Source organism: Sarcophilus harrisii, chromosome 3 (genome assembly GCF_902635505.1).
Source record: "Sarcophilus harrisii chromosome 3, mSarHar1.11, whole genome shotgun sequence".
In the NCBI taxonomy this organism is placed as follows: domain Eukaryota; kingdom Metazoa; phylum Chordata; class Mammalia; order Dasyuromorphia; family Dasyuridae; genus Sarcophilus; species Sarcophilus harrisii.
The window spans coordinates 594978780-595049258 of record NC_045428.1 but is presented as its reverse complement, the minus strand read 5'-3'; the positions used below and the strand labels follow the sequence as shown (position 1 = coordinate 595049258).

At 46.8% G+C, this 70479-nt stretch overlaps 2 protein-coding genes across 2 annotated transcripts in view; both read right to left on the bottom strand.

The window, feature by feature from the left end:
* RABAC1 (Rab acceptor 1) overlaps positions 1 to 2276 on the bottom strand; it is a 3497-nt gene extending 1221 nt beyond the window's left edge. The window contains exons 1-4 of the mRNA XM_031963255.1: positions 2189 to 2276; positions 2007 to 2095; positions 501 to 716; positions 85 to 182 (exon numbers count right to left, since the gene is read on the bottom strand). Coding sequence (XP_031819115.1) covers positions 85 to 182; positions 501 to 716; positions 2007 to 2074 — 382 coding nt within the window. The 5' untranslated portion in view covers positions 2075 to 2095; positions 2189 to 2276. The remainder of the gene's footprint in view (positions 1 to 84; positions 183 to 500; positions 717 to 2006; positions 2096 to 2188) is intronic.
* A 39670-nt stretch (positions 2277 to 41946) lies between these two features.
* Positions 41947 to 69596, bottom strand: ATP1A3 (ATPase Na+/K+ transporting subunit alpha 3). The gene is made up of 22 exons (XM_031961678.1): positions 69417 to 69596; positions 63133 to 63222; positions 62594 to 62797; positions 61751 to 62020; positions 61320 to 61454; positions 61005 to 61122; positions 53931 to 54199; positions 53339 to 53537; positions 53122 to 53231; positions 52444 to 52578; positions 51762 to 51954; positions 48567 to 48742; positions 48323 to 48459; positions 47203 to 47353; positions 46698 to 46866; positions 45811 to 45965; positions 45415 to 45538; positions 44689 to 44834; positions 44405 to 44535; positions 43356 to 43457; positions 42663 to 42754; positions 41947 to 42391 (listed from the first exon to the last, which is right to left on the bottom strand). Exons 1-22 carry the CDS (start codon positions 69420 to 69422, stop codon positions 42363 to 42365), a joined length of 3141 nt encoding a protein of 1046 aa, XP_031817538.1. The 5' UTR covers positions 69423 to 69596; the 3' UTR covers positions 41947 to 42362.
* Between the last annotated feature and the right edge of the window lie 883 nt (positions 69597 to 70479).

Sequence of the window (70479 nt, the reverse complement as noted above, 5' to 3'; positions counted from 1 at the left end):
CGGGGGGAGCCCCCTGCTGGTCAGTGGGGGCCCCTGGGAGCAGGGCCAGGCCCCGGGAGGGCCCGGGGGGCGGGGCGGCCTCACCGAAGAGCACCAGCTTGGACTGCAGGGTGCGCAGGTAGAGGATGTAACAGGCTCCGAAGAAAACTGCCAGGGCCACCAGGAGCATGGGGGACGTGATCCTGTGGGGGGGCAGGGGGCACAGGCTCAGGGGCCGCCGGGCTCCGAGGGGGGGCTGGGGTGGGGGGTGGGGCTGAGGGAGCATGTGCCCTGGGGGGGTGGGGCAGTGTTTGTGCCCTGGGGGAGGGGCTCCCAACCAGATCTGCTGCCTGGGGGGGCCAGGGTCTCACCAGTAGTTGCGCCCTTGGGGGCGGGGCCTTCGGCCAAGTTTGCACCCCGGGCCGGGGCTCTTGGCTAAGTCTGCCCCCTGAGGGGGGGTTTGGGGGGGTCCCGCGGATCTCGATCTTGGGGGAGGGGGCCGGGGGAGGGGCGGGGCTCACACGCAGTACAGGATGAGGCCCAGGAAGACAAAGACGTAATTGCTCTGGTAGTGCTCCACGTTGCGCACCAGGCGCTGGCACAGCTCGCCCAGGTTCCGAGGCCGAGAGAAGCGCCGCTGGTCCAGGAAGGAGCCCCAGGGCCGGATGGTGGCCCGGCGCTGCTCCAGCCACTCCCGGCCCGCCGAGCCCGTCGGCAGCAGCTTGGGCAGCAGCGTCCTGGGCACACGAGAGAGGCGGGAGGGAGGGCTGGCTTCCTGCCCGCTGCAGAGGGGGCCGGGGCGCCCGAGGGCACTGAGGGCGAGGGGCCGAGGCACAGGCTTCCCGGGGGGAGGGGCTGGGGTGGCACATCTGAGAAAGGGGCAGCTGGGGGCGCGGGGTCCGGGCGCCCGAGACCAGAGAAGAGTTTGGGAAATCAGGACACTGGCATAGCGAGATGCCTGGGAGGTGATAATGGGGCGCCAGGTTCCTAGGTTGGGGGGGCGCAGGACTCTGGCAGGCTCCCGAGGAAGAACGTGGGCATGGGGGTCCAGGGCTCCTGGTTACAAGGAAGGGGGCGGGGGTCGAATTCTTGCAGGGTGGGGAAGGCAGCGGGAACCTGAAGTCCTGGATCCCGGGGATGGCAGGGGAGAACGGACTCCCGGGTAAAAGGGTCAGGGTGCATGCAAGACTGGGGATGACGGGCTGGACAGGGAATCTGCATTCCTATTTCCCGGGGGATGGGGGTCCGCACTCCTGGGTCCCGGGGGATGGGGTCCCCTCCTGGGTCCCGGGGGATGGGGGTTGGGACTCTTGGATCCAGGAGATGGGGGTCCGGAATCCCGGGTCCCGGGGGATGGGGGTCGGGACTCCTGGGTCCCGGGGAGGGGTCCCCGGTCCGGGGGATGGGGTCAGGGCTCCGGGGTCCCAGGGGGACAGGGGTGGACTCTTGGATCCAGGGATGGGGTCGGACTCCTGGGCCGGGGTGGGGTCCGGACTCCTGGTCTCAGGGGATGGGGTCCCCCCTGGGTCGGGGATGGGGGTCCGGGATTTGGGTCCCGGATGGGGGTCCCCTCCGGTCCCGGGGGGATGGGGGTCGGGACTCCGGGGTCCCAGGGGGACGGGGGTCGGGACTCTTGGATCCAGGATGGGGTCCGGCTCCCTGGGTTGGGGGATGGGGTCCGGACTCCGGTCTCAGGGGGGATGGGGGTCCCCTCCCGGTCCGGGGATGGGGTCCGGAATCATGGGTCCCGGGGGATGGGGGTCCGCACTCCCGGGTCCCGGGGGGATGGGGGTCGGGACTCCCGGGTCCCAGGGGGGATGGGGTCCGGACTCGGATCCAGGATGGGGTCCGGCTCCTGGGTCCAGGGGATGGGGGGACTCCTGGGTCTCAGGGGATGGGGTCCCGGTCCGGGTCCCCGGGGATGGGGTCCCGTCCGGCCCGGGGGGATGGGGTCCGGTCCCGGGGTCCCGGGGATGGGGTCGGGACTCCTGGATCCGGGGGGGTGGGGGTCCTGGATTCCTGCTTGCCTGGCACTGAGCCCTGGTCCCTCCTCCTCCTCCGTCCCGGGATTAAACAAGTCGTTTCCAGTCGCCATAGTGTCCGGCTGTTCCTACGACTATGGAGAGGAGAGAGGTGAGAGCTCAGCCGCCGCCTCCCGGAGGTCACCGGGACCCGTCCCCCTCCCCATCCTCCCAGCTCCCGACCCCACCTTTCTCAGCCTCCGCAGCCGCCGCCTCCGCCTCCGGATCCGATGTGGCTGCCGGACCGTTTGTCTGTGACGAGGAGGTTGCGGGGTCGTGTCCGGGGGGCGGCGGGGCTGTGGTTCCAGGAAGGCGCCGGGCGGGTGCCGATCCGGGGAGGAAAGCGTTGGTTTCTGGGGCGGGGGCATCACGGGGGTGGTCTTGGTGAGACGCTCCTTGTTACTTTTGATCCCTAAACGGGGGTTGGGAGTTCCCCTAAAATCCGGATGTGACGGTAGTCCTAGGGGCGGGGTTAATGGGGTTTGGTCAGGGGAGAAATGGACGCGGTCGGGGTTTTGTTTGGGGCTTGGTCTCCGTGCAGGATCGTCGCGAAATTTTGGCCCCTAAGGTGGAGGTTTTGGGGTTGTGTCCCTCGGGGGTGTTGGCTTGGGTTTGGTGGGGGGGCGGGGGCGCTTGGGGAACGGTTCTGGGGATGTCCCCCTGGCCGGGGGCGGGGGTTTGGGAGCCACCCCGTGGCCTCTGGGGAAAGGGGGGCTGCCCCCCCCCCCTCCCGGGGCTCCCAGTTTTCCTCCCGGGGCATCTCCCCTTCCCCCTCCCTCCCCGGGGGCTAGTTCTTTCCCCAGGGATTTTCCCTTGGGTCCCCAACTTTCCCCTCCTCCCCCTCCAATTTCCCCCCTCCCCTTCCCCCCTCCCCCCCCTCCTTTCCCCAATTTCCCCCCTCCCCCACCCACCCCCCCGGCACCCCACATCCTCCCCCCTTTCCCTCTCCCCTCCCCTCCACATCCCCTTTTTCACCCCCCTTTCTTCCCATCCCCACTTCCCCAAACCCCCCCCCTTCCCCAAACACCCAATTCCCCCCACCCCCCCCCCTTTTCCCTCCCGACTTACTCCCCCCCCCTTTCCCCAACCCCCCCTTTCCCCCTCCCCCCATCCACCCCCCAAAACTTCCCCCCCCCATCCCCCCCTTCCCTCCCCCCCCCTCCCACCCCCCTTCCCCCTCCCCCCTTTCCCCCTTTCCCCAAAACTCCTTTCCCCTCTCCCCCCCTTTCCCCCTCCCCACCCTTTTCCCCTCCCCCCTTTCCCCCCTCCCCTTTCCCCCCCCCCTCCCCCCTTCCCCTTCCCCCCCTCCCCTCCCCCCCGGGGCATCCCCAGCTTCTCCCCTCTCCCCTTACCCCCCAGCTCCCCCTTCCCCCCCAAAACCCCCTTTCCCCCCCTCCCTCTCCCCAACTTCCCCCTCCTCCCGGGCCATCCCCAACTTCCCCCTCCTCCCAGGCATCCTCAACTTCTCCCCTCCCAGGGGCATCCCAACTTTCCCCCCTCCCCGGCTCCCCACTTTCCCCTTCCCCGGCTCCCCCAACCTCCCCCCCTCCCCGCACCCACTTCTCCCCCTCCTCCCGCGGGGCATCCCCCTCTCCCGCAAGCCTTCCTTCCCCCAACAACTCTCCCCCGGAAAACATTCCCCCACCGCTTTCCCCGGGTTTTCCTCCGAAAACAGAACCTCCCACCTCCGGGACCCCCCCACCGCCCCACCGGCCCCGGGGAATTAATAAAACCCCGGGAAAAATTTAAAGAAGCAAAAAAACTCCGCCATGTTTAAAACGCCCAAAAAGGAAAAAAAAGTTAAAAATATTTCTGCAAAATTTAAAATTCGAACCCGTAAAAAAGGGCCCAAAGAAAATTCCCCAAAAACACCCCAAAAAACCCCCCGGGTCCCCTTTCCCTCCCCCAAAATTTAAATAACTTCGAAAACCCTTCTGAACCCTCAAACTAAAGAAAAAAATAAAAATTTTCCCTCTCCCTCCCCTTTCCCCCTTTTTTCTTTTCCCCCTTTCCCTCCCCCCCCCCTCCTTCCCTTCCCCTTTTTTTCCTTCCTTCCCTTCCTTCCTTCCCTCCCCCTTTTCCTCCCTTTCCCCCCCCCCTTCCTTTCCAAATGCAAAAACCAAAAATCACCCCCCCCAAAACAAATAATAACCCCCGCCCTCATACCCTTTTATCCCCCTTTAAATCAAATCCCTTTGGGAAAGGGGCAAATTTCACCTCCTGGGGATAGCAAGGTTTCCCCCTAAATAATAAAGGGTATTGGGAAAGAAGAGTTTGTTTGGACCTTCTATTTGAATTTTTGGGTTCATTGGGGCGTTAAAAGGCGCCAAATTCAAGGGGACGGGGGAGGCTAGGCAGGAAAGGGAAGACAAAGAATATCACAGAGAGGATTAAGTCTTGCAAGGATCACAAGTGGGATGGAAATAATACGCCTGATCCCACATGGAAGTTAAGCGTTTGATTACTGATCCTATGTGGAGGTTGGGTCCTTCTAAAGACAACCTGGCTACTAACCCAAGAAAGGCAGGGGAATGGAAGAGAGGGAGAAGAACCAGTTTCAGAACAGTGTCAGAAAAACAACAACCGGGGACTCTGCTGTGTCACTTGTTGGCAGGCTGATTGGTTGGATTGTTCCCTGTTACCATCTGCTGCTGAGAAAGAGTTCTCTGTTCTCTAGTGTAATTTTCTGTTTAAAAGAATAGAGTAAGACAAAAGAGATTTCTTCACATCATCATCCAGTGCTGCTCAGAGAGGGAGGAATAGAACCCTACAAAAGGCAGGAGGCAGAAGAGAGGCTCTTGCCAACATAGTTATCTTCAAGATTTTTGTATTTACTACAAGGGAAAGGTATCAATTGAGTCTGAACTGGAAAAGTCCAAGGAAAACTCCAGCTGGGCAGAGGAACAGCGGAGAACCAGGGTCGAGTGGGTCTGTGTGAGAGACGTTGTACCCAATGAAGAGTTAGTGGTCCATCTAATCGACTCAGCGAGAACATTTGTTTAATCCAGAGCAGTTTTCTTATCAAAGAACTTTTATAGAAAGTTCTTTTCTTTCCTAAAACCTCTAGGAGTAAGTATTCAGTTTCCCCCCCTCCCCAAACCCATCTGGGACCACAGACTTCTACGTAACAAGAGAACCTAATGAGGACCCAGACCTATGGAACATTCTGTCTCTTCTCCGGGTTTCTCAAGATTTCGACTGAATGTCAAAAGCTATGAAGAGACAATTTTCAGACGATGAAATTAAAACCATTTATGTCATATATAAACGGTATAAGTCACTAGTGATTAGAGAAATGTAAATTAGAACAACTCTGAGGTACCATTTCATACCTATCAGATTGGCTAAGATGACAGGAAAAGAGAACGATAAATGTGAGAGGGATTGGGGGAAAACCGGGACACTAATACATTATTGGTGGAGTTGTGAGATGATCCATCTGGAGAACAATTTGGAACTCTGCCCAAAGGGCTAAAAACCTGTGCACATCCTTTGTACTGTTACTGGTTCTGTACCCCAAGGAATCACAAAGGACGAAAAAGAACTCACATGTGCAAAAATATTTGTAGCAGCCTTTTCATGTTGGCAAAGAATTGTAAAATGAGTAAATGTCCATCAATTGGAAAATGGCTGAATAAATTATGGCATATGAATGTAATGGAATATTATTGTTGTATAAAAAATGATGAACAAATTGATTTTAGAAAGGCCTGGAAAGATTTACCTGAACGGATGCTGAACGAAACGAGCAGAACCAGAAATACAGTATATGCAGGAACAGCAAGACTGTGCGATGATTAACTATGAAAGACTTATTTCTTCTCAGTGCTTTGAAGATCCAAAACATTCTAATGAACTCTGAATAGAAAATGCCATCTACGTCTACAGGAAGAACTATGGAGATTGCATGTAAGTCAATACATACTATGTTCACTCTTTTCCCCCTTTTTTCTTCTGTTTTTTTTTTTTAATTATCTCATGGTTTTTCCTTTTTATTCTGATTTTTCTTTCCCAATATCATTCATAAAGAAATGTACATTTAAAAATTAATGTACATGTATAACCAGAAAAAGAAATCAGAAAAAAAAATAAAAGATTTCTGCTGAATGAAAAGAATATCAATAAAACTCATTTACTGAAGAGAGCTAGAGTGGCACAGGGGATAGAGAGGCTTGTCTGCATTGGTAGAGGGGAAAGGGAGTTTCTTAATTGGGAGTTTCCTATTCAAATTGTCAAAGGAAAAAATTATGTGACATTATTGTTACCATATTATTTTGTTATCAAACAAGACGGATGTGGTGTGATAGCAATTCTTAGTTCAAAATAAACATGTAACAAATTCACAAAGGCCATTCTGTTTGACAAAAGGTAGATTTATTTAGGAAAAGAGGATACAGACACAATGGAGGGATGAAATAGACACTAAGAATGGTAAATATGAAATAGAGTTGGGAGAGCTTATAGACTAAGGAAAAAATAAGTTCCTCAAGGAAACTTAGAATTAACCAGGAAAAAGTAAATACTCCCTGAGGTGGGAGAAAGCTATTGTCTGGCAAGTTAAACTGCCCAGAGTTAGCTAGAGTAAGGAGAATGGTGCCATTAGAAGGAAGGCACTATGAGGGAGAAAAAGAGAATAACTCATAGTGGGATTAGTCCTGAAGAGAACTTAGTAACAATTTTTTTTTTTTTTTTTTTTTGGCTAAGGCAATGGGGGTTAAGTGACTTACCCAGGGTCACACAGCTAGGAAGTATCTGAGGACAGATTTGAACTCAGGTCCTCCTGATTTCAGAGCTTGTGCGATATCCCCTACCCCAACAAGCTGCCCCTCTTAGCAACAATTTTCATCATAAGAAAATCTTTTATAGGGAAAATTTACTCTTAGGGGTTTCTCATGACAACCAGAGAAGTAAAGGCAACTCAGAGGGGGAGGGGTCAGGAGCCAGGTGGAATGTACCTGGCTACAGATATGCTAATCTACATCTCAAAAGATTATTTGAAGATGCCCAGGTTGGGGGATGGACAATGGGGGTCGCTAAAGAGTTCTCTTAGATAGTCTGGGAATTATCTGATAATAGCTTCTTCCTGACTGAGGAAGAGAGTAAGTCACATCAACCTCACAATTGTAAATTGCTTAGCACAGTTTTGGGTACACAGGACATACTCTATAAATGTTAGTTATTATTATTGTTCATCCAAACATTTCTTCCTCAGAGAGAGTAATGTTCAAAATGGTGGGCTCCTCTCATCCATCTCTACCCCTGAATAATTTGCTATAACATTTATAGGAATCTTGAAAAAGGAAAAAGTCACAAAACATAAACATACAGGGGGGTGGGGGTAGGAAAGGAAAGGGTTAATTATTCTAGAATTATAAAATTAAATATTATAATTAAATAACAATTTATTATATTATATACAATATACATTATATATAATCTATAATTAATTATAATTAAATAATAATTAAATAAAGTTAAATATTCTAGAATAATAGTCACTTCATCATTTACTATAAACATCCCTTGCTTGGTGAAGGATGTCTAAACCAACAAGTCTCTTCATGCCTCTTAGACACGTTTCTCTCTAAACAAGAAATGGTTAAATTTAGAAAAATATTAGATTACTAAAAATAAGTCCTTTGGGACCAACAAACATATCCCAAACACAGAGGACGGTAGTTATATTTTTCTTGGACCCGATGATCAGTCCTATGCTCAAAACTTGCCTTATCCTGTGCTTGGCTTATGTCATTTTCCTTCCTGAAGGTGTTACTTAATAAATCACAGAATCCATTCTTTTTAAAAGTAGGAAATAACATGGGTAGGAGAATCTGTTCGATTCCAGAACCAAAAATGGACCCATAATTCATTTGGTAAAAGAAGTAGATTACTAAATGAGGTGGATAACCAAGTTTCTGGGAGTGGGAACCTTGAGTCATGAATCCTTGGGGGTACTGTTTTTACAAGTCTTACTCAGATGACAATGAAGTGGGAGTCACAGAGAATTGTAGGATTTGTAGTTTTGTCTTGTTGGAAATGGCCGTATTGCCAGAGAGCACTGCAGTATGGGAATGAGAGTTCTTTGGGAGGAGGGTATTGCATGAAGCATTGTGGGATCTGTAGTTTCTGAGAGTTATAGTTTCCATGAGTGGAAATAATAATCCTGAGAGAAAGATCAAGGAGGGACTATAACCTCCAGGCAAGTGACAGTGAGAGAATTGGATAAAGAACAGAGAAGGGTGAATTTTGGGAAAGGTTCCTTTATCTGGTTACAGTGCCTTATAACTTTGTTCTTCATCCTCACATAATCCTTAATTTATCCATCAGTTGTTTCCCAGGCCACCATTCCTTCCTTGGCCGGAGCCTCCTTCCTTCCCGATCTCGACCTTTTGGTCAAGGACTCCGTCCTCTACCCTATCTCCCAGCCTCAGATTCCTCACTCTTTGTTCTGTCACCAGACACGCCATACAGCTCCTAATCTTGGACTGCAGCCAGGTGCAGTCTTTGTTCCTGGTCACTTGCTGCTAAATAACGCCGGAGAAAATCACAAAATTGCTGACCGAGCCCCTACAAATTCTTACAACCGTCCCAACTGAGCTTTCGCTGCAACAAGGAAATCCCTGTACGCCTCCCTGATCAATTAACTAACCTACTCATCCCAGAAGCCTCCTATCACACATGCTCCTGGACCCTCTCAGCTGAGGATCTCGACATACTTTTGTCAAAAAAAAAAAAAAAAAAAAAATGAGGCTGTTTACAGTGTTCCCTCTTCTCTCTTCTTCATCTCAGTTGCTAGATGTCTTCCTCCATTCCCGTCTTCCATTAAGAGGTGACCATTCTCCTTATGGAGTTTCCCCTTGATCCCGTTCCATCCTATCTTCTACAGCAGAGTGCTCCTTCTCCCACTCTCACTCTCTCACCAATCTTTATTCTCTCCTTGTCTGCCGGCTGCTTCCCCGTTACCCACAAAAATACCCTTGTCATCCCTATGCTTAAACATCTTCATTTGATCTGTCCATTCCTTATTATCCTCCCATATCTCCCCTCCCTTTCAAGAAGACCGTCTACATTGGATTCCTCCACCTACTTTCTTCTCTTTTTTAACTTAATTCTTCGAAATCTAGCTTCTAGCCTCACCACTAAGCTGAAACTTCTCTCTCCAAAGTTTCCCGTGATCCCCTAATTTTAATGGGCTTTTCTCGGTCTGCATTATTGCTGACTTCTCCTCAGCCTTTGACACTGCCCTTCACTCTTATTCTGAATATTTTCTTCCCGGGGTTTCTGTGACCCTGGTCTCTCCTGGTGGCAAATTCCATAAATCCTGGGGCTTGAAGTCAGAAAAAGCTGAAATCCAGCTGCAGACAGTAACTCAGGACAAGTCAGTTAACCTCTGTCTCTTCCAGTTTCCTCAACTGTAAAATGGGGATAATAGTGCTTATCTTCCATGGTTTTTGTGAGGAACAAATGCAATAATATTGATAAAGTGCTTGGTTATATAGTAGGCACTCCATAAATGCTTCCTTCCTCCCAACCTCACTCCTGTCTCTCTTGCTTTCTTTCTCTCTTCCTCTCTTCTTCCCTTCCTTTTCTTCCTCCCACCTTTTCTTTCTCCTTTCTTTCCTTTCTCCCATCCTCTTTCCATGTCTTCCTCCCTTCCTCCCTCCCTCCCTCTCTCCCTCTGTCCCTTCCTTTCTTCTTTCCTTCCTTCCTCTTTCCCTCCCGTGACCAGAGAGAAGCCTTTATTTATTTATTTATTTTTTAATAGCCTTTTATTTACAGGATTTATACATGGGTAACTTTACAGCATTAACAATTGCCAAACCTCTTGTTCCAATTTTTCACCTCTTACCTCCCCCCACCCCCTCCCCTAGATGGCAGGATGACCAGTAGATGTTAAATATATTAAAATATAACTTAGATACACAATAAGTATACATGACCAAAACGTTATTTTGCTGTACAAAAAGAATCAGACTCTGAATTATTGTACAATTAGCTTGTGAAGGAAATCAAAAATGCAGGTGTGCATAAATAGAGGGATTGGGAATTTAATGTAATAGTTTTTAGTCATCTCCCAGAGTTCTTTTTCTGGGCATAGCTAGCTCAGTTCATTACTGCTCCATTAGAAATGATTTGGTTGATCTCGTTGCTGAGGAGGGCCTGATCCATCAGAACTGGTCATCATATAGTATTGTTGTTGAAGTATATAATGATCTCCTGGTCCTGCTCATTTCACTCAGCATCAGTTCGTGTAAGTCTCTCCAGGCCTTTCTGAAATCATCCTGTTGGTCATTTCTTACAGAACAGTAATATTCCATAATTTTCATATACCACAATTTATTCAGCCATTCTCCAACTGATGGGCATCCATTCAGTTTCCAGTTTCTAGCCACTACAAAAAGGGCTGCCGCAAACATTCGTGCACATACAGGTCCCTTTCCCTTCTTTATAATCTCTTTGGGATATAAGCCCAGTAGTAACACTGCTGGATCAAAGGGTATGCACAGTTTGATAACTTTTTGAGCATAGTTCAAATTGCTCTCCAGAATGGTTCTTTTATCTCTTTTTCATCCCTGTCTCCCTCCCTCCACCCCTTCCTTCCTCCCTCCCTCTCTCCACCCCTTCCTTCCTCCCTCCTTCCCTCCATCTCTTCATTCCTATCTCCCTCCCTCCCTTCCTTCCTGCTTTACTCTCTCCATCCCTTTCTTCCTTCTTTCTCTCCTTCCCGCCCTCCCTCCCTCCTTTTTGACTGCTCCTTTGGTCTCTTTGTTGGCTCTTCCTCCAGTTCATGCCCCCTGGTTGTAAATGTTTCAGCAAACTGTCTTGGACTCTCCTCTTTTCTTGGTCTAGAATAGAATGGAATCTTCCCCTGCAGTGACTGTTGCTGTGACCACCTCAGCTCCCATAGGTTCAATGATCCTCTTTTCCAATGATTCCTGGACCTCATATCTAACCTTATCCTTTCTCCTAGACTCCAGGCTCACATTGCCAGCTGCTGGTTAAACCACCAGCAGCTTAAACTCAACATATAAACGACTTCCCAAAAACGAACTCATGATCTTTCCCTTTAACTGTCCCCTCTTACCAACTTTCCTATCATGGGGGGATGGGCAATACCATCAGCATTGTGACCTATTAAAGTCAGCTTCAGTTGCTCCCTGGCTCACTCAGTCCCTTAGCCCATGTATCTTAATGGTCAAATTCAGTCATTTCTACCTCGACGACACCTCTAGTCCACGGCCTCTTCTCTCCTCTGACTGGCACCATTCTGGTGCAGGTCTCCATCACCTCGCGGATGGACTATAACAACAGTCTTCTAGGACGAAACCAGCATCTCCCGGATATAGCTTCTGTCCTCCATCCATTATACAGGAAGACTTCCTGTTACCTAAAAGAAGAGAAAAGTGTCCTTGGGCCCTGATTCTGGCAGCTTCCTGCTCTTCTAGGAGCCTGAAACAATTCCAGCCATGGGAAGTCTGGAGCTCTCAGACTGGGGGGGTTTCTAATGAGTCACAATATTGTTTTTGTTGTTCCAGTCCTCTCCAAGTCACAGTGACCCTATTTGGGGTTTTCTTGGCAAAGATGCTGGGATGGTTCACCCTTTCCTCCTCCAACCCATTTTACAGATGGGCAACTGAAGCCCATAAGGTTAAGTGACTTGCCCAACATCACACAGCTAGTAAGTGTCAGTGGCCAGATTTGAACTCAGGAAGAGGAGTCTGGCTCAGTGTTCTATTTCCTGCACTATTTAACTGCCTCAAGTCATCATATCTTTATGACTTCTGATGTACCTGCCAAACTCCTTCCAAATAGAAGCAAGGTGGTGTGGGGATGGGGGTAGAAGCACATCTGGAAATAAGACTGCTTCTGTGTCCTTGCTACCTCAGGACATGCATGTTAAATGCTCAATGAGCCTCATTCTGTCTCATCATCATTCTTGACCTGGGACAACGCAAGCATGAGAGTTTCATGTCCCTGCTTGATGGTTTCCCTGCCAGAAGTTCTTTCACCACTCCGGTGCATCCTTCACTCATCTGCCAAAGTAACTTTCCACAAAGCACAGATTTTACTATATCACCCTTTTTTCTTCTTTTTTTATTAAAGCTTTTTATTTTCAAAACATATGCATAAATTAACATTCATCCTTGTGAACCCTTGTATTCCACTTTTTTCCTCCCTCTCTTCCCCCAACTCTCTCCCCTGGTATATCACCCTCTTACTCAAAAATCTCCAATCCTTGTATCACCTACAGCAGTGGTCCTCAAAATGTAGTCCAAAGAATGGTTGGGGTCTCTGAAACCCTTTCCGAGGGTCTACAAATTCAAAATCATTTTTTAATTTCTAATATAGTAAATAGCTATAAATATAACCCATGTGAACAAAATCTCTTTGAACAGATCCTTGATAGTTTTTTTTAACACCATGAAGATACTAAGAACAAAACTTTGAGAACCACTGACCTACAGGATCAAATAACAAATCCTGTGTTTGCCCTCAGCCTCCTTTGCCATCTTCCTTTGCCTTGTGCTCACCTCTGCCCATATCTGGAGATCCAACTACACCAGCTATCTTGCTGTTCCTCACATTCAGCACTTCATTCCCTACTCAGTTCCTTTGCTCTGTCTACACTTGGAATGCTCCCTTTCCTCAGCTCTGCCGCCTGGCTTTCCTGACCTCCTTCAAGATTCAGTTCAAATCCCACCTTCCCTTTGGGATTATCTTCTATTTATATGGAATGTATCTCATATATTTATATGTATACATATATATCATGTATCTAGTATTTTAATGTATTTTCATTTCTCATTAGACTTCACCTTGGAGGTAACTCATAATTCTACCTTTCTTTGTATCCTCACGACTTAACATAGCACACATTAAGGGATTAATAAATGTTGTTGACGTAGAATCTTCCATACAATCATAGACTATCAGATTTGGACAGCTCTGATTTTTAGGATTTTCATCCCTTTCCATTAAGATGAGGGTGTCCTAGGGTAGGAACCACCTATATCAACTATAGATCTGTTACTTAGCAGATAAATCCCAGAGAATTACTTGAGGCAACTTGAGAAATTTGAGTTAAGGTCTTGCCCAGGATCAAAATCTAGTAATCTGACCTTAGGTCTTTCTGACTCAAAGCACCATTTTATTACTAACTAATTAATAAAATAATACTAAATGTAATAATTATTCATAACAACTAGACTTTATGTAGAACTTTTAAGATTTGCAAAGGTTTTTGCAAATATGCTCTCATTTGATCCTCTCCGTCACTCTGAGACTGACCATCTCCATTTTTACAAATGATGAAACTGAGACAAGTAGGTGAAGTGACTTGCCCAGGTTAACACAGCTAGTGCTTGGGATTCTTCCTTATTCATCGTAAATCCACTACTATGTAACTTATAACCATTCCTCCTAGTCCTGCTTTCTAAGGTAAAAAAGAACAAATAAAACCCTTCATATTCTCATGATAGTCCTTCATATCCTTGGAGACATTGGTGAGACGGCACAGTGAATAAAGCTCTCTGTCTGGACTCAGGGGGACTGAGCTCCAATCAAGCCTTGGATACTTCTAGCTATTATTCAAGAGCTAGAATCAGAAAATGTTTACCTTGCTGAGTAGCCAGGAGCAGGATGAAAGTGAGATGATTTCTTCTTCTCCCAGGAAAGTTGGAAAATTGGCTACTGAGAAACGTTTTCCTAAAAAGTCATTTGGGAGCATTGACTTGTGATCCTGGGCATGAAATCTTCTGGGTCTTAGGAGTCCTGTCTTCCTTCAAGTCCCAGCTAAAAGCCTATGTTCTAAAGGGAGCCTCTCCCAATCCCTCTTGATTCTTATGCCCTTCCTCTGTTATTTTTCATTTATCTATCCTGTATATAGCTTGCTTGTACATAGTTATTTGCATATTGTCTTTCCAATTAAGTTGTGGATTCCTTAAGGGCAGGGGCTGTCTTTTAACTTGCTATATTCCCAGTGTAATATTCTGGCACTTTAATAAATATTTACTGATTGACTCATGGAGTTGGACTAGTAACACTACAGGTTCCTTCTAGCTCTGGAACTATCCGTGGTACTTACCTAAAATTGGGTGTGGGAAAACTAAGAACAGAACAACACAGGATGTGTTGAGTTGAAGACAGGAATATGATGCAAATCTTACTTCCTATTTCATGTCTATATTAATAAATGAATTCAATCTGCATGTGAATACATTTTTATGGCATGTGAAATTAGGAAAACTAAAATCTCAGTGGAATAAGGACAAAGTTGACTTTTGAATTAAATAAATGATGAGTTATTGTTAGATAGAATGTCCCAGGACTCCATTAATTTCCTGCCTTAAGCATCAGGCAAGACAAGGGAAGTCATCTGACCTACAGCCTTGTCTTCCTCACTCCAGGTTTTCATTATTCTTTCAGGGATTGAGAATCAAATCACTATTAGCAGTTTTTTTTCTCTGAAGATCACTAGAGACCTATAGGTCTAATCAAAATCCTTATAATTTAATACCCTTTCCTGGTCAACTCTCCTTCCTCCTCCTCCTCCTAATAGCTAGTATTTATATCGTATGTTTTAAGTTTTGCAAAACACATTACAATGATCTCATTTGATCCGCACAACAGCCCTAGAAAAGAGGCCCTACAATTTGCCCCCATTTTACAGATGATAAAGCAGAGGCAGAGAGAGCTTAAGGGACTGACTCAACCAATGTCATATAGCTAGTGAGTATCTGAGGCTAAATCAGAACTTGATCCTTCTTCAGCCTTCTATCCACTCCCTCTTGTGTTCTTATCCCACTCTGCTCTTCTACTGTATCACCAGGAACTCCTGTTCTTTGTGAACTCTTTGTATTGAATGAATGAATTTTTTTTAAAAGCGTTTGTTAGGTTATTACTATACATAACCAGACAATAAACTGGATGCATGGCCAGCCAAAGAGACTAAAGTGGGAGGGACAGGAGGGGCAGAGAGATGGGAAGAGAACCAGAAGAGAAAGAATTGCATTAAACACTGGGGATATAAGTGGAAAATAGGAGACAGTCTGATCTCAAGGAGCTCAGATTCTCAAGGGAGAAAAAACACATAGAGGAAATTTCAATTGCAAGTCAGATAGAAAAGACTAGTAGTCCTTAGGGTGCAGCAGCAAAGCAAATCTAACGAACCCTTTTAATGTCATTTCCAAGGATAAAAAGCTATCTGTTTCTGCTATTGAGTCATTTGTCAGAGCCGAGGTCTTTGGTGGGTGGGAACTTCTTTTTCCTGGTCTAGTAGCTATGGCTATTAAGGAAGTGGGGGCGCAGCATCTGCCCATTGGTGACAGTTGGTCAGTAGCTGGAGCTGATTATTGGTTTTCCTCCTTCTCCTCTGCACTCAAATTATTTTGCATATCTTTTATATTTAATTTTCTATGTGCACATTGTTTCTTCCAAATAAATATAATAAAATATTAAATAATAAAATAATAAAAATAAATTTAAGCTTCTTTGGTGTAAGAAGGATTTCTTTTCTCCCTTTGTATCTCCAACATGTAGAAGGGTAGAAGGCTCATCAGCCATGTCATGCCCACTATCCAGGGCTCTGTCCTGGGTCCTCTTCTCCATTTAGCCTATCTCATTAGGTGATCTCATCAACTTCCATGGGTTCAATGATAATTTCGAGGTAGATGATTCCTAGACTTATCTGTCTCCCTGCCACCAATTGGCTTTTGGACATCTCAAACTAGATGAGTTCTGGGATATCTCCATTTTAACACATCCAAAGTAGAACTTGCATCTCCCTGCCCCCTCCAACTTTCCCTCATTCCTAATTTCCCTGTTATTGTCTGGAGCACCACTTCTCTTTCCCCATTTCCCAGGTTTCTATCCTAGGTATCACTTTTGACTCCTTATTCTCACTCACTCCACTTTTCTAATCTATTGTCAAATCATGTTGTTTCTATCCCTACAAGATCTCTTGGATATACCCCACTCAATTCACACAGTTCCCATTCCATGCTTTCATCACTTCTTGCCTGGATCATCATCATAATCTTCCAATTGCTCTCCCTGCTTCAAGAAATTTCAATGGCTCCCTATATGTCCAAGAACAAAACCAAGTTCCTCTGTTTGAAATTTAAGGCCCTTCAAACTAATAGAATCAAAATGACAATTCTAGATAAATTAACTTACTTATTCAGTGCCATATCAATCAAATTCCCAAGAAATTATTTTACAGATTTAGAAAAAAAAAACCCAGATTTAGAAAAAAATTTTTAAAAATTTATTATTTTTATTTATTATAATAACTTTTTGTTGACAGAGCCCATGCCAGGGTAATTTTTTACATTATCCCTTGCACTCACTTCTGTTCTGATTTTTCCCCTCCCTCCCTCCACCTCCTCCCCTAGATGGCAAGTAGTCCTATATATGTTGAATATGTCACAGTATATCCTAGATACAATATATGTGTGCAGATCCAAACAGTTCTCTTGTTGCACAGGGAAAATTGGATTCAGAAGGTAAAAATAACCCGGGAAGAAAAACAAAAATGCAAACAATTTGCATTCATTTCCCAGTGTTCTTTCTTTGGGTGTGGCTGCTTCTGTCCATCATTGATCAGTTGAAACTGAATTAGGTCTCTTTGTCAAAGAAATCCATTTCCATCAGATTACATCTTCATACAGTATCGTTGTGGACGTATATAATGATCTCCTGGTCCTGCTCATTTCACTTAGCATCAGTTCATGTAATTCTCTCCAAGCCTCTCTGTATTCATCCTGCTGGTCATTTCTTACAGAACAATAATATTCCATAACATTCATGTACCACAATTTACCTAACCATTCTCCAATTGATGGGCATCCATTCATTTTCCAGCTTCTAGCCACTACAAACAGGGCTGCCACAAACATTTTGGCACATACAGGTCCCTTTCCCTTCTTTAAAATTTCTTTAGGCCATAAGCCCAGTAGTAGCACTGCTGGATCAAAGGATATGCACAGTTTGATAGCTTTTTGAGCAAAGTTCCAGATTGCTCTCCAGAATGGTTGGATGTATTCACAACTCCACCAACAATGTATCAGTGTCCCAGTTTTCCCGCATCCCCTCCAACAATCATCATTATTTTTTCCTGTCATCTTAGCCAATCTGACAGGTGTGTAGTGGTATCTCAGAGTTGAAAAGACCAAGAATTTCAAGGGAATTAATGAACAAAATGCAAATGAAGGTGGCCTAGCTGTACCAAACTTAAAATTGTATTACAAAGCAGTGGTCATCAAAACCATTTGGTACTGGCTAAGAAATAGAGTAGTCAATCAATGGAATAGGCTAGTTCACTAGTCGATGACTATAGTAATTTTGTGTTTGATAAACCCAAAGATCCCAGCTTCTGGGATAAGAATTCACTATTTGACAAAAATTGATGGGAAAATTGGAAATTAATATGGCAGAAACTAGGCATTGACTCACACCTAACACCCTGATCAAAGATAAGGTTCAAAATGGGTTAATGTTTAAATATAAAGAGTGATACTGCAAGCAAATTAGAAGAACAAATCAGATCTGTAGAAAAGGAAGGAATATGTAGCCAAAGAAGAACTAGAGTACATTATAGAATGCAAAATGGATAATTTTGAATATATTAAGTTTTTGTACAAACAAAATCAATGCAGACAAGATTGGGGGAAAGATTTTTACATCCAATGGTTCTGAAAAAGGCCACGTCTTTTTTTTTAAATAAAGTTTTTTATTTTCCAAACATATACATGGATAAGTTTTCAGCATTCACCCTTGAAAAACCTTGTGTTCCAATTTTCCCTCCCCTTCTCTCACCCCCTTCTCTACATGGCAAGAAATCCAATATATGTTAAACATGGTAGAAATATATGCTAAATCCATATATGCATACATATTTATACAATTCTCTTGCTGCACAAGAAACACCAGATCAAGCAGGGGAAAAAATGAGAAAGAAAAGAAAATCCAAGCAAACAACAAATAAAAAGAGTGGAAAAACCTATGTTGTGATCCACACTCAGCATGATCCACAGGCCTCTCTCTGGGTGTAGATGGCTCTCTTCATCACAAGATCATTGGAACTGGCCTGAATCATCTTATTGTTGAAGAGAGCTATGTCCATCAGAATTGATCATTATATAATCTTCTTGTTGCCATGTACAATGATCTCCTGGTTCTTCTCATTTCACTTAGCATGAGTTCATGTAAGTCTCTCCAGGATAAAAGCCTCATTTCTAAAATACATAAAGAAGTGACTCAAATTTATAAGAATTCAAGACATTCTCCAATTGATAAATGGTAAAAGATATGAACAGACAATTTTCAGATTAAATTAAAACCATTTCTAGTCATATGAAAAAATGCTCTAAATTACTATTGATCAGAGAAATGCAAATTAAGACAACTCTGAGATATCACTACATACCTCTCAGATTGGCTAAGATGACAGGAGAAGATAAGGATGAATGTTGGAGGGATTTGGGAAAAGTGGGACACTGATACATTGTCGGTGAAACTATGAACAAATCCAACCATTCTGGAGAGCAATTTGGAACTATACCCAAAGGCTATCAAAATGTGCATACCTTTTCATCCAATCATGTCTCTACTGGGCTTATCTCCCAAAGAAATCATAAAAAAAAGAAAAGGATTCACATGTGCAAAAATGTTTGTAGCACCTTTTTTTTGTAGTGTAGACTAGAAACTGAGTTGTTGCCCATCAGTTGGAGAATGGTTGAATAAGTTATGGTATATGAATATTATGGAATATTATTTTTCTATAAGAAACTATCAGCAGGATGATTTCAGAAAGGCCTGGAGAGACTTACATGAATAGTAACTGAAGTGAGTAGAACCAAGAGAACATTGCACGTGACAACAGCAAGATTATACGATGATCTATTCTGATGGATGTGGCTCTTCTTAATAGCAAGATGATTGAGGCCAGTTCCAGTGGATGGAGAGAGCCATCTGCATCCAGGGAGAGGATTGTAGAAACAGAGTGTGGATCACAACATAGTATTTTCACTTTGTTGTTATTTGCTTGCATTTTGTCCTCTATCTCTTTTTTTCCTTTTTGATCTGATTTTTCTTGTGCAGCATGATAATTGTGAAAATATGTATAGAAAAATTACACATGTTTAACATATATTGAATTATTCACTTCGGGAAGGGAGTATGAGGAAGGAAGGGAGAAAAAAAATTGGAGCACAAGATTTTGCAAGAGGGAATGTTGTGCAGGGACACTGATACATTGTTGGTGGAATTGTGAATACATCCAGCCATTCTGGAGAGCAATTTGGAACTATGCTCAAAAAGCTATCGAACTGTGCATACCCTTTGATCCAGCAGTGTTACTATTGGACTTAATCGCAAAGAGATCATAAAGAAGGGAAAGGGACCTGTATGTGCACGAATGTTTGTGGCAGCCCTGTTTGTAGTGGCCAGAAATAAGAAACTGAGTGGATGCCCATCAGATGGAGAATGGCTGAATAAATTGTGGTATATGAATATTATGGAATATTATTGTTCTGTAAGAAATTACCAGCAGAAGGATTTCAGAAAGGCCTGGAGAGACTTACATGAACTGATGCTGAGTGAAATGAGCAGAACCAGAAGATCATATATACTTCAACAATGATACTGTATGATGATCAATTCTGATGGACGTGACCATCTCCAGAATGACATTAACCAAATCGGTTCCAATAGAGCAAGAATGAATAGAACCAGCTACACCCAGCGAAAGAATTCTGGGAGATGACTATGAACCACTACACAGAATTCCCAGTCCCTCTATTTTTGTCCATCTGCATTTTGGATTTCCTTCACAGGTTAATTGTACACGATTTCAAAGTCCGATTCTTTTTGTACAGCAAAATGACTATGTACATGTATGCTTATATTGTATTTAATTTATATTTTAACGTATTTAACATGTTTTGGTTAACCTGCCATCTGGGGGAGAAGATGGAGGGAAGGAAGGGAAAAGTTGGAACAAAAGGTTTTGCAATTGTCAGTGCTGAAAAATTACCCATGCATATGTCTTTGTAAATAAAAAGCTATAATAAAAAAAAAAAAAGAGTAAATGTTGTGGGGCAGCTAGGTGGTAAAGTGGATAGAGCACCAGGCCTGAAGTCATGAGTTCAAATCTGACCTCAGACACATAACACTTCCTGATTGTGTGACCCTGGGCAAGTCACTTAACCCCAGTTGGCTCAGCAAAATAAATAAGAGTGAATGTTGAAAACTATGTATGTATTTTGAAAATAAAACTTTTATATATACATATACAAATATATGTATATATATGGCTCTTCACATCTTCCCACTTTTCCAGTCTTCTTACATATTGCTCCCCCCACATACTTTGTCCTTCCATACTGATATACGGATTTTTCACACATCACTCCACCACTATACCAAAAGAGAAAGCTGTTCTTCCTCTCCTCCCAGGATCCCTGGCTTCCTTCAAGCTTCAGCTTAAACAGTTTCTCCCTTGAGAGGCCCTTTGTCCATGGAAGGTTAACTATATCTCCATGGTTACCCTGAGGCCTTGATTTGTTGTATCTACCTTTGTGCCTAAATGCTGTCCCCCACTGAGTTAGTTCTCTGAGGGTAAGAAGCGTTGCCCTTTAGTCTTTCTGTTTCCAGCGCCCTACAAATGGGGGCACGTGGGAGCTTAACCCAATTCAATTCATGGAGAATTCAGATGTGGGCAGCTGCAGGACCCATGGAACTGTTCTCGCACCTATGATCACAGCCGGGCGGCACGGGGACCATGGACAGCGCCCTGCTCCTGAAGTCCCAAAGACCTGAATTCAAATTCAGACTCACTCATTAGCCGTGAACACTTAACCTCCGTTTGCCTCAGTTTCTTCATCTGTAAAAACCTATTGGTGGTGGTGTATCAAAGGGGATAATAACTGAAATGTTTTTTAAATAGTTTTTAATTTAGAAGTTATATGCATGGGTAATTTTTTAGCATTGACAATTGCCAAACCTTTGGTTCCAATTTTCCCCTCCTTCCCCCCATCTCCTCCCTTAGATGGCAGATGGACCAATACATGGATAAATGAAATGCTTACCCAGCGGTCGGTCCTATGTAAGTCTTGGGTTTTTTTTTATTGTTAGAGAAAAGGGAACTCTCACAGTAAACAGTAGTTGGCTCAGCTCAAGCTTGGAGTGCCATCTGGAGGCGGAAATAGAGATGACATCCCTAGTAACTCCTCCCCTCTCCCCCCTCTCTTTGACCTAAAATATTTAGGTCTCCTGATTACGAGTTCAATAAAATAAGTTGCACTGAGTCTTAAGGAGCTCCAAAGGGAGGAGATTCTATCAATTGCTTTGAAATGATCTAGGTCAGCAGGATCTACCCCTCTGTAGCTAAGCCAGGTCTGCAATCATGGTGGTAGGGAATGAGCATCTTAGAGATCCCTCTAGAAATGTTCAGACGCTTTCTCTACAAGGTACAGTGTCGGGTATCATGAGGGCTTAATCAATCGATGAATGGAGAAGCATTTATTAAGCACTTACTATGTGCCGGGCACTATGCTAATCAATGGGGTTAGGGTGGATCTGGGGGAGGTCTTGAACCCAGATCTTGGTGCTGAGCCCAGCAATCCATCCACTGTATCAGATTGTTCATAAACCAGTTGTTTTTTTTGTTGTTGTTTTTTTCCCCATGGCTGATATACAAAACTGTAGTAACATTGTACACGGAAGTATTGCTTCTCCATCCCAGATGTAAAAGTTCCATGCTACTTTTTGAGGTAATATAAGGAATTTCCCTATGTGCAGAAGGATCCTCTAAATTGGAAGAGGAAGGACGGGGCTTGTTTAGTCTATCAGGGACCCTTTAGGTAGCTCCAGTATCACCTGCTGCTTCTTTGGGTCCTAGGATCCTGGATGCTTTGTGGTTGAGTTTTCCCATGTTAGCGGCTTTGAGGTCTCCTCTTGCTACTGGTCTCAAACTCCAGACATCTAAGAGAACTGGAGTTCACTCACTCCTACAGCACCATCAAGGGAAACATTAAATCTCTATGTGGCCAAAATCTTGGTGTGGCTCGTTTCCATGCTGTCTACACCTACCTCCTTGTCCTTGGGAGTATGTTACTTTAGTATAAGAAGCAAGAGATAAGTATGGCTAGGATAGCTGGAAGGAGAAGTTGCCTGAGTCTGGTGCAGGTGGAAGCCACCATTCCTGAGGGGACACATGCATCGGGAGATTGAAGTCACGGGTGGAAGAGCTTTTCACCTGAAGCTTGAGATCAGGCAGCGGCAGAAGGATATGGAAATCTCCTGTGTACATGATATTTGTAAAGTGCATCGCACTATATTAAAGCCCTCTATAAATGTTAGCTGTTATGTATATGAGACCTTTCTTTCTTACATAATGTTCTTTTTTATATATATTTTCCTGGTTTTACATGTACATTCATTTTTCATACACATTTATTTATGAACCATGTCGGGAGAGAAAAATCGGAACAAAAAGGAAAAACCTGGAGGGAAAAAAATAACAGAAGAAAAAGGAAAAAAGTGAACACAGCATGTGTTGATTTACATTCAGTCTCCAACATCATTTGTTTTTTTATGAAGTCTTTTCTCCCTGCCCACTTTGGAGGTCAGGATAAAATTAAAATGGAAGGTGAGATGGCATTTCAAAGGCCCATCAGGGTGCCTCCAATTGACTAAGAGTTCTGGGAATTAGAAACCTGGGAGCCCTTGAATGCAGGGGTGACGTGGAAAGGGAGAATATGTGGATCTTTGAAGGGGTGGGAGATCCTGGGGAAAATCTAGGCAGTGTGAAAAAAAAAGCATTAAAATCTACCTTAAAAAAAAAACATTTTACATTTGAATTGCCATCTTATTTCTTAGTATATTCCCCATCCCTCCCTCGGAAAACTCTCATGACAAAGAATCAGAGAGGAAAAAAACAGTTCAACAAAACTTACAAAAACATGGACTAAATGTGATACTATATGCAACGGCCCTTATTTCTTAATAGGGTCAGGCAATCTAAAATGAAGGAATTAGTGAAGGATCTCACAATCCTCTTCCATCCCTAAAGCTACAGATGCATCTTCTATTCACAGCGCCCCCTGGTGGAGACAGAGAGAATGTAGTGACCTGTTCACAGCGCTCCCTGGTGAGGACAGAGTAACCTGTTCACGGCTCTCCCTAGTGGGCACAGACAGAATGACTTGTTAACAGCCCTCTCTGGTAGTGATAGAATGACCTGTTAACAACGCTTTCCACTGGGGACACTCAGAGTTCCTGGCTCTTCCTGGTGAGGTCAGACAGAATGACCTGTACACAGCGCTCCCTGGTGGGACAGAGTGTAGTGACCTGTTCATAGCGCTCCCTGGGGGGGACACATAGAGTTACCTGTACACAGCGCCCCCTGGTGGGGACAGAGTACAGTGCCTTGTTCACAGCGCTCCCTACTGGAGACACATAGAATGACCTGTTCACAGCGCTCCCTGGTGGGTACACATCGTGCCCTGTTCACAGCGCTCCCTGGTGGGACAGAGTGTAGTGCCCTGTTCACAGCGCCCCCTGGTGGGGACAGAGTACAGTGACTTGTTCACAGCGCTCCCTGGTGGGTACACATAGTGCCCTGTTCGCAGCGCTCCCTGGTGGGACAGAGTGTAGTGCCCTGTTCACAGCGCCCCCTGGTGGGGACAGAGTACAGTGACTTGTTCACAGCGCTCCCTACTGGAGACACATAGAGTGACCCGTTCACAGCGCTCCCTGGTGGGGATATAGAGTCATCATTCAGGAAAATTTTTCCATGTGGATTTTTATCAATGCAGGAGCAGCCTAGGGATGTCCCTGGAATTTTCCTTTGGAGGGGGGGAGATTGAATAGGGCCTTTTAAATAACTTTTCCTAATCAACTTCAGATAATAATAAATAGTTTGCCTTTATATACCTTTTATCGCAAAGGCGAGGTTTGTAAAGCCCATTGCACAGTGCCCGACACATTATAGTGTTTAATAAGTGCTTGTTCCCTCCCTTTAAAATTTCCAAAAGAGCTTAACAACATTATCTCACGCAATCCTCACAACAAACCTCTGAAACAGGTGCTGTTGTTGTCTCTTATTTTACAGATAAGGAGACTTATAGAGAGCTAAAGCTCATGAGATCAAGAGGTCACAAAGGCAGGAAGGGTCTCAAGCAAGATCCAAACTCAACTCATACTGATTGTACATTTAACCTTCTATCCACTCCACCACAAAGCAGTGTCTGGAAATAGAAGCAGCCAGAGGGGTTCAGTGGAAAGACTAAACCAGGAGTCAGGGAGGCCAAATCTGGCCTCAGACATTTACCAGCTCTGTGACTCTGTCTGCCTCAGTTTCTTCATCTGTGAAAGGGGAATCATGATAGCACCTACTTTGTTTTGAGGCTCAAATGAGACAAAGTTCTTGGCACCATGTCTGGCACATAGTAAATACTATTTAAATGTCAGTTATCATTATTATTACTGTCCTTCTGCCTCTGTGCTAGACCTACACGGTCTTCCTACAAGGTTTTATACTTGGGTATTGCTGTCTGACGTATTAAAAAAAAAAAGAATGGATGTTAAATCCCTGGAACAGTGGCAGCAGGTTTTAGAATTGTATTCCCATGAGAAATGCATGACATTAGGAGTATCTCCTGGCACTGAGGTCAAAGATACTGAGGAAGGAGGGAAGGAATATGCATTTATTAAGTACCTACTGTGTGCCAAGCACTCTATAAATATCTCATTTAGTCCTTACAATAGTTCTATTATTATCCTTATTTTTACAATTGAGAAAACTGAGGAATACATTGAGTGACTTACACTCAATGGAGCCTCTGAGATTCAATAAAGTATGGATCCGTTTTTCTGCTGCTGGTGCTAATTTTGATCTAACAATTACCACCAAGAAAACACAGGTGTTCCATCACTCAGCACCACACCATCCATATGTGGAACAGCAAATAGACATTGTGAATGCTGTGGAGAAGTTCACTTACCTTGGCAGTATCCTTTGGAAGGGTACACATTGATAACGAGGTTGACACACACATTGCCAGAACTAGCTCAGTGTTTGGGAGGCTCTGAAGGAAAATGCGGGAGAGAAACTATCAAGCTCAGGCCTACAGAGCCATTGTGTTGAGTCGTATACCTGGGAACCCTGGCCGACTGTCCAAGCCAGAAAAACCAATCACTTCCATTTGAATTGTCTCAGGAAGATTCTGATGATCACCTGGAAGGAGAAGGTCCCAGACACTGAGATCTTTTCTCAAACTAAACTGTCAAGCATTCAAACTCTGCTGCAGAGAGCACAACTCTGGTGGGCCAGCCACCACCAGCCACATTGATTGGATGTCAAATGCGCGCTTGCCAAAAAAACTTTTACTGAGAATTCATACAGGGCAAGAGCTCACGAGGTGGTCAGAAAAAGCAATAAAAGGACACTCTCAAGAGCTATCTTAAGAACTTTAGAATTGATTGTATGACATAGGAGACACTGGCGCAGGACCGCTCGGCATTGTGTGTCCTCGTCAGAGAAGCTGCTGTGCTCTATAAGAAAATTGAAATAGCCCTCAAGAAATGCCAGATGTACAAAGTTAGAGAAGAGGAGATGGGGGAGAGTGACAGAAGGGAGGGTAGTTTGGGGGAGGTAAAAGTCAGAAGCAAAACACTTTTGAGAATGGATAAGGTAAAAAGAGTAGGATAAAAAGGGAGAGGGATGGGGAATGGGAGAAAAATACAAAGTTGATAATCATTACTATGAAAAAAATTTTTTTACAAAGAGTTTCTTTGATAATAGATGGATGGAAGTAAATACAAAGTTGATAATCATCGTGAAAAAGGATTTTTACGGTTTCTTTGATAAAGACTTCAATTCTCAAACAAAGGTGAGTCAAATTTATAAAAATAAGAATCATTTTCAATTGATGATGGGTCAAAGGATAGGAAATAGGCAGTTTTCAGACAAAGTAATCAAAGATATCTATTGTCACATGAAAAAAATGTTTTAAATCATTATTAATGAGATGCAAATTAAAACAACTCTGAACACTCTGTCAAATTGTATACTGATTCAACCATTCTAGAAAGCAATTTGGAACCATACCCAAAGGACTTTAAAACCACACATACTCTTTGACCAAGCAATACTATTACTAGGTCTGTATCCCAATGAGATTTTTAAAAAATTAAGGGAAAGGACATAGATCTACAAAGATTTATAGCAGCTCTTTTGGTGATGGCAAAGAATTGGGAATTGAGGGGCTGTCCATTAACTGGGGGATGATTGAACACATTGCATATCATTATAATGAAATACTATTATACCATAAGAAATGATGAGCAGGATGCTCACAAAGTAACATGGAAAGACTTATATGAACTGATGCAAAATAAAATAAGCAGAATCAGGAGAACATTATAAACAAGAACCGCATTATTGTTTGATGATCTACTACAAATAACTCAGCTAGTCTCAAAAATACAGTGATCTAAGACAATTCTGTAGGACAAAAGGCGCTGTCCATCTCCAGAGGAAGAACTGGTAAAGCTTGAATGTAGATCAAAAATATTTTTCTTTTATTCTCTCTGGATTTTTTTTTAGTCTGTTTTCTTTTACAGAATGATTTACACGGAAATGGTTTTTGCATAATTATACATATGTGAAACTGCTTGCCTCCTCAGTGTGTGGTGAAAAAGAATTTAGAACTTAAAAACTAAAAAAAAAAAAATGTTAAAATTGTTTTTACATGTAATTGGGGAAAAATAAAATGTTAAATACTTTTAAAAAGAGACCATTATATCTTAACAAGATTGGGCAACTCGACTCTAAAAGGAAGAGGCCGACTGAATAATCTCAGAATCATCCACCACGATCTTATGCTTGGTTCCTGGGCACATTTCAGTACCAAGTATGGGAAATCTTCAATTCTGCACTGCAGGTAGACAGACAGTTTCAGAGCCTAGTAGTCAAGGTACCAAAGATATTCCCTAACTGTTAGAGGTGAGCTGTGGTTTGCTAGTCAATACAGAAATAACTGGGGCTGAACATTGGACTGGATAACCAGGTGTTACAGAGAATAAGTCATACTCAGCAGGCATTAGCATGGAAAGGGAAAGGGAAAAAACAAAGAACATCGGCCCCTCAACATCTTATCATGTATGGTCCATGGGAAGAAGGCAAAAAAGTTCCCCATTCCCACCCACTAGTTGCCCAGGTTGGGGCAGCTCAGGGAAAACCTGATGAAAAATCCAGGGATAGCACGACTCCACTGTTGTAACAGAGAGCACCAAAAAAAACACAGCAAGAGACTATATAGCTATATGCTGGGAAATTGTTTTATTTAATTGCTTAATAAGGGGATAATGGGAAGGAGGAATTGAATTAAAAATTCTTATCACTTGAAAACTTTTTTAAAATTATAAAATAATCACAGCAAGAATGTTGAATTCTCAAACACAAAAGTGTGTTTAGAGGGAGTTGACTTTGGTGACTGCCCAGAACACGAAGAATGAAAAAATCATTTGAGGAGGAAACTCAGTTATTGTTCCATGAGTAGAATGTAGGGTACAACCTACAGAATCCACTGTAATCCCTTCCACCCTTCCTAGAAAAATCCTGGAAGATGTTTTCTCAGAGAGGGAAGAACTAAGAAACCACCCAAAGGAAATGTTAGCCAATGGTCTCCTCTTAAAGTCTTGAGGTCTATGTGTATTACCCAGAGTGTTGATGCTAAAGCCTGGGGAAATCCAAATGTATGTAGACTATAAAGTGACCAGTAAACTATGATAAATTTGAATACCCTGGCTTGTTAGGAAGCTAGTAATCTTCAATATTGGACTTTTGAAGGGGATCCTAACACATCATCAAAGCAAAAGAAGACAGGGAGAAAATAGCCTTCATCTGCTCAGAATGACAATTATTCTGATCATTAGAATCCTGAGCTTTGAAGAGAATCATTCCCGAGATCTTTCATGACACTATGTATGGAATTCAATTTCAAGTTTGAGTTGACGACAAGCAGCTGACCTATTTTGACCAGCCACCTTTTGGATGAGTAAACTAGCAGCACTAGCTACCAACGAGTTCATCAAATAATTCAATAAAGATTAACTGGGATATCCTGTTCCAGGGACATCTTGAATCTGAAATTATGATAACAAATAAAGAAAGAAGGTATAGGAACTGTACCTTGTGACTTAACTGGTCCGGGGAAATCCTGAGAAGATTAAGGTTGATTCTGTATCATGTATTTTTTATCCTATTTACAATTAATTGATTTTTATCCTGCAACTGTTTTTTGTCCTGTAATTGCTTAAGTCATAGTTCTTAATCTCTGAACTTAGTTGAGAATTCGACTGGCCTGTAATAGGTTAATTTTAGAAATCCAACTCTCCTGCTAATCACTGATCTATTCTTGCCTCAAAGAATTTAGCTGACCTTGGGAAGTGCATGTCAACACAAGGGATTCAGGCCTAACATCTTTACTCCACAAAGCTATTCTTCAAGAAAGTCAAGTCAAATCTTGTCCCTGGACTCTTAGGAGAAACCAATTATGTTCCTGTGCCTCAGGTCTATAGCCAATCATGTTGCCTTCAACTATATGATAACACCCTTTTTTTTTTTTTTTTTTTTTTAACCCCTCCAAATCCTATATAAAAGTAATCGTCCTTTTGCTTAATCTTTGGCATACGCAATTCACTGACCCATTTATTGACAGGCGGCACACAAGTAGTGTTGACTTACTAGAAGAACTGTCTCAGTTTACCTTGGATAAATTTTGCCTCGGCCCGTGAGGTAGAGTGTGTGGACCCTGGAAGAAAAAAGATAAGGGCAAGAGAGAGGGGAAGTGCAAAATGGAGGCAAGTCAAATCATTCTGATCAAACCTCATTTTAATGGGTGCAATAGTACAGATATATATAGCAGTAGAAAAGAAGGCAGGGTTGTTCAAACACAGTACAGGGTGGGGGTCCATGACAAAGGGTTGGTATCCCGCCCAAGGATGAGCTGCTTAGATGTTTCAGGTGGCAGGAAGCTCTATGATGCGATTAGGGGATGCCTAGATATCTGCCTATTCAAAGTTAGGATGTGATTAGGAGATTCCTATTCAGGAAGTCTTTGGTATAATGTGATTAGGAGATTCCAACCTATTCAAGGTTGGCCTTATGTAGCTGTAGATTAGTGCCGGCTCCCCACAAAATTTCAATCTAAACATCCCATAGAATGAGGAAAAAGAAACTATCTCCCCAAACAGAGTTGCCTAGAGCACTGCTTAAGTGACTTTTGTCCAAGGGTTATCCAGTCAGTTCACTGCTTAAGTGACTTTTGTCCAAGGGTTATCCAGCCCATTCATTGCTTAAGTGACTTTTGTCCAAGATTATCAAGTCAGTTCACTGCTTAAGTGACTTTTGTCCAAGGGTTATCCAGTCAGTTCACTGCTTAAGTGACTTTTGTCCAAAGTTATACAGCCTAAGTTAAGTGACTTTTGTCCAAGATTTTACAACAGGTTCATGTCAGAAAGCTGGGTCTTCTTGATTTCAAAGCCAGCTCTCTATCAATTAGGTTATGCTGCCTTTCCATACCCACAGGTGACGCGAAGATAATCAAGAGTTATAGGGAGCTGGTCCACTGGTCCCATGTAAGTATTATTCAGATTCTGAAACTTCCACTAGCCGGTAGCTTCAGTATTAGTGACCTGTATCGCTTCTCTTTATCATTTGTCCCAGAATGGATGGCAGTGCATGAAGAGGGACCAAGACAAGCCGAAAAATGGTAGAATGATCCTTAGTGATGTTTCATTCCTCAGAGGTCCCTTACAGTGAAAATAATAGCAGAAATTATGTCCATAATGGAGTGTGGTAAGACGTGACTGATTTCACATGTGGCCCCAGAAACTGATGTTGGCTCAATGGCCAGGGCAACTCTTCGCTACGATTTAGGATGAGGGTCTGAAGAGGGAACTCTCAACCTAGTAAGAAAGAAATTCTATTGCCCCCTCCCCAAATCATCAAATATTGATAAAAATTCAGGAGGAAACCCCACCTGAAGCTCCTTTGGGTCATAGAGCTGAAGGGGTCTTCAGAGACCCTCTGATTTAAGGGCTTAGTTTCACAGATGAGGAAACCAAGACCCTGAGAAAGTCATCTACTTAAGTTCTAACCATCAAAGGCAGGATTTGGACCCAGTTCTGGCTCCAGAACCAGTTTCTCCTCCTCCCATATTCCATGTCACCTTTTCTATCTGGAGAATAAATACCAGCAAATCTCTGGGACTTGTGATGTTTAGGTTTTTTTGTCTCAGGAATAAAGAAGGAAAAAAGTGTTGACAGATGATTTGCACATCCCTTAGGGACCAGCAGACACACCCAGGGATGAGAAAGCTTTGCCCAGAAGGTGTAGAACAAGCCTTCTCCTTGTGGGACTTCCTTCGGCCCAAGGGAGAGAGCTGAAGAGGAAGCACCCCGGCTGCGGTTGACCACGAGAAGTCTAGGAAGCTGTGAGGGAGACTCTCAGTTGACTTTTCAGTTTCACTGGGGACGTTCAGACTAGAAATCTCAGTGATCTCCATGGCTGAAGTTCCCTGGAAGTTTGTATGGCAGAAGGAGTAAAACGTGCCCCAGGTTTACATCACAAGAGCCGCCTTTGTCGATGGACCCGTAACTTGAGATCTCGGAAGACGGCGCTGACATGGATCCTGACGATCAGCCGGTCTCTTGCCGAAAAAGCGGTGATCTCAGCTCGGAAAAGTCCCGACGGCTCGAGAGACTGCCAGGACCCAAGTTCATTGTCAGGGTTTCCAGCAAGGTAATAGTCTCTTAGTATGCAGGGAACACACAGAACTGCAGAGTTAGAGAAAGCCATCCATACCAAGTAATTGGAAGCCTGGGCAACCTGCCAGTCTATAAGATGGGCCCAGAGTTTGATAATAGCTCAGAAGTCAATGTTTCGGATGAGGGAGAAATAGAATACTTGGAATTTCTCAGAAGGTCAGGGAAATCAGCCGCGTGTCTGGGCCCCAGGGGTACTTTTGTTCAACCGGGGCTGAAGGGTGAACCCACAGACAGCCTTTTTTAGTCTAATACTCCTGCTACGGGGACACTTCAGGAATAGAGATAAAAGAGTGTGACAGACATCTGAGGGATCCCCGGGGCTACAGCAGGTTCTGACAACTGGATTCAATTCATCCACCACCGTGTGTTTTTCATCAGACAATTGCCATCCATTCAACACTGGGCTTTTTGAATCCTGTCTTAGACACTTACTGGCTATGTGACACTGTGCCTCAGTTTCTTCATCTGTAAAACAGATTTTATAATAGCACTTATTCCACAGAGTTGTTATGAGGCTCAAGTAAATGTAATATGTGTAAATATGAATCTTTCAAATCTTATTGTTGTTATTCAGTCATTTTTCAGTTGGGTCCAATTCTTTCTGACCTCACTTGGTTTTTTCTTGGCAGAGATCCTGAAGTGTTGGCCATTTCCTTCTCCAGCTCATTTTACAAATGAGGAAACTGAGGTAATCAGATTTAAATGACTTGTCCAAGGCACCCAGCCAGTAAATGTCTGAAGCCAGATTTGAACTCAGGTTTTCCTGACTCCAGGCCCCGTACACTATCCATTGCACCACCTACAGCTTTTATTATCACAATATTTAGAGAAATGGGAGAAGTGATTACATAGTTAAACAACACCCATTACTGCAGGCTATGCATGCTACTGCAATGGAGACTATGTGTGTTAATTATTACCTATTTCTTCTCAGTGTCAGACAGGTGGCCCACAACACTTCCAAGTGCAGGGTGGAATCAAATTAAAATGTAATTGGGGGATGCTTAAAAAAATAAATAAAAATAAAATAAAACACCGATAATATTAACTTTCCAAGTCAACATGCAGCTTGCCCAAAGGGATCCTTACATGTGTTTCTACTTCAGTCTTAGGCTACAGCTCTAGAAAATTCAATAACTTGCAGAGAAGGTACACACTTGCTTTGGGAGAGTGGAGCTTCCTCACCTGGGAGTTCCTTTATATCCATGAAATAGCCAGAGGAGCTCCCTCTCTACTAAGTCATGGATGTTAGACAATGAAGTTCTCCAGGGCAGGGGCCCCGTTTTTGCCTTTCTTTGTACCCCTAGCACTTGGCACAGTGCCTAGCACATAATATGGGCTCCATAAATCTTAGGGATTATCATAATTGGTGCTTAATAAATGCTCCTTGATTTGACCTGACTAAAATCCTCCTTTTTGGACCCAGAAAGGAAACTTCTCGATACCAAAGGCCATGGCACTGTCAAATGGCTTAAGCTCCTTTGTCACATCCATCCTCTGCTCTGCAGCCACGTCCCAAGCATAAGGGACCTTTCCCTCCGACTTAGACTTGGAAGCTCCTGTCTGTGTTGTTGCTCATGCCTTCTCCCACTCCTCCACCCTCCCGGACTTGGAATAAACGCTCCCCAAGGTCAGGGACTGTCTTCCTTTACTATTTGTATCCCCAGGGCTTAAAACAGTACTTTGCACATAAGTGCTTAATAACTGGTTGGGTTTTTTTTTTTCCATTAGTTTATTCAAGCTCCATGTCAAATCTTCTTAACCTTGCTTCTGTCAAGGACTCAGTCACCCCTGCTGAAGCTTAGGGACCTTCTCAGACTCAAGGTATCAAATGCACCAAGTAAAGTGCACAGAATTATAAAGAAAACCAATTATATTGAAAGTTAGCAAGAGGTTCAAATAAAGACAAGATCTTGGACCCAAGCTAAGACTCTCCGCCTGCCTCTTTCTCTCTATTTGTCATATGAACTCTATGTATGGGGTCCTGAGGGTGAATTTGAACTCAGGGCCTCCTGGCTTCAGGGCCAGTGCTCTACTCACTGCACCATCTTTATGTATGGAGGTGCACTCGTGGAAATTATACTGTGATATTTCCTGAGATTATAGAACATGTCAATTTCTGCTATTTGGATTGGAAATCCAAAATTGTGCATGTGAACATCAGGCAATTTCATAAACTGTGATTTTTTTTTCTCCTTTTGGGAAATAAAGTGAACTATCTAGTCTGGGGACACACCACTCATCTGGCGCCCCGATAATTAAAAACATTGATTATACTCCCTAGATCTTCTCTTCTCCAAGTTAAATAGTCCCTGTGGCTTCAATAATCCTTGTCTATCACAATCTTGAGTCTTTTTTCAATCTTGTCACTCGTCTCTGGTCATATTCTGTTTATCAGTGTCCATCTTGCATTATTTTTCTGCCTTTTCCTTGGCTGCCATCTTGCCCTTGGATCAGAGACTGTGCCCCAAAGGACTTAAACCTTTCACCACCCTGTCCCACCCCCCAAATTTTGACTGGTGAGTAAAATGGAAATAAATATGTTAACTCTGCACAAACAACTCCATTTAATTTTAAGTTTCCATTTTGTAATTAAGTTGTTATATAAATTATTTTTCTGTAATAAGGTAGATATTTGTGTATGGTTTTGTTAATAGTGCATATGTCCCCAAATTTGGTAAACAACTGATAAACACTAACGATGTTAGAAAACTGAAGCTTTCATTGGTAATATGCTTTTATCATAAGCTTGGGTAATTGGTCACTAATCAGAACTCTGATGTAATTTTAAAACACTTACCCAGCTCCATAAAAAACCACCACAGGTCCCAGCTATTAGTCTGCCTCTGGGGGAACACTAGAATTGTGGACTCCTGCGTTCACTGCATCTCACCATTGATCAAGGAGCAGTGTTGATTAGGGCCAGGATAGCATCTGGGAGGGAGACATTCTGCTCTCTCTGAACAGTAAGGGAATGTTCTAAGTCCCTGTATGAGACACACTTATGTGGCCAGTTAATTGTTTGTTCCTACTGGCTTGATGTCTATAGGATTGAATGTATCATGGATCCCTGCTGATTAATAAAGAATGATTGCAAGTATTGATGATTGTAAGTCTGAAGTCTGATCTACAGTTACCTTTACCATCAGCATAGATAAAGGGGGGAACAAAGCCATAGTTAGACCCGAGAAAAGAGTTGTTTAAATTTAGGAAAGGAAACTTGAAAAGAAAGTGTTTTACTGAGCCTATCTCTCCAGGGAGAATAAAGATAAGGTGAAAGATCTTCTAAACAGATGCAGATAGAATATAGATTGAACTGGAGAGCTCCAGGAAGTGTGGGTGACAAAGATAAGGGTACTAAGCCAGTAGTCCAAGGACATATGACTTTGATAAAGCCAAAACCACCAGAACAAAAATTTAATAATTCCTCTTTGCAAGATGTTAAGGATTTCCTACTTAAGAAATGAAGGGAAAAGATAGACTTGATTTGACAGGGGAAATATCTCTCTCCTTATGGAAATAGAAAATAAACTAAGAAATTATCAAAATAATTAACCTGTGATCTGGAGTTTAATTATACACATTACATCAAGTAGTCTTCAGACATAGGAAAGCCAGAACAACCAATAGAAGACAAAGAAAGAATAATGATTTCTTTGAAAATGGTTCGGATGACACATTGCTGGGGGGATACAAAGATATGGTCTTTCACCCTTTATCAATTCACAAGACTTTTAAGTGAGAGAGGAAACAACCCACTAACATAGAACCTAGAGTCTATCTGCAGCAGACTTTATAAAAGGAATTATTATTGTTGTGATTGTTATTCAGTCATTTTCAGTCACAGATGACTCTTTATCACCCCATTTGGGGTTTTCTTGGCAAAGACACTAGAGTGGTCTGCCATTTCCTTCTTTGGTTCACTTTACAGATGAGGAAACTGAGGCAGACAGGATTAAGTGACTTGCCCAGAGTCACTCAGCTAGAGTCCAGATTTGAATTCAGGAAGGTGTCTTCCTGACTCCAGGTCCTGCACACTATTCTTTGGCATCTTGCTGTCTTACCTAGATATTAAGAGTCTATTATTCAAATGATGAGTCCATCAGGTTAGAATGGGATGAGTCTACACGTTGAGGGATGATTAGGAAAGACAAAAGGCTGACCCAGACTCGTAGGAAGGGAGAAAGTATTAAGAAGCAGCATAATTGAGAGGTTAGCAGATGATACTCTCTTACATTAGATTTTTTTGGTGCTTGGAGGAAATAATGACCTAGTAATAAAAAGACAGTTAAGACTTAGAAAACTATGCCTCAGGCAGTACAGCTGTTATTAAAAAACGGCCATCTAAGAACAGGTATACATGGATTTAAGCCAATAGTTGAAAGACCAGAACTAATACATTGCATTGAGCAGATGAAAAGAATCTCGATTAGAACAGGTCTAAGTAGAGACAAAACTTACTCCTTTCCCTCTTTGGGAGGAGCAGATGCTGTAGAACAAGTCAAGACAACTTTAAAATTGAGGATATTAGCTCAGAAACTAAATATTCACTAGCTATGCAAAATGAGAAACTCAACCAGTATAATAATATCTTTAAGGAGGCAAAATGACAGTAACCAAGGCAACCTTAGGGGATATGGAAAGAATAAGATAAGTCATGAAATGAACATCCTATTAGAGAGAGCTTTGGTACAAATTAAGAATAACATTTGAATCTATTATTATCTTCAATTTTCTCCTGTCTATATCTTGTTTGTATCTAGTTGTTTCTTCCATTATACTGAGAGCTCCTTGAGAAGGAGACTACCTTTTGCCTTTTGCTTTGTCTTTTTTTTTCTTTTGAAACATGACTTATTTTTTTAATTTTTTACTTTTTTGTGGTTATACATGTATATTAACTTTTAAAATATACATTTCTTGGGGGCAGCTAGGTGGCACAGTAGATAGAGCACCAGCCCTGAAGTCAGGAGGACCCGAGTTCAAATCTGGTCTAAGACAAAACACTCCTAGCTGTGTGATCCTGGGCAAGTCACTTAACTCCAATTGCCTGAGCAAAAAAAAAAAAAATAATAATTAAAAAAAAAAAAAAATATATATATATATATATATATATAAAGGTGGGTTTCCAGAGACCTCCACCTGGAGTAGGACTGTAATAAAGTCCCTTGAACAAAAGGCCTACTTAAGAACAAAAAGTCTAAACAGAAGCAGAATCCACTTCTAATCCTGTCAGTGCTCCTTCCTGCTTGCCTCCAGAGTAGGTTTCCAGATTGTTTCCAGAGATTCAGGCTTTCTTCAATGCCCAAGATCACATCATCAGGGTAAGTTACTTTACTTTTGCAACAGTTTCTTCAGTCATTAAAAGGAGATAATAGAATCTACTTCTCAAGGTTGTTGTGAAGATCAAATGAGATAATATTCATAAAATATTTAGCACAGTAGATACTTAGTAAATGCCCCTTTCTAGAGTTAAATATTTGGCATAATCGAGATGGAGATTATCACAGGCTGACACTGTTAGATACTGGTTTACAAGTGACTGTTGAGGTTGGGAAGAGAGGACCCCAAAAGTTTGGGGTCCCAGATTGAGGTCACCAGGTGTCTCAAAAAAATTTGCTGGCTTGAACCCATCTCCTTAGCCAAGGGGCAAAGCTTTATTGGAATGGTAATGCCATTATAAAGCAGATTAAATTGTAAGGGATTCAGCAGAGAAACAGAAGCAAGGAGCTACATCTATCCAGATTTCAATCATAGACATGCTAATTCTATGGCTCATAGATAGGCAGGAAGGAGTGGTCTCCAGAATTTGGTTCTCTTGACCAGAGTATTACTGACAAGATTACCAGTCAGCAGTGAATAATAGTGGTCTTATTCACTACTGTCTCAGAAATTTGATCTGTGGGAGTTTCCTGAGGCCAGAAGCTATCTGACTAATAACCAGATAGATTGGTTGTGGGAGTTTCCTGAGGCAGATTCCAAAGCTAGAAGATTTAGGACTACTGGTTTATTGTTAGAACAGAAGTCCCCCAAGGTCAGGGGACCCACAAAATCATATTACATCACGACCAGACTCAGTAAGAAAAAAATGAAAACAAACAAAATCAGACTTGGATAAATGATTTTGGAAATCCTCAAACCTTAGTTTGAAAAGTATATAAAAACTTTTAAATTTGCAGATTAGCCTGAGGAGATCTATAGATGTGCTATCCTAGCATTAGGAGAAGCAATAATCAGAATGAACATTTTGCCTTATGGAAGAAAGAAAAATTAACATTCGGTTATTGGTAGGGAGAACCTTCTGGGTTTCAGTTGTCTTGCTGCCCCAAAGCAGCTAATAAATACCTTTCAGCAGAAAATTAAAGGAAGAGATAAAGAAATTATTTTGAAGGATTTGGAACAGAGAGGCAAAGTAATGAGGTATGGAGAGTGCTTTATATGACCTACCCGCTGCCCCAACCTTACTTGACTTTACTCGCCAGCTGCCATTAGGAATAGGTACACATATTTTCCCTCTTCCTACCCTCATTTCTAGTTCTGGAAGCATAATCACTCAATGAATATTTCTTAAGCTCCTACTACAAGACAGTCATCTTGATTTATGTCCGGCTACTGGACTTCAACAACTCTGGAAGGAAATGAGACCTATGACTTTGTGTCACTCTGTGTCAGTTAAATCCAATTCATTTTTACTTTTTTTGGTTGTTTTTTTGCTTGCATTTTATTTTCTTTCCCATTTTTTTTCTTGTGCAGCATGATAAATTTGGAAACACCTATAAAAGAATTGCACATGTTTAACATATATTGGATTACTTGCCATCTAAGGGAGAGGGTGAGGGGAAGAGAGAGACAAAAAAAAAATTGAAACACAAGGTTTTGCAGGGGTGAATGCTGAAAACTTTCCATGTATATATTTTGAGAATAAAAAGCTTTTAAAAAAACAAGCTCAAGACTGACACTGTTTTAGATCAAAACTTCTTAAACTATGGGTCATGTAACTGAGAGTGGGGGTTGCAAAATTATGATTTATTATGAGTAAATGTTTGATTTGTATACCTATTTTATATACTTTATACCTGGAGTCATGTAAAAATTTCTCTGGTGAAAAGGGGTCTCACATAGAAAAAATTTAAGAAGTCTATTGTAGGTGATTAGAATACTAAATGCCTTTACTAGTAATTCACTTATACTATAATCAAATGAATATTTGCCATTGTTCCTGAAAAGATGTGCCCATTGCCTTTCTTATTGTTTCATTCCCCAACTATCCAAAATACTCTTCCTCGCCACCATCCCTCTATAGGAAGGTCTCTTTTAGTAAAATGTAAGTATCCTAAATGCAGAGACTTATTTTGATTTTTTATCTCCTAATTCTTAGCCATATAGTGAGCACTTCATACTTTTCCTTTCCTTGATTCCTAAAATGTGGCTTCCGAACCTAAACACAAGTCTCTACATGATGTCATTGAACAACATTTAAATGACGGAGAAGGGGAAAGGAGAAGGGAAGGAAGAAAGGAAAGAGGAGGAAAAGAGGGATCTATTGACAGATTTGAAGGGACTTGGGAAACAATTTAGTTCAACCCTTTTATTTTATAAGAGTGTCTCTCTTTTAGACTTCAGCCAATTCACAGGTCAGAAGGATCAAAGAGAGAAAATGAGATGTAAAGGCAAAATACTTTCACAAATGACTTAATCATTTTATATCTAGTAAAGGATCCAAAGTCATTTGTATATTAAAGGCCATTAGAAATGATGTTACAGTCCCTAGAACTTAGGTTGACCAATAGGATAGAGATTTTAAAAAATCTGTTGAACCCATGCTCCCAGATATATTTGGTGATATAAAGAAAATGTCTATTATCTACTTATAACAACCGACTGAGATGAAGATTTGAGAGATGTACTGAATGATCACCATACATTAGCAAGAGATTTCTCACCAGGGAGACTTATTCTTGATAGGGAGAGATTTGTCAAAAGGAAAGCTTAAACCTTTTTCTAAGAAATCTTGAAGATATTCAGAGTTAAGTATGTTTTTTTTTTTGTTTTTTGTTTTTGTTTTTGTTTTTTTAATATTCCCAGATTAAGCTTCTGTTCTTTCTGGAAAGACACGGCAGTACCTTAGCTAAGGATCAAAGTAACGGTGGTAAAAATTACTCCTGATCATCAAGGATCAAGATTGGTGATATCCAAAAAAATGGTGTCAAGGCCCTGCAGTATCAGGATGATTATTTTGACTATCTGTACTTCTTACATGTTCCTCGCTCGAATTTTATTTTAAGCTTGTGTCTTAGAACTGACAATCTGCCTTAGCTTATAAGGGAGAATTGTTTTTCATAATTACTACTTTTCCTATGGTATTTGAAATGTCTTTACTAAAAGCTAATTAATGCTACTGGCTGACTATTAATGAGAAGCACACTAGTGTGGGCTTAAGAGCTATAGCAGAAGCAGTCTTGTACAGAATTATCCCTAGAAACCAAGATGGCAGCCACCTCTTGGGAACTCAACCCATGAGTATAAATTGAGGGAGGATCCCAGGTGGTACTACACACGGATAAGATGATTGGAGTTCAGAGAAAGCAAGTGATTTACTTAAGATGCACAGCTGGTAGAGCCAGGATTTAAAGTCTGGTCCTAAATTCAGTGCTTTTTTATTGTGCAGCAGGCTACCCTAGGGAAGGACCTAGGACCCATTGCTGTCTCCCCAGGATCACAGTAGAGTTCACTGGAGGGCCCTGATCTACACAGTAGCTGGACCTTTTATGGGGATATATCCTTGATAGTCTAGGGTTTGATTTAGGGGATTTCTGTGTATCACTAAGGGAATCACTCTCTCAATTGTGAATTCCCTGAGGTCAAAGGGAATTAATGGGAGTTGTAGTTCCTGGGCAGAAAGACTGCAAAGTGTCTGGGACATTCACTGAAGCACAATCCATGGGGGACAAATTCCTGGCACTGGAGGATGTTGGGAACCAGAGTCATGTAGGAGAAGAGAATTTTGCATAAAATGGAGCCTCCATTAGTAAAGGATTATGGGAGATGGAGTCCCCCAAAAGAACTGACTGTAGCCCATTTAAAGACTAAAGGATTGTGGGAGATGGAGTCTCCTGGAGGGGGATTCTAGAGAATGGATTAACGAAGGAGAGCAATTATGGGAGATTCTGTCCCCTAAGAGGACTGTGGGGAGTTTATGGCCAAAGGAACTGTGGGAGATGGAGTCTCCAGGATTGAGGGATTATTAATGACAGCTTCCTGGAAGAAGGTGGCCAGGGTGGGAGCACCCAGTCTGATCCGAGGCTGCTGTGGGCTGGAGGAGGAGGGACAGGTAAAAAGAAAACCAGAGAACTTGGTTAGAGAGAGACTCCTTCTGAGTCCAGTATTTCCTGAAGCCAAATGGAATTGGGGGCAATGGTGGAGCTGGAGAGCTCCTTCATCTTTCCCTCATTGAGCCTCCATTTCCCGCTCTGTTAAAAATGTTTGTGGTGGGGTTGGGGTCTGCCCTAAGGTCAGTTCCTCTGCCAGCTCTGACTGTCCATCCAGGGCTCTCTGATCCCTTCTGCAGCTTCCACCAGAGGTGGTCCAGGGTTTTCTCACAGCGAAGGAATCGGTGAAATGTGTTACTGTCCTGCATGCTTTCGGCACTTTGCTCTTTGGTCACATACAGCTGCATGCACACCCATCTGTGCACACAGACACATACAACATGCACACACACGCACACGCACACACCATGCACACAATTCCTCCCACATGCACAAAATACAGAGATACCTGACAACCCCCACACACAAGCAATCCACACTGCACCAATATGTGAACACACGTGTGCCCACACAGACACATTCACACACACGCACAAACACACACACGCCCTTGGATCCGAGGGTCCTGAGTGTGCCCTCCTACAGTGCCCACTGAGGTTGATAGCTGTGCCAGTCTGGCCATCAGCTTCACCTCTGCAGATCGGACCAGCAGCCCTGGCTCCTCCTGCCTTCTTAGGTTGCTTGGAGACTGGACAGGATTTTGCTCTCAGTTTTGGAGGGAGGGACATCAGGGACTGCTGGGGTCCAAAGCAGCCCTTGGAGAATATCATCACAATATCTAGCTTTTTTGGAGCTCTGTAGTCCCGGATCCCTCCCAGCCCTGTCCTTAGGGCTGTCCTGTTCTCCTTTCTCTTGTGATGCACTTGAGTTTCCTCCTTCCTCCTCCCCAGTGGGACCTCCTCCAAGGCAGGAACCATGTTTTCTCTGATCTCACTCACCCTTCCCCTGTGGGGCACCAGTCACTGCTTAGTCAGCTCCCCCAGTTCGAGGATTCTAGTGTTCTAAGCTGTTGAAGGTTCTCAGAGTCAGGGGTCTCCTAATCCTAAGGAGTCCTAGATTTAGAGCCGGGAGAGATGTTGGCTACCATCAAACCTAGCCCCGCTTTGCAGCTGGGGAGCCCTGTGGAGGAGAAATGGCTTGTCAGCTGTAGTCGCTACTAAGGGGACGAGTACTTTACACCTAATTATTTTGGGATGTGGATGCTATTATTATCCTCATTTTACTGATGAGGAAACTGAGGCAGAGGAGAGTTTAGCTGCCTTTACATATCGGTAAGTGGAGGAGGCTGGATTCTGACGCAGGGGATTGCTCTCTCAATTTCTAGGAAATAGCAAAGGCAGGAACACTAGTCCTGTCCTCCAGCTCCCATTCCAGGGCACTTTCCGTGGCACCCCGCTGCTTCCCAATATTGCTGGAACGGATCCCGGGACTCAGACAGCCAATAAGTGTGTAAGGCAGGATCTGAATCCAGATCTCCTAAGTCCAAACTCCTTGCTTATATTCCACTGCCTCTGTTCTGTTCTAAGAGTCCAGATTCTTGTGTTCTCGAATTCTTAAATCTAGAACCTGGGGCTCCAAGAATCCAGGATTTCCGAATAAGGGGATCCTAGAACCCCCGTTTAGAATCTACGATGTGAGGATTCTCCCATCCTCTGCCAACGTGTGCCGGTGCAGTCCAGGGCACGCGGACTGGGGCCAAAGGCGCACTGCCCGCTCCTGCCGATCCCCCCACCCCACCCACCCCCAGCGGGGTCTCCGAAGCAATGAGGACACGGAGCCAGTCCCTTCTCTCTCTCCACCAATATATTTGATACTTGTCCAGAACCAGAGAGACGGAGTCGGCCATCGGGAAATAAAAAAAGAGGGACAAGGAGAGGGAGAGAGAGCCAGGAAACGGAGAGGGCGACGAGGACCGGGACGGGCGGGAGGGCTTTCGAGACGAAGGACAAGGAGAGAGAGACAGTGACACAGAGAAGAGGGCTTGGGAGCGGGGGAGAAAACCAGGGAGGGAAAGCAAGCCAGGGAGAGCGGGGAGCGGGACGCAAGAACTTTGGGGATACGGGAGGCCGGGGGGCCGAGGCCCGGCTAAGGGAAGAGAAGGTCCCTCCCCCCAGAATACAAAACGAGGGTGGGGGCACTGGGGCATGGTTCTCTCCTGGGCTGGGGGGTGAGACGGGGTGGGGCGGTGCTGGGAATGAGGTCAGTAATAGGTCTCCTTCTCCACCCAGCCTGGAAGAGAAGAGCCAGACAGAGACAGCGCCCGGGAGGCGGACGGAGAGAGACAGAGAGACAGAGAGACAGACGGACACAGAGACACAGAGAGACAGAGTCAGAATGAGAGAGAGCGGCAGAGGAGAAAATAGAAACCAGTGGAGAGAAATGGCTGAGCCCTCCTGGGTCCGTCCCCCGGACTCCTCCCCGTGGCGCCCGAGGCTCCTCCGGACCACTCCCAGCCCCTGCTCTAGTCCCCACCCCATCCCCAGCCAGCCCCAGCTCTCACCCCCGGGGTTCCTGCGCAGGATGAGCTTTCTGATTTCATCATAGACAAAGATGAGGAAGCTATAGGGGAAGGCACAGAACCACCAGCTGGGCCTGCCGAGCCGTCGGGGGAGCGGGGAGGGAGGTGGACACGGGACAGGAGCGGACAGACAGGGGGGGAGAGGGGACGGACGAAGGGGAGAGGGAGAAGGAAGGGGAAGAGGAGAGGAGGGAGAGATAAAGAGAGACAGAGAAAAGGACAGAAAGAAAGGAGAAAGAGAGAGAGAGAGAGAGAGAGAGAGAGAGAGAGAGAGAGAGAGAGAGAGAGAGAGAGAGAGGAGAGAGACAGAGAGGGGGGGAGAGGGAGAGAGAAAGAGAGAGAGGGAAGGAGGGACAGGGAGATTAAGGGTGAGATATTAAGGGGCAAATGGAAGAGGAGGGAGGAAAAAGGGAAAAGGAAGAGGAAGGGAGAGAGAAAGAGAATGAGATTAGTGATTAGTTTCTGCACTGAGGCTATTCATTAGTAGAGAGAGATCCCCAGATCCTGGAATGGGGAGGGGGTTCCACTCTTGAGGCTGGGACCAGTGTCTGCAGATTTGGGGGCTCCCCAGGAGGCTGGGAAAGAAGTCTCCCAAAGTAGATGAGAGAGAATGGTTGGCTGGGGTTACCAGGAGGGGAGAGTCAAGGCCCAGGCCAGGCTGTGGGAGACACTCACTTGAGTGGATACATGCGAAGGGCCACGTCCATGCCGGGGCAGTAGGACAGGAAGGCGGCCAGCGCTGTCTCCTCAAACAAGCCGAAGATCAGGATCTTGTTCCTGGGGAGGGGAGACTGTGGTGGGGGGTCTGGGAGGCACAAGGAGCCTGGCACACGTCACACACACACACACACACACACACACACACACACACAGCCTCCTCACACATGGACACGCTCAGACCCGGCTCAGAGCTCCATCCAGAGATCAGGGAGACAGAGATAGAAATGCTCAGAGAGCCTCGGAGTCACAGAAACAGGAGCACAAAGCCAGGGACAGAGCTGGAGAGACCCCAGAAGAGGGAGACAGAGATACAGAAAAGTGAGGGGGAGGGGGCAGGGGCAGACAAGAGACACAGCGAGAAGCAGACAGGTGCACCCAGAGGCAGAGACTTCATCTCTCCCCACGGTTCTCACTCATCTTATTGCACAGGGAGATAAGGGCCACAAAGGCCTGAACTGGAGAGAAACTCAGAGGCGGAGGAGAGGAGAAGGAGGAGGGGAGGGGAGAGAAGAAAATGTGGAGGGAAGAGGTGAGAAAGATATATGATGGAGCCCGGAGAAGTGGAGATGGGGGCATAGAGTTAAACATACTCAGAGAAATCCTCAAGATGGCAGAGAGATGGAGAAAGAAAGAGATGGAGAAAGAAAGGGATGGAGAAAGAAAGAGATAGAGAAAGAAAGGGATGGAGAAAGAAAGAGAGAAAGAAAGGGATGGAGAAAGAAAGGGATGGAGAAAGAAAAGGATGGAGAAAGAAAGGGATGGAGAAAGAAAGGGATGGAGAAAGAAAGAGATAGAGAAAGAAAGGGATGGAGAAAGAAAGGGATGGAGAAAGAAAGAGAGAAAGAAAGGGATGGAGAAAGAAAAGGATGGAGAAAGAAAGGGATGGAGAAAGAAAGAGATCGAGAAAGAAAGAGATGGAAGGACAGAAGCCCTGAAGGAAAGATGGGGACCGATCAGACGCAGCGAGGGGGAAGGGCCGAGCCCCCGCCTGCCCCAGCCCTCACTTCATGCCCTGCTGGAACACAGAGTTTCTCCTGGTCTTGCAGATGATGAGATCTGCCCACTGCACCACCACGATGCTGACAAAGAAGGCTGTGTGACAGGTGAACTCCACGGACTTCCGCTGCTCATAGGTCTGGGGGGACACACGGGAAACTCAGCCCACCTCTCTCCCAGATCCCCCCGTGCCCGGGGCCGTTCCCCCAACCCTGGGCTCCCCCAGGATCTCTGCCCCCCCTCCAGAAGCTTCTGCCGCTGTCCAGGGCCGTTGGAGGCCCTCCTCACTCACCCACTGCTGCCCATAGCTGTCCTCAAGGTCGTTGACCGTCCGGTCGTCCCAGTTGAGCCGAATGCCTACGAGGTTGGAAGGCAGGAAGCCGTTCTCTGCCAGAATCACGAAATAGGCAAAGAAACCACCAAGAGCCTGGATCATTCCTGCGGGGGGCAGAGGAAAGGGGGTCAGGGATCCCTCGTCAGATTCACCTCTGAGGTTACCGGAGGCTAAGGGTTCTCCGATCCCCTTCTGTTCCAGGATTTAGAGAGGGGTGGGACCTTGGGGGTCACCAGACCCTAGTGTGGCCTTCCATTTTACAGATGAGGAAACTGAGGTACCCCACACTGATAGCAAGAGCCACAGCAAGGATAGGTTGCCCAAGCATCATCTTGGATGGAATATGTGAGAGGAGAGTCTCAGCCGGAAAGGGGCAAGGCAGGCATTTATTAAGTGCTTATTGTATGCCATGCTTTGTGCCAAGCACTGGAGATACAAAGAGATAAAAGTAACTAATACAGAAAAGTTGCCAACAAAATGATTTGCTCATCCAGGTACTGGCCGTCTGAGGCAGGATTCCAACTGGGGTTTTCTGATCCCACTGTCCCCTCCCAGGTGGCCCCTGATCCCACCTGAGGATCCTACCTGTGGAAGGTCACCTGCCGTGGGTCACCCGAGATAGTGGCCCAGGGGGCTCAGCTGTGCAGAGCCTGGCGCCCAGAGGGGCAGACCCTAACCCCTTACCGATCTGCCCGTACGCCATACTGATGAGCCTCTCGTTCACCAGCTTGTCCGTCCTTGGATTTCGGGGTTGTCGCTTCATGATGTCGCTCTCTGCAGCCTCATAGGCCAGGGAGATGGCGGGGACCTGACCGGGAGAGAGTGGGAAGCCGGTCAGTGAAAACCCACAAGTTGCCTAAGAGGGGAGCACTCCCCTGTCTGCGGTGGGAAGTCTCTCCTAGACCCAAAGAGGTCTTGAGAATCGGATCCCTTCCTTAGCAAGTTCCCATAGCCAGCACCCGCTTTGAGCTCAGCTCCCTGGAGGACTTTCAGGCAGACCCACCCCATGACTCCCAGCCCCCGTAATGAAGGGCTTGAGCCCCCCGAAGGCCCTGGGGGAAGCTGAGCAGAGGGCCTCACCATGTCTGTGCCCAGGTCAATGCAGAGGATGGTGATGGTTCCCAGGGGCAGAGGAATGTTCGCCATGATGAAAAGAAGGAAGGGGGTTATCTCAGGGATGTTGCTGGTCAGGGTGTAGGCAATGGATTTCTTCAGGTTGTCGAAGATCAGTCGGCCTAAGGGAAGGAGATCACATGGGGGTCAAATTGGGCAGTCACCTGCCTTCCTTAGGAGAGAACTTGGCCTTCCTCATATTTTCTAGCTCTTTTTTCCATCTCCCAATTATCCTAAAATCCTTCCAGTGACCTATCTTCAGAATGAGTGTTTTTTTTTTAATTTCCCACAAAATAAAGTGAAACTTTCATGATATAAATGAAAAAATGGCAAAAAAAGTTAAAATGGCAAAAAAAAATCAAATTTAAAAAATTAAAAATCAATCTGTTCTAATTCTCTCGTAAACATTTTATGAGCACAACATCGGGATAAAAAAACAAAACAAAATGGAAAAACAAAATACTTCTTAAATCGAGGATAATCATATTGCCCCCCTGCAAATGTATGAAGCAGATGTATTTTTAAAGTAGAAGTGACCTCTTTTCTTATCTACTCTGAGGCTGTCTTTATTCCCATGGAGAATAGAGATGGGGGGGGGGGGAATGAGGGCAGCTCAGCCTCCTCTTGACCCCAGCCCATGGATCAGTACATAGAACCCCAGAATGGGCCAACCTCTGGCTTCCTCACAGAGACCTTCCCAGTTCCTTCTGCAAGGAAGGACACTTGACAGCCAAAGAAGGGCTCCCAAGAGTCTCAGAGCTGGAGAGGACCTTTGAGACCACTGAGTGTTCCCCTGTCATGTTGTAGAGTCAGCTGGCAGAGCTCAGCCTCCAGACCCCCAAGCCTCGTCTCACCTTCCTCCACGCCGGTGACGATGGATGCAAAGTTATCATCCAGCAAAATCATGTCGGCTGCCTGCTTGGAGACGTCGGAGCCGGCGATCCCCATAGCTACACCGATATCTGCCTTCTTCAGGGCGGGTGAATCGTTCACACCATCCCCAGTCACGGCTACAATAGCACCCTTTGGGGAAGGGAGAGAGACACTGGGACTCAAGCATCTGGACCTCCAGGACCTTCCCTCTTCAGGGCCCCAATGAACTCGTGTCCCAGTCCCTGCTCTTCAGCGTCCAGGACGTGCTGTTCTCAGGGACTCGGGTACCCCAGAACCATGAATTTTACCATCGATCCAACTCGTCCATCTGCCTCAGGAAGACAGACTTCTGTCCTTGTCCCCGGACGTTAGATCCCCACCCACTGATAGTCACAGCCTCTGCCCTTCTGAGAGATGTAGCATCTGCGCCCCTGGCCCGTGTTCCTCAGCAACCTGGGACCCCTGATCTCCCGAGGGAGCTCCCACCTGTCTCTGGCAGCCTTCCACAATGATGAGTTTCTGCTGTGGGGAGGTCCGGGCAAACACGATCTCTGTGTGGTTCTGCAAGATTTCATCGATCTGTTCTGAGGAGAAATCCTTCAGGTCCGTGCCGTGGATCACGCAGGCCTTGGCGTCCCTGCACAGGCACAGGAGGTTGGTGAGGAATGCCCCTGGGCTGGGCAAGGGCGGGAGAGCAGGGAGGGTCTGAGGGGAGAGAGAGGGGTGGACCCAGATACAGTGAGGGAACCTGAGAAAGGATCGGAGGGACGTGGATGGACACAGAGAGGGGGTAAGGCAAAGAAAGACTGACTGAGGTGAATGGAAAGAGAAAAAGACAAGAGGAGGGAGAGGAAGGCCAGGAAAGTCGGGACAGAAAGGGAGAGAGTTTGACAGAGAGGCTCCAGGGGGAGAGAAGGCTCATCCACCCCGAGCCAGAATATCCTCGAACAGCAGCTTGTCCAACCTTGGGATCCGATAAAGAAACTGCAGCTCGGAGGCTCCCTTGGCCAAGCTCACACAGCTGGTAGAGAGCAGCATGGACTCGAACCTGGGTCATATGTACCATTGAGAGAGAAAGACAGAGAGAGACAGGGGAGACAGAGAGAAAGACACAGACGGAGACAGAGAAAGAGAGAGAGAAAGAAAGATAAAGAGAAGAATAAGACAAGCAGAGAATGAAAGAGATATAGAGAGAAGAGGAGAGGCAGAGAGAAAGATAGAGCAAAGAGGGAGAGAGGGAGGGAGAGAGAGAGAGACAAACAGAACAAAGAGAAAAAGAAAGAGAGAGTGCAGGTAGAGAGCAGAGACAGGGAAACAGATGGAGAGACAGAAAGAGAAAGAGAAACAGAGATAGAGACAGAGAAAGCAAGAGATACAAAGAAATAGGGAGAGGAAGAAGGGAGGAGAGAGACAGAAACAGAGAGACAGAGAGACAGACAGGGACAGAGACAGAGACGTACACAGAAATATCCGGCAAAGACCACATGGGGGAAGCGGGAGGGAGACTCAGCAGACCAAGCTGAGCAGAGAGGGGTGAGACGCCCGGAGGGAGGTGGGGTCGGTCCTGGGCCGGAGGCACCGCTCCAGGCCAAAGCTGCCGCCTCACCTGGGGTTGACCTGGCTCACGGGGATGTTGAGTCTGGCGGCGATGTCCTCCACAGTCTCGTTGCCTTCCGAGATGATCCCCACGCCCTTGGCGATGGCTTTGGCCGTGATGGGGTGGTCGCCGGTTACCATGATCACCTGCGTGGTGAGAGAGGAAGGAGTGGTCCCGGCCGCAGCCTTTCCCCTTCACCCCCAGGTCCTTGAGTCTCTCGTCCCCCGCCCCCGCTCCCGCCCCCCGCTCCCACCTTGATGCCGGCGCTCCGGCATTTGCCCACAGCATCGGGGACGGCGGCCCGGGGTGGGTCAATCATGGACATGAGGCCGACGAAGCAGAGGTTGTCCGTGGTGAAGTTGACGTCGTCGCAGTCGAAGGCAAAGCCCTTGGGGAACTGTTCTTCAGGTAAGTAGTAGTGGCAGAACCCTAGGGGCGCCCGGAAGAGCCGGTTAGGACTGAGGGTCCGCCCCTCCGCTACCCCGGGGGCCACATCCCAACAGGCTGCTCGCGAGTCCCCGTCTCTCACCCACTCAGCCTCCCGACTCTCAGCTCCCGACAGCCACTCTTCTACCAGCTTCCCACCCCAGTCCTCAGTTTCCCTATTTCCCAGCGCCCATCCTCCTCTCAAACTCTTAAAAAGTCCCGGTTCGCCAAGCCCTTCCTCACAGCCCCCTGTGAACTCAACTCTGCAGAACCCAAACTTCCTTTCGGTGATGGGAAAATGGAGAAGCGGGGACTTGCCCAAAGTGACAGTGTCAGGACCAGGGCACAAAGTCAGGTCTCAGGGGCTGATTCCGTGTCCCCCACTCCCACATTTCCAAATCTCCAGTGCTCAGTTTTTCAGTATTCTCTTCCTTTGATCCTCAACTCCCCTTCTTCCCACTCCTACAACTCCCCAACTATTATTCCTGTAACCCCCCCCCCCTCTCAATTTCCTAATCCCTCATCTCCCAAGTCTGCATCGGCTGCCTATCAATCCCAAAACCCTCTCCCTACTGCCCCAGATTCCCAAATCATCCCCTTCAACCACTTTATCCATCAGTGGATTTTCCTAATTCCTCATGCCTCAGGCGCCCAGCTCCTTAGTTCCCACAATTTCCTAACTCCACTCATCCAGGTTTCCAATCTTTTAATTTCTAATCCCCCAGTCCCTCAATTTCCCAAGTTCCAACACCACATTTTATCAATTTCTCATTAATTCAGTTACCCACCACTATGTCTCTCAATTCTCCCAGTCTCTAACTTCTTTTTTCTCCAGCTCCCCTAACTTCCCTTCCCTATAATCTCCTAGTTCCACATCCTTCGGGCTCCTAAACTTTTCTCCCCATTCTTCTCTACTCCCAGTTCCTCATCCAGCCCATCTCTAATTCTCTACCTTTTCCAACTTCTCTTTCTCCCCTTCTTCCAATACATTTATCTCATTAGTCTTTTAATCCCCAAACTCTATAAATCTTCAGTTCTAGGCTCCCAATTCCTCATTCTATTAGTTTTTTTCAGTTTCCCCTATTTCTCAGCCCCTCAGTTGCCTATATATATAACCCAGTGTTATACTTCCTCATCCTTCTGGTCTCAGTTTCTTATCTCCCATTCCTCAGTCCCTCAATTGCCTATTCTCCAGTCTCCCAATTCTGGTCCCCAGTTCCACATCCTCAATGTTCCCATGCCTTGTCCTCTTGACCCATCCTTTTCCTCCCTGCTTTGTCTCTTCTTCCTGTTCTCATTCCTTCATCTCCCAAACTCATTGTTTAACTGAAACTACTCTTTCTAACATTTCCAGCCGTCACTTAATGGCCAAACCCAAGAGTCTTTTCTCAGTCTCTGTTCTCAAACTACATGTGGTATTTGATACCTTCTCTCCCTCCTGGCTATTCCCTTCTCTCTGAAGTCTTGATATTATTTAGTCTCTACCTGCTCAGTCTTGATCTCCTTGGCTGGATTATTATTCACCACCTACTGATTATCGGTGTCCCCCAAGGCTTTATGTTGGGACCTGTCTCTTTTCTATGTGCCATCTTTCTTTGATGACCTCATCAACATCAATGGGTTTAATAACGGCCATCTTCATGCCTGGGATTGACTCTGAACTCTATATATCCAACTTCAATCTCTCCCCAGAGTTTCAGTCCCCATCACCAACTGCCTAATAGACGGTTCAAATGAGCTGTTTCAAAGACACTCCAGACTCAACACGTCCAGATGAAACCCATTATTTTCATCACCATTATTACCCATCCATCTTCCCAGTCCCCCTACTTTTTGACAAGGACCTGATGATTTTTCTAGTTACGTGGGTTCAAAATCTTGGTGTTAGCTTTAACTCTTTACCACAGCATCTCTTCCCTCCTGTCCTTTCTCTCCACTCTCCTTTTCAGTCTTTGTCCCACCCCTCTGTATCTCTGTCTCCCTCGCCCTCATTTTCCCCATCTCACGCTCTCTGTGTATTAGTCTCTCTCCACTCCCTGACTCTCTTTCTGCCTTCTCTCTTGTCCGGCTCTGTACGTCCTCCCTGTGTACTTCCTCCCCCCTGTTTCACTGTCTCCGGATCATTGTGTCTCGACCCTTCTTCTCCACTCCTTTCTCTCCCACCATCCTTGTTCAGGCCCTCAGCATCTGTCCTCCAAATTACTGAAAAAACTTACAACTTCCTCACTTTGTCTCAGATCTCTTCTCACTTCAGTCCATCCTCCTCTCTACGGCCAAAGTGGCTTTCCCTAAGTGCAGATCTGATCATGTGACTTCCCTAATTTATAAACTCCTGCAGCTTCCCATCACCTCTGGAAACTAATACAAGGTCATTTGCGTTGCTTTTAAAGATTTCACAACTTGCTCCCAACCTATCTTTTAAACCTTATTTAAGCTCGTTTCTCCTCCAAGCCTCTCTTCTCTGTTCCTCAGACACAACAATCCATCTTCCATTTTAATTTTTTTTACTAGCTGCCCCTTGTGCCCCTCACCTTAACCTCACTGAATCTCTTTCTTCCTTTAAGATTCAGCTCAAAGATGACCTTCTACATGACACCTTTTTGTGAACCCCAATCTGCTTGGGGTCTTCCCTCCCTAGCTCCCTTGTATTTACCTAGTCTGCTTTTATTCTCTGTACAATATGGACTTGTCTCACCCATTAAAACATAAGCTCCTTGAGAATGGAGGAGGCCCCCCACGCTCATCCCCCATTAGACTGTGCATTTTTTTTTGCCTTTGTTTGCATCCCCAGAGCTTCACACAGGTGCCCCTCACATAGTAGGTGCTTAATAAATAAATCCTGATTTGACTACAATTCCCCGTCCTCCCAGTCTCCTATTCTTCCAGCCCTCCATTTCCTTCAGTTGCCTAACTCCTCCCCCCCCAGTCTCCCAGGAATACAGAACATGGCCCCCTGCCCTTCCAGCCCCCAGCCCTTTGGCACTGAATCAGGCAGGGAAGCCGTGAGCTAGCTGAGCCATACCGAGCACCCGTTCGCCCAGCCCGCCCAGTTCCAAGTAGGCATTTTGGAAGGCTTCCTTGAGTTCATCATCCAAGGTCTGCTCTTTGCCCTGAAGCAGAATGGTGGAGCATCTGTCCAGGATCCTCTCAGGGGCACCCTTCATCACCAGCAGGTATCGGTTGTCATTGGGGTCCTCTGTCTCGTGGATGGAGAGCTAGGAAGTTCAGTGAACAAGTCAGGGGGTGGTACTCGGTTGCATGCACTCCCCCATCCCATGGCTGTTCCCCTCTCACACTTCCTTCTCTCTGGGTGTCCTCCCATCTTCCTTCTCTCTCTGTGTCTTTCCATCCATCTACCTCTTTTTCAGTCTTTGTCCCACCCCCCCTGTCTCTCTGTCTCCGAATCATTGTGTCTCGACCCTTCTTCTGCCTGCACCTATCTCTGTGTGTGTCTCTCCCTCTTCCATCTTGGTGGAAAGAACCCCAGGCTGGTGAGGGAGGGAGAAGGGAGTCTCGGTTCTTCCCCCTTAACCTGATGTGACTTTGAACAAGAGCTTCCCTTTTTGAGACTCTATTTATGCATCAAATATTTCTTACCCATAAGCCTGAAGGCGTTTCACCCTTTCGCTGCTGGGGGCTGAAGGGCCTTCCTTCCTTTGCCCCTGGTCATTGGGTGGCATCACGGGCCAGCAATCCGCACGTACCTGGTATTTGTTGGTGGAGTTGAAGGGGATCTCGGCCACTTTTTTGTTCCTTTCCCGCATGAGCTTCACGGAGCCGGATGACAGTTCGATGCATTTCAGGAGGGCTGACTCGGAAGCGTCTCCTGCCACGTCCCTCTGCATAGGAGGAGGGGAGGGGAGAACAGGGAAGGGAACGGATGCTCGGTTAGGCCGGTGGCATCGAGGATGGGAGTGAGAAATGAAGAAAGGGGAGGCAGGCAGCGCTAAGGAGACTCAGGGGGGACTGAGGGGAACCAGGTTCCCACAGCTGGGCGGGCAGAGGTGAGCGTAGCTAAAAAGGGACCAAGGGAACACAGATGGAGGCAGGTGGGCGCTCAGATTGGCACGAGTAGGAAAAGAATGACTGGAAAAATATAGGAATAAAGGTCAGAGCCAGGAGGGCATCTGGGCCGTGGAAGCTGCGGGAAGAGCTCTCCCTTTGGAGTTCTGGCATTGGAGTCATGGCGTCTTAGTCTAACCTCGATTCTGCCCCTTCCTGGTATCTCAGCAAGCCCCTCAGCCTGTCTGGAGCTCAGCTGGACATGATCTCAATCCCAGGTGTTTAGTGAGGGCCCCGGGGACAGTCTAAGCCCGGCTGTGGGGGCAGGAGCTGGGACGGGAACCCCAAAGGCTGGGGGGGCATCCCTCTCCCAGTCCCACCTTGAGCACAGGTATGTTGTCCTGGCCTCCCTTGAAGACAGCCCGGTTGCAGAGGCCGGCAATGTGGGACAGGGCCACCCAGGTGTGGGAGCTCTTGTCAAAGGAGGTTCCTGTAGGCCAGAGACGTGGGGTCAGAGGTACTTCAGCCTCCCCTCCGGCCTCCCTCCGGCTCCCCTCCCTTAGTTTGCCCCCTCCCCAGCGATGGGGTCACAATCACCAGACTGGTCCTCGGTGGTGTCTGCCTCGTGGATCTGGTTGTCAAACCACATGTGGGCAACGGTCATCCGGTTCTGGGTCAGGGTCCCGGTCTTGTCCGAGCAGATGGTGGAAGTGGAGCCCAGGGTCTCCACGGCCTCCAGGTTCTTTACCAGGCAGTTCTTGCGGGCCATGCGCTTGGCGGTCAGCGTTAGGCACACCTGGAAGGCAGGGAGATATTGGGGTCCCCCAGGAAACCTAGACGTGTGCTGCTGCAGCCCCCACAGGTGACGGTTCCCCCCAAATAAGTCTCATGGCCGACCCAGAATTCTCACTCTACCGAGGGACTCAGTCCCATTTAGGGGGAAAGCCCCTCTTCCTCAGGGCCCAGCACTGGGCTCCCTGCCTCCCAATCTCCCTCAGAGCAGAGATGTTTCTCATTTCCCAACCCCTCTTCTGTCCATCTTCTGCCCTGCACCTGGCCCAATCTTCCACTCCTGACTCCTCATGATTCCAGGCACCTGTCCCACTCCTTTAAGGAGAGAAGGGGACCTAGTCCCCCAGCCCTGCCCTTCCAGGGACTGGAAGCCCCGAGGCCTCAGGGGAGCCCTTACGGTGACAGTGGCCAGCAGGCCCTCGGGCACATTGGCCACAATGATGCCGATGAGGAAGATGACGGCCTCGAGCCAGGTGTAACCCAGGATGAGGGAGAGGATGAAGAAGGAGACGCCCAGGAAGACGGCCACGCCTGTGATCAGCTGGATGAAGTGCTCAATCTCAATGGCAATGGGGGTCTTGCCCACCTCCAGTCCCGAGGCTAGAGTTGCAATTCTGCCCATGACAGTCCGGTCGCCTGTGGCCACCACCACACCTCGGGCTGTGCCTGAAGTCCAGAGATGAGAGTGAGAGACGCCCCTATGGGGGCCCAGCGGAGAGAGGGGCTCCCCTGGGGGGGAGAGGAGCACCCCACTGGGGGACAGGGCTTGGGAAGCATGGGAGGAGGCCCCCTTAGTGAAAGGGGTGAAGGCTCAGGGAAGGGAGAGGAGAGTGCTGAGGGGAGAGCACCGAGGGGAAGGTGCAATGGACTCCCTGAGATGGAGCCTTCATCAGGACTCGGAGATCTCAACTGCAGGGCGGGAGCCTCGGGGAAATACCGGAGTTCTAGTTGGGCTCCAACTGGACAAAGTGAGGGGAGACAGTGGTGGCGCTCAGGGAGGGAATGGGAGTGTTCAGAGAATGGGGGCTCAGAGGGGACCCTGGGAGGGGAGAGATTTCCTATGGCGACTGGAGGCTCAGTGAAGAGGATGTCATGTGACTGGGGTTCCCTGGACAGTGATGACGTCCAGTGATGGGCTGAGGACTCTTGGGCAAATAGAGGCTCAGCAGGAGAGGGGGTGATTCAGTGAAGGACATGGAGGTTAATTAAGAGCTAGAATCAGTGTGGAAGAAATGGGCAAGGGGGTTCAGGAAGATAATGAGCTTTCCGAGAGCAGGATGGGGGTTCTGTGAGGGGACGGGACAACAGTGAGGACATCGGAGCTTGAGGAAGGCTGGGGAAAGGCATGGGAGATCAGTGATGGGGTGGGGGGTGAGCAATAAAGGGGAGGGGAGTTCAGTGAAACCATGGTGAGTCTCTGAAGTGGTCTGGGGATCCAGTGGGGGACTCAGGGAATAGAAGGGAGTTCAGAGAAGGTAGGATGAGGCAATGGTAAGTCTCAGTGGGGAGACTGGGGATCCAGTAGGGGAGATGAGGGGGCTCATTGAAGAGGGTGGAGTTCAGTGAAGGGATGGATAATGATGAGACTTGGTGGTTTGCTGCAGATTAATGAGGGAATGGGGGTGTAGTGACGGGCTCAAGATTTAGGGGGGATGGGAGGCTCAATAAAGTGGAGGGGGCTTAGTGGGACGATAAGGGGTTCAGTGTAGGATTCTGGAGTTTAGTGGAGAAAGAGGGGATAAGAATTGGACGAAAAATCAGTGGGGGAGTGGGGGATTAGTGTTGGGCTGGGGATTCAGCAGGGAAATGGGTGACTCAGTGAAGGAAATGGAGGTTCAAAGGAGGGTGATGGAGGCTTAGTTAAAAGATGGGGGGTAAGTGAGGGGAATGGAACAATGGGGTTTCAGTGGGAGGATGGGCCTTTGTGAAAGTCTGAGTGGGGCTAAATAGGGGGATGGGACTCAGTGAGGGTATGAGTCATCAGTGAGTAGGACGTTAGCTTAATTTGAGTAACAAGGAGTCAGTGAGGGGGATGGTGGAGAAAGTGAGAGAGACAGAGGCTCATGGGGAGAGGGGGGAATGAGTCAGAGGAATTAGGATTTAGTGAAGGAATAGAGATATCAACATCGGAAGACTTTTTTAGTATAGGGGATAAGGGCTCAGTTAAGGCATAAGGGATGGGAGCTTCATTGAGGGATGGTGGAAAAATGAGAAGGGAAGTCATCAATAAGACCTAATAAGGTTTTAGTGATGGGGACAGGGATTCATGAGAGGAAGGACTTTATGCTCATTGGGGAAGATGGCAGCCCAATGATATGGGAGATGAGAAAACTTAGTGGAAGATGGAGATTCAAAGGAGATGGGGTCTCCCTGAGAAAATGAAGGCTTAATGAGTGGAATGAAAATTCAGTTTGGAGTGTTGGAGTGGGATACGGGTCCATGAGAGGAATAAGGGTATTCCCTTAATTTCATAACTGGAGGTTTGACAAGCAGGCTGAAGGACCACTGAGGAGGCAAGGGATGAGGAAGAGGAACAGGGACTTCAGGAGGAGATAGGAGCTCATTGAATAAGGTGATAGACCAATGGGGGCATAGAAGTCCAGGGAGGAGGATGGAGGCCTCAGTGACATGATGGGGATTCAGTCAATGGATCTAACTCGGACTGAGAGAATCATTTAGAGGGACATATGTTTCATGATGAGATGGAGTGTCATCGAACAGATGGAGGGTTCAGTGAAAGGGATAATGGCTCATTGTAGACCTCCATGTAAGCACAGAGATGTTGGGGGTGTAAGCTGCATGATTTGTAAGAGGAAGAATAGTTAATGAGGCTATGGGAGATCATCTTGGGAGCCCAGCAACCCGGAGAGGACTCAGTGAGATGATGGGTGTTTGGTGATGGGATGTGAGCTCAAATGAGGATCTGGGGAGCCACATAATGGAAATTTAAGGGCTCAATAAAAAATAGAGGAGGCGTAGTAAAAGAGTATGAGGGTGTGGTGAGGAGGCTAAATGTCAGTGGAGGTATGGGGACACAGGGACAGTGATGAGTCCTCAGTGGGGTGCTCAGAGACATTGAAGGGGTTGAGTGAAGGAAGTGGGGGCTCACTGAGGGAATGAGGAGCTCCCTGAGAATATGGGAGGATCAGTGAATGCATGGATGGGGTCTTCCTCAGGTCCTACGGTAAACTGAGGAGGACAGTGCTTCAGTGATGGGAAAATGATGTCTCACTGAGTAGGATGATGATGGGAGAGAAAATAAAGCTTGATCAGAGGGATTAAGGGCTCATTGAGGGAATAAAGGGATCACTGATAGGGGGTTGGGTTTAGTGAAGAGGCTGGAAAGCTCAATAAAGGAAAGGAAGTTAATGAAGGGAAAGGAATCTCACTAAGAAAGGCTCTTTTAGGGGATGGGAAGCATAGTTCAGAGTTATAGTTCTCTCAGGGAAGCAGAGGGAGTTACATCTAGATTGGGGCTATAAGAGCTCTTTGAAGGAAAAAGTGTTCAATGAGAGAAATGAGATACTCAATGAGGGAAAAGGAGGTGGGGCTTGTGGCCAATGGAAGGATGAGAAACTGGACAAAGTGACTGGGAAAATGAGGAGGGATGGGGCTAATGTATGGTCATCATTGAATGACAAGATGGCAGGATGGTACAAATAATGAGGATACACTGATGGGATGGTGGGACTCAGTGACCGACCAGAGGCATCGAGGGGAAAAATGGGTCTCAGAGACAGAGATGTAGGCTCAGTGAGGGGAATGAGGGGTTCAGAGGGAGGAATGGTGAGCGATTGAATGAAGAGAACATCAATAGGAATGGCTGTTGGTGGGAAGGATGAAGGTACTCAAACGGGAGGGAGGAAAACTAAGGGAAGAGGATGTGAACCAGGGAAGGAAAAAGTCATCTCAGTGCATACAATTAGAGCTTAGATAAAAGGTTAGACTTCAAGTGCAAGTGCATGTGAAGGAGAAAGAACTTTCGAGTCAAAGGACTTCCAGCACTAGATCTGTGACTTTATAAATGTAACTTCATCTCCTGGTTCTATTTCCTCATTGGTAACATGAGACTTGGATCTATTGGATCTTGTCTCCTGAGAGATTTTCATTATCTGTGATCTCCTGTTCCTGAGACTTTAGGGAATGGGATGAAGGCTTAATAAAAGGAAGCTGGGGAATCAGTGTGGGAGATGAGGAGGCTCCAGGAGGAAATGAGAACTTGAGGGAGGAGTTTCAGGCTCAGTGAGAGTTATGGGGATATTCGGATTCGGTGAATTGGGTGGGGATCAAATGAGAGGAATGGGGGACTTAGTAAAGGGATGAGGACTTGAAGAAGGCATGGAGAAAGGTTGGAAATCAAAGGAAAATAAGGGTATAATGTCAGAATATGGGCTCAGGCAAAGGCTGCTAATTAGAGAAGTGCCAATTCAGGAAGAAGGAGGAACTGTCAGTAGAGATATGGGAGCTTAGAGGAAGAGTGGGAAGCTCAGTGAGGGGGATGAAGGTTTAGCAACTGGATAGAGGGCTCAGTAATGAGAATGGCTTCAGTAATGGAGAAGTATGACACGTTGGGTACTCAGTGAGAAGCACTAAGGAGCTCATTGAGGGAAATGTGAGGTCTGGTCAACAAAATAGGAACTCAAGGAACGTATAAGAGTTCATGGAGGCTTAGCTAAGAAGATGGGAAGCACAGTGAAAGTATTGCTCCACAGAGAGAGGAAATGGGGGCTCACCTGGGAGATGGTCAAAAGTGGCCAAGTGAAGGAACTAGAGTTCAGTGAGGGACATGGGGACTGAGTGATGTCAGTAAGGGGGAATGGATTAAATTGGGGGATGGAAACTCAGTAGGGAAATAAGGGCTCTAAGAGAGATATGGGGACTTGGTGAGGGGATGAGAACTAATTGAGGTGGTGATGGTTCAGTGATGGGGATAAAGGATAAGTGAGAGCTCAGTGGTGGGGATGGAGATCAGTAAGGGATCTGTTGGAAAATGAGGCTCAGTGGAAGAGATAGACTCAATAAGGGAAATGGGAGAACATTGGGGAAATCGGGTTCAATGGAGGCAGTAGAAACTCATATAAGTGAGAGGGAGTTCAGTAAGGATAAAAAAGGGATCAGTGAGCAAATATGGAGGTTAAATAAGGGGGATGGGGAATTATTGGGGATGTGGAGGATCAGGGGAAGTGATAGGGGCTCGATGAAGGGATTAGAGTTCAACGAAGTATATGAGAGCTCAATGAGGTTAAATGAGGAGGATTGGGTCTCAGTGGCAGTAATGGGAGATAAGTGAGGGAAGATGAGGGTTCTGTAGAGGAGACAGGGAAGCAGTAAGGAAGATAGGATTAGGTAAGGGAAATTGTGGAATTGTAGGGGATGGGCACTCAGTAAAAGAGATGGGGGATAGAAGTTAAGTGAGGGGCATAAATCTGAAGAACCAATAATGTGATATAGGGAGGACACAGGAGAATGGGAGATTATTGGGAGAATGGAGGCTTAGAGTGATGGGGACTCAGTGGGGGGATTAGAATTAAAATAAATGTATGTGGGTTCAGTGATGAGAATGAAGGTCAAACAAAGAGGATAATGGGGGAAAGAGGACTACTGGGGGAGACAGGACTGAGTTGGGGTTATGGATATTCATACAGTGACTCAGTGACTGTACACGGGAATCGGTATGTTAAGTGGTAGATTTATGGAGGGAATGGGAGTTCAGTGGAGAAGATGGGGGCTCATTGAGGGGTATGGAGGTTAAGTGAGGGGATAGAGTCTTGGTGATGGTGGAATTGGTGAGGAGAATGTGGGATTAGTAGGGAGATCCCCTATTTCAATGATGGTTGTGGGGATCCATGAGGTAATGGATTAGTAGGGATGTGGATTTATAATAAGAGAAGATGAGACTTCATCTTCTCTTAAAGCTCACTGAGGGAATGTCAGCTAAGTGAGGGGGAGAGGGGCTGCGTGGTGGAGATGGGGACTCAGTGATCTCCATAAGGGATCAGTGAGAGAAAGAATTGATTGGTACTGAGAGATCATTAGGAAGTTTTGTAGCATGAGGAGGAGAGGCCCAGTAAAAGAATGGCAGCTAAGGGAAGGTGATAAGACTCAGGAGTAACAAACTATGAGAGCCAAGGTTCAGTAAGGAAGATTAGGGTTCAGTATGGCAAGTGAGGCTTTTAGTGAGGGAAGGAGTATCAATCATCAGTTAGGAGGTCCACTAAGGGAGATGAATGATCAATGGAAGGAGCCCAGTAACAGATAGAGGAAGCTCAACGAGGGGGTAGAGATTGAGAATCCTGGAATTGGAGTGGATGGAGTTTCAATGGGAATCAGTAATAAGATGGGAAACTCATCAAAGGAATGGGAGACTCAGAAGGAAAGGTACTAAGTGCAAGGATGGATGGCTAAGGGAGGGGGCAAAGGGATCAGGGACAGGATGAATGTTAAGGATAAAAGGTAGACAAGAAGATAGGGACACAGTGAAAGGAGTGAGGGCTCAGTGAGAAAGAGGAGGATTGAATGAAGATGATGAGAATTTGGCAAAGTGATATGGAGCTCAGTAAGGGGGAGCAGATTCATTTGGGAGTCTGTATAGGGAATGGAGAACTGGTAAGCGGATGAGGGCTCCAATTAAATAATTCTGTCAGATGATATTCTTATCCATTCAGTGGGCATAGTAATAGTATCCTCTCATAGGATTGTTGTGAGAATTAAATTAGGTCGTGTACATAAATCATATGGAAATGAAAATTATTATTATTATTAACAGTAATCAGAGAGAAGGCTGAATGAGGAAGATGGGAGTTTGATGAAAATAGGTCAGGAAGATGTATAGCCTGATTGATGAGGATGGAGTCTCAGGAAATGGGTTAGGGTGATGAGATTGGGTGATGAGCATTTAAGGGGGCCAATGAGACGTCAGTAAAGGAATAGGGGAGGTGGAGGAGAAATTAAGGAAGGACTAGGGGCTCAAACTGGGGTTGAATGAGGTGATATATTCTCAGGAAAGGAGCTGAGGGTTCAGGGCTCAGTGAGGGGAATTGGGTCTTAGGAGATAAGAGCTCTGTGTAAGCATAAGGCTGGGGCTCAGTGATAGCCTGGCCCAATTCCAAGAAGGATGGAGACAGAGTAATAGAACAGGGGTTCAGTTGGGGGATGCCGGCTTAGAAAAGATTATTAGAGCTCAACCCTAAGTCTCAGCAGATAGAATGGGGGCTCAGTCTATTGGATGAAAGCCTAGTTAGGAGGATGGGGAGTTCATTAGAGTTAGGGGCTAAATTAGAGTAATGAAGGCTTCTGGGTGGGAATTAGGGTTCCAGAAAGCGTGGGGCTTAGTCATAAATGTTTGATGGTAGGATAAAGGCTCAGAAAAGGAATGGTGAGTAGACTAGGATGCTCAACCTAATCAGTCCCATTTGTCTCCCCTTCTTCCCCTTAGCAGACCATGCCTCAGTTTCCCCTGGGATGTTCCCACCTTCCACACAATTGGTGGAAAAGAAGGTGATGTTCCTGGTCTCCAAGGGGTTGTCATGTGTACAGTCTGGGGATCGCGTCTGGGGCTCAGACTCGCCAGTCAGAGAGGAATTGTCCACCTGGAGAAAAAAGCGCAGTGAATGAGGAGGGATGGGCACAGCAGAGCAAGGCCGCTGACCCTGAAACAAGAGGCGGGCTTGAGGCAGGGCTGCCTGGTCCCCAGGACCCGGCGTAACAGGGAACCCGAGTCCCCGAGCCACCAGGGGCTGGCCACTCGCGTCCATAAGGAGATTGGGAGCAAGGGGTTCTGGCTCACCTTGCAACCGTGGGCCGAGATGATCCTGAGATCGGCCGGGACTCGGTCCCCACCCTTGATCTCCACGAGGTCACCAACCACCACCTCCTCTGCATTCACCTGCATCTTCTCTCCTTCTCGAATCACTAGGGCTTGCTACAAGAGACATGGGGGGTGGGGGAGGGAAGGAAGAGAGTCAAAACCTCTTCCTGTCCGGTCCTGCCCTTAGCTTATGGTCTCCCTCTGGGCAGGGGGTGGGGGAGGGCTCATTTCCTTTCACAGCCATCACTTCCCAAGCCCCCTGTCCCTGACCGGGCTCAAGTTCTGGTTTCAGGTGCCCCGGACTCTGCCCTCTGTTCTCAGCCAGTGTTCTAAGCCTCCATGGAGGCTCTCATGGAGCCCAGAGCCCCTGCCCCAAGCCAACCTCCCCACGCCTCGCGGCGGCCCCTGACCTGAGGGACCATGTTCTTGAAGGATTCCATGATTTTTGAGCTCTTGGCCTCTTGGTAGTAGGAGAAGCAGCCGGTGATGATGACCACGGCAGCCAGGACGATACCCAGATAGAGCTGTGGGAAGGAAGCCCCTGGGTCACGGAGATGCCCCGTTTCCCACGTGTGATCCCCGGCCCGTGTTTGCCCGTTCTGTGTCTCTGGCGTGTTCCACGTTACTCCCACGTGTGTGCATGCACACTCTCTGTCCTGTGTCCCATTTACACTCAGGTGCTGTCAGTGAGCATCCCGGGCCCCCTGTGGGTCCCACACATGTGCAAGGCACAGACCATGACATTTAGACCCGGAAGGGACCTCGAGGCTCCCTCTAAGCCCCGCTTTTAAAGCTGAGGGAACGCAAGCCTAGATGACAAGGGACGATACCCCAAAAGCTGGGAGAAACCCGCCCAATCCCCCTTTCCCCTTACCCCGCCCGGGTTTCCTGTTGGGGCCTGGCCCGGGGTTCCCCCCCAGGGAAATTGCCAACCTCTGGTGTTCCCTTCCTGGTCTTCAGGGCTCCGCCCCCCCGTTCCCACAAAGCCACCCCCCCATCCCATTTGGCTAGGATGGTCCCCACAATGGGCCACCTTGGCCTTCCCTACTCCCTCCCCACCAGGGTCCTGTGCTGGGCACACCCCCCCCACCTCCCCCTGCCCCCCTCCCCTTCCACCCACTCAGGCCCGGGGTACCCTGCCCGTGTGGGGTAAACGGGTGCCCCCAGGGTGGGGCCCAACCGGGAAACGCCCATTCCTTGGGGAGGCGTGGGCGGGCTGGCCCCCTGGCCAGGTCTCCCCGTTTCTGGGGCACCCAGGGCCACCCTGAGGGACCAGCCTGGCCTTCCAGGGCCCCCCCAAAGGCTCCACCCACTCGGGGGCTCCAGCTCAAGGCCCTAGTCCCCGCCCCAGGCACCCGCCCTTCTCCCCCATCCACAGAAGGCTCCTTCAGACTCACCTGCACACAGTCAGTGTTGTATTTCCGACACACCTCTTCCACTGACATCTTGTGCTCGGTCTAGGGGCCAAGAGAGGGGGAGCTTGCAATGGGCCGGGAGAAAGGGGGCCGCCCCAGGGGGGCTTTGGGGCAGGGGCGGAGCCTCAGACAAGGCGGGCAAGGCCAGGGAAATCATAGGCGTGTCCGTGTGCAGGTGGAAGGGGCCGCAGGGACTCCCGAGTCCGAACTCATTTCCAGATGAGGAGGGAACGAGACTTGCTCAGGATCATACGGTTATTAATGACGGATGCAGGTCTTTGGACTCCCCGGCAGCCCCGGGGCGGGGCCGGGGCTACCTGGGAAGGGGTGAACCCCTGAGGGAGAGGAGCAGGGCTCAGGAAAGAGGCGGGACTCACCATGGCCACCTCCTTCTTGAGGTCGTCCATGTCCCGGCGTTCCTTGTTCGCCTTGCCCTTCTTGGGCGAGCCCTTGTCATCTTTCTTGTCCTGCGAGGTGGCGACACGATAGCTGTCAGAGTGGCCGCGCTGCGGGCGAGAGGAGGTGACAGGGAGGGACGCCCCCACAGCGCCCCGCGCCTCGCCCCGCGGCCTCCGCGCTCCCCCTCCCAGGCAGCTTTTCTCTCCAGGTCTCCCAGATTCTCTCCTTCTCTTTGTCTCTCCCGCGTGTGTGTGTGTGAAAGAGAAAGAGAGAGACAGAGAGACAGAGACTGTATGTGTGTGAGAGACAGAAAGAGATAGATAAAGATAGAGAGAGATAGAGAAAGAGAAAGACACACAGAGAGAGACAGAAAGAGACAAAGACAGAGAGACACAGAGACTGAGAGAGAGAGAGAGACAGAGAGACTCTGTGTGTGTGTGAGAGAGACACACACACACACAGAGACAGAGACAGAGAGAGATAGAGAGAGATGGAGACAGAGGAGAAAGAGAGAGAGAGATGGAGACAGAGAGAGGCAGAAAGAGACAGAGACAGAGAGACAGGCAGAGAGACAGAGACAGAGACTCTGTGTGTATGTATATGTATATGTGTGTGTGTGAGAGAGAGAGAGAGAGAGAGAGATACAGACACAGGCAGGCAGACAGAAACAAAATGAGGCAATGAGAGACAGACAAAGAGAGAGAGAAAAGAGAAGGGAAGGAAGGTAGGGGAGGGGTGGGAAGAGGAGAAGGGGGGATTTAAAGAGAGACGAAGATAGAGTAAAACAAGAGGGAAAAAGAAGAGAGGAGAGGGGAGGGGAAGGAGGGAGACAGACAGGTACAGAGAAACAGACTGGGAGAGTGAGAGAAAAGAGAGAAGGAGAAAGAGAGGGAAGGGGAGGGACAGAAGAGGAGAAGAAGGGGGAAAGGGAAGAGATGAAAGGAAGGAGAGAGAGTGAGACAGAGACAGACAGACAGAGAGAAGTGAGACAGACAAAGAGAAGAAAGAGAGAATAGGAGAAGGGAGGGAAGGGAAAGGGAGGGAAGGGAAGGAAGAGAGAGTGGTTTCTGTCTCTCTTTATTTCTGTTTCTTTGTATTCCTCTATCTCTCTGTGTCTCTTTGTCTCTCCCTCTGGGTGTCTTTCTGTATCTCTCCCCCTCTGTGGCTCTCAGGTAGGTATATGGGTCTGCTTCTTTGTCTCTTTCATATCTGTCTTCCTCTGTCCTTTTCTCCTTCTATGTTTTTCTTTCTTTCTTCCTTCCTCTTCACCTATCTCTTTGGACCTTTTTTCTCTCTGTCTGTGCTTCTCTATCTCTCACCATATCATTCCTTTTCAGCCTCTGTTTCTCTCTCTTGTTCTTTGTCTCTCTCTCCCCTTCTGCCTCCTTTTCACTCTTTTTTTGTCTGTATCTGTTCCCATTGCCGTGTATTGCTTTGAGTGTCTTTCTTTTTAAAAATTTAACATTTTAATTTTCTCCAGTTACATCTAAAACAATTTGTTTTTAAAACTTTGAGTGTTTTTTGTCTCTTTTGATGTGTCTCTGCCTCTAGCTGGCACACACATATACGCCAGTACCTCCACCCTTTCTCTTCCAGACCAATACTGCTGGGCATATCATCCCATTTTTATTCTGGGTCCCCATCTGTTGACCCTTAAGGATCTTTCTCATTTAATGTCCCCCCCCCCTTCTCAGCTCCAGTCCTCCTCCTCCTTAAAGTGTATAAGAAAAGCTACTCTGAGAAATAAAGAGAAACAACAAGAGACATAAGGAGAGAGATGGGTGGTCAGAAAAACAAAGAGAGACTGGCAGCAGTAAAACAGAAAGGGGGTGGAGAAGGCACATGGGGGAGGGGTAGACCCTGTCTCCTCTCCAGCTGGGCAGGATCCCTAAGCTGAGAGGGATCCAACCCAGCCCAGTCCTTCTCAGGCCAGCTCATCGGCTTCAGGGATGCTAATCCCCTGGTGACCTTGCAGAGAGAAATAGGCAGCGGAAAAGCAGCCTTTTACACACACAATCGCACACGTACACCTAACCCTTTCTAGGTCCTTGGGTGTTGGTTGGAGGACGTAGCTGACTGGCCAAGGGCACTTCCCAACAGTGATTGGTGCCTCAGTATCCTTAGCTGTCAAATGGGACTAGATAGATGTTGACAACATAAGGGACATGGTGTGACAAGAAAGGACAAAGAAAAGGAGTTTAGGGAGAGTGACAAAAAGGGGCAAAAATTTGGGAAGAAGAGAAGAAATTGGGAGGATTAGAGAAATAGAGAAAGACAGATGGAGATATTGGGAGACAGAAAGGTCAAACCATGGAAACAAAGAGGGGGAAGAAACAAGAAAAGCCTGAGAAACACAGGCATGGAAAATCCCAAACCAGGAGAGACACACACAGTAAGAAAGATGCAGGAAAAGACAGAGGTGGATTCAGAGATAACGGAAAAGAGGAAAAGAAAGAAATGGAAGGGCTAGATAGAGAGACACAAAGAGAAACAGGAAGGCAGAAATATAGAAAGAAAGCAAAATGGAGACACAGCCCAAGAAAAAGGAGGCAGAGATGAAATATATTCACATTTATATAGTGAGTTTCAGGAAAATGGAGACTGAGAAAGAAAAATGGGAGGGAGAAGCCAGCTGTCAGTGTGCAGGGAAGAGGAGGACGAAGAGGTCTTAGAAGGAGGGGAGGTCTGGCCACTGGCCAATCCTGCAGCAATACTGCGCCCTAGGAGAGTGGGGGCACTGGAGCTGGGTGTTAATGAAATCTGTGCACTCTGAGTCCCCATAATATACATGGAGAGAGACAGAAACACAGGGAAAATGGAGAGAGGGTAGATTAAAGTAGAGAGGGACTCAGCTGCTGTGACTGTGAGAGGAAAAGGCAGACAGACAGAAAGGTGGAGAGCAGGAGAGGAAAATTAACCCTGGGGATCAGAGGAGGACCTAGGGAGGAAAAGACAAGGGGATGGACAATGGGGGATGGAAGACAGACTCTAAATCCCAGCCTTTCATTCCCCCTCTTCCTTCCCCCCCCCCCAGTCCCTAAAGCTAGGAGTGAAGGTTGGAGAGGATTGAGCCCAAATATCAGAATCCCTGCTTAAAGGGGCTGGGGGATAAGGACATCTGGGAAGTCTCCTTGAACATTTGAACAGGGGACTCTGGAAACAAGGCTGGGGGAAGATGGGATGTCTCCTCAGACTGGGAAAAAAGACACAGATGGAGAAGCAGCAGGGTACAAGGAGAAACTGAGAAGGGGGAGGAGGGGAAGAGAAGGGGGATATAGCAAAGGACAGCCCAGGGGATGCCCAGCTCTACAGTTCCTGCCTCTGAATGTGTGTGTATGTGTCTGCATTTCTAACTACACAGATATTTCTTATTTAATTTTTCCTGTCTCTGGATCTTCCCTGAGTCTCTCCATTATATCTGTTAATTGCCACCTCCCTTCCCCTTTCCCTACTCTTTCTGACCTTCAAGTTTCCTTTCCCCTTCCTTAATCTCCTAACCTTTGTCCCTCACACTTTCCCTTTTCCTTATTGAAATGCAACTGAAGGCAGAGACTGAGAGACAGAGGGGAAGAGAGATGGAGAGACGGAAAGGAGGCGAGCTGATAGGTGCAGAAAGCTGGGGACTGCAGAGAAGCAATGCGGAGGGGGGGGGGGGGCTAGGAAGACACAAGGACACAGAGGTGGAGGGAAAGGACACTGTCCCAGAGGGAGAGAGCAACAGAGACTCGGAGACACAGAGGGACCGAGACAGGGACACACTGTGATGTAGAGGCTGAAGGACAGAAGAGCAGATAGAGAGAAGGGAGAGGTAGACTATGGCACAAAATAAGAGAAAATGGGAGGTACAGAGATATGGGTTGGAGGAAGGCTTAAGTCTGCTCTTTCTGTCCCTCCGCCCCTCATCCTAGCCTTGAACTGTTTCTGTGTCTTTCTCTAGTACTGAATCTGTCTCTCTCTCCTTGTGACTCCCTCCCCTGATACCTTGTATTAAAGCCACTCTATTTTCTCCTTCTCTCCTCCCCCCCCCCGTCTGTCTTTCTATCTCTGTCTCTGTCTTTGTTTCTTTGTCTCTGTCTCTCTATCTCTGCACATCTGTCTATCTTTGTCTTTCTCTGAATCTCTATTTCTGTATCTCTGTACATTTGCCTATGTCTCTGTCTGCCTCTGTCTCTGTCTCTCTCTTTTCTCTTTCTGCCTCTCTGTCTCTATCTCTGTATGTCTCTCTTTTTCACTGTCTGCTTCTGTTTCTGTGTCTCTTTTTCTATCTCTGTATCTCTCTGTGTCTCTGTCTCTCCTTCCAGCTTTATGTCTCCAGTTTCCCTCTCTTTCCCTTGCTCTCTTGTCTTTTCAGTATATATCCCACGTTCCTACATCCGTCTATTTTTTCTTATTTTTATCTTATTTCTCCATCTGTGTTCTTTCAGCCTCCCTATTTGGTCTCTTATCTCTTCTCTATAAGACTTTTAGATCAAACCTCTTTCCCCTTTTTCCACCTTTTTTATTTTGGATCTCGATTCTTTGCCCCTTCTTTTATTGTTTTTCGATTAAATTTTTGGATTTCCTTTTTTTTTATTTTTTTCTTTTTTTTAGCTTTTTAAAATTATAATAATTTATTTTAATCCTTCTAGTCTCATTTTCCCCTTCTAATCCTCCCCCATTTCCTCCTTCCTTTATATTGCCCCAAACCAACCCTGGAAGTAAAGCCTATTCCTTTACCCCCTTAAATCATATTTCCCCCCTATTTTTATCCTCCTCCCCACCCCAAACCCATCTCCCTATTTTATTTATTTTTCCACCCTTTCTTTCCACCCTATTTATCTTTGGTGAAGGGAAAAAAGACTGAATATAATGACAAATGGATCCAGCTTTCCTATCTACTAATCTTGTGACCTTGGGCCAGTCCCTTCACCTGTGTAGGCCTAGTTTTCTCATCTATAAATTGAGGAGGCTGGACTAAATGACCTCTACGGTTCCTTCCTGTTCTAAATTTATGATTCTCTGGTCCCCATTGGAGCTTAGTTTTCCTGCCTCCTTTCTCTGTGCTTCTTAGGGTGTCATCCACCCCTAGCTTTCATCTTTACCCCCATCTCCCTCCTGGTTCTTACCTGCATTTCAAGCCTTAGGGGGAATTTCACCCTGAAGGGTCAATTCCCAAGATGGGGAAACTGGACCCAAAGGGTGGAATGCCAATGGCCCCGTCCCCCTTCCGTGTCTCTGTCTCAAGGCTGCTTTTCCCCCACATGCCCCTTCCCCAAATTCCCGTCCTCCATTTTAATTCCCCCATCCCCTTTTCCCTGCCGCCCCAGACCTCCCTGTCCCCATGCTCCATCCCCATCTTTACCCTCCCGTCCCTCGTCCCCATGCTCCATCCCTCTCTCCACCCCCATCCTCCATCTTTGTCCCAGTCCCCGTGCCCTTCCTCTTGAAGGCCATTTCCCCCAAAGTCCCCGGGCTGAGGATCAGACAGAATGGGATCCGGGTCTGCGGAAGGGCCAGGAAACCGAAGCGACAGCATCTGGTGGAGAGACCCGGGGACAGCGACAAGGACACACGGACAAGGGCACGGGGACACGCAGCTCGAGCCTTCTTGGGCCCAGATGCTGATTTTGCCCGTCTCCCCCTCCCCCCGGGGCCCGGAGCCCCCCCCCCTCCCCCCGTCACGTTCCCCCGGGCAGGGCAGCCGCGGCTCGCACGGACACACAGACTTGAGAGCCGAGGCTCAGTGCGGAAGGAGCCCCCCGCCCTGAGGGGCCCGGCCGCGAAGGAGACGGGGAGGTCATCTCTGCTCCTCCCCCCGAGCCCCCGACTCTGCGGCTACTCGGGGAGATTTCAGCCGGATGCGCACGCAAGGTCACCCAGACGCGCGGTCACACCCGCAGTCGCAGCCACGGGCGGCCGGCTCGGCCAGTCCCGGCGGGGTCCGCAAGCCCCCGCCTCACCGAGCTCGCGGGGCCGCCCACGGACACGAGCCCCGCGGCCCCCCGGGCCCCCCAGACCGCCAAGGACACTCAGAGACGCGCGCCGGCCCGGGCTCGCAATGGCCCTCGGACCCCGGCCCCGCTCGGGTAGCCGGGGTCCCGGCGGGCGCGCAATGTCACGGCTCCCACCCGGGCCCGCGACCTCACACCCAGCCCAGCGTGTCACACAAACAACGCCACGTCCGAGCCGCGGAGCGCCCGGGGGCCGGTGCCAGCCCCCCGAGGTCCCTCACACTCACCCTCTCACCCTCACCCTCCGCCCCCCTCCCGGCCCGGGCACCTACCCCCATCCTGGCGGCTTCGCTGGCCCGGGGGCCGGGGAACAGGGGCGGGGGTTGGGCTGGGAAATGGGGGCTCGGGAGTCCGGGCTCCGGGCTCCGGGGCTGGGCTCGGGGCTGGGTCCGCGCGTCCGCTGCTCGGTCCGCAGAAGAGGCCGCCCGCCCCCCGCCTCCGCCTCCTCATATGGCCGGGCGCGCGGGGGGGCGGGAGCCGGCCAATCCGAGGGCACGGCGGGATGAGTGGCTCGGGCCCGCCCCCTGGCACTGCATGTCCCTCCCCCGGGGGGCGGGGCGGGGGGGCCGGGGCCCCGCCTCAGGCGCCCGGGATGCCGGTCCCCGCCCCCCTCCTCTCTCCCCCCCCCCACCCCTGGGCCCCCAGGGGGCCGGGAACCCCCCCCAGGCGGGGAAAGACGCCCGCCCCCGGGACGGGGCAAGCCCGGCACAGAGACCGGGCAGGAGGGGAGGAGTGGGACGGGAAGGCGGGGTAAGGGGACCTTTGGGGACAGGGCGGGACCAAAAAGGGCAAAGGGGGGAGAAAACAGGGGGCAAAAGGAAACAAAGGGACCCCAAGGGAAAGTGCAAGGAAAGAAACCCCAGAAGGGGAAAAAAAGACAAGAGCAGACAAAAGAATAAGAAGAAGGGGAAAAAAGGGAACAGAAGAAAAAAGAAAAAGAACGAAAAAACAGACAAGAAAAAAGAATCAAGAGAAAGAAGGACAGACAGGACAAAAAAAAGGAGACCAGAAAAGGAAAGAAAAGCAGAGCAGACGAGACAAAAAAATTAAAGAAGAAGGGAGACAAAGAACTTTCAAGGGGACAAAGAATACAGAACCAAAGGAAGAAGGAAAAAAGAGAGCAAAGAGACAAAAAAGAAGAAAAAAAGCCAGAACAAAGAGGAAAGGACAGGGGCAAAAAAGACAAAGAAATCCAAAAAACCCGAAGAAAAGAAAAAGACGAAAGAACAAAAGAAATTCAGAATAAAAGGGAAAAAAGACAGGCCCGGGGCAAAAAATTCAGAAGAAACCGAAAGAAAGGAAAAAAGGGCCCAAAGAAAAAGAAAGAAGCAAAAG

Excerpts from the sequence above, each read along its gene's own strand:
- ATP1A3 (XM_031961678.1), bottom strand. Across the intron at positions 46,867-47,202 it reads TGGAAGGCTGCCAGAGACAG|GGTGCTATTGTAGCCGTGAC; the intron begins GTGGGAGCTCCC and ends CCTTCCCCAAAG. Across the intron at positions 44,536-44,688 it reads ACAGCTATGGGCAGCAGTGG|ACCTATGAGCAGCGGAAGTC; the intron begins GTGAGTGAGGAG and ends GTGTCCCCCCAG.